The sequence below is a fragment of the Notamacropus eugenii genome, chromosome 1 (genome assembly GCF_028372415.1).
Source record: "Notamacropus eugenii isolate mMacEug1 chromosome 1, mMacEug1.pri_v2, whole genome shotgun sequence".
Taxonomy (NCBI): domain Eukaryota; kingdom Metazoa; phylum Chordata; class Mammalia; order Diprotodontia; family Macropodidae; genus Notamacropus; species Notamacropus eugenii.
Window position 1 is genome coordinate 523,018,563 of NC_092872.1, and position 71,086 is coordinate 523,089,648.

Below are 71,086 nucleotides of genomic sequence, written 5' to 3' on the forward strand. Positions count from 1 at the left end.
CCAATGAAAACCAAGTTTCTGGAATTTAGAGTTTACCTCTGACTTGCTCCCGAATTCCCACCCATCCCCACCCCCTTCGGTTTCCTGCCAGGACTCTGGGGTGAGAATTGTGGAATGTACAACACAATTGGAGGGCACGCCTGGCTCTGCCATGTGTCGTTCCCAGTTTGGCTACCAGGGTAGCGTGGCCCCAGATATCCAGAACCACCTGGGCTTCCATATCCCTGGTCCAGGGTGGGGGACAGTTCATTACTACACCTCTCAAATGCAAAAACAACCGCCTGGAAGTGGCCGGGATAATCGTAGTAGGAAGGGGGAGGGAGAGGGGTGGTAGTGAGTGGATGGGAGTCCAGAAGGATAACTGGGGCAGGGGGAAGCGTCAGGGGATGTGCACCTCTTCCCAGCTCCCTCCTCGCCCCTCCCCGGGCTTCGGGCAGCAGAGCAAATCCCCCCGCCCAGCTCCCGCCTTCTCCTCCCCGACATATCGATCATTCGAGGATGCGTTGCTCTCGCCTGAGGTGGGGCTGGGGGCGGAGCCAGTCTCCCAAGCTCATGCATATGGATGATGCGGCGGCAGCGGCATCTCCATTGTGCAATCGGAACCGGGAGGTGGCGGTGGCGGCGGCGGCGGCAGCGGCCCCTGGAGCAGGGCGCCTGAGCTGAGCCCCCCGGCCGGCGCGGCGGCCGCGAGGCGGCATGGAGCAGGCGGGCCGCGGAGGCGGCGGCAGCGGCAGGCAGCCGGCGAGGCGCTGAGCTGGGCCCGGAGCCGCAGCCGCAGCCGGGCTCGGGGGCTCCTCGACAGTTCCGGGCGCCCGGCCGGGAGGTGAGCGGGCCAGGGCTGGAGCTGCGGGGAGGGTGGGCGAGTTTGCCGCGCCGGAGGGTCAGGCACTGGGCCCGACGCCAGGGTGGTCCCGGGGTCTGCGAGCCCCCCTTCCTCCCGCCCCCGCCCGGGGCTGGGTTCCCCGGATCCCCTCCCGCCGCGGAACGGAGCTGCCACCCTCACCGGGGAGGCCAGGGTCACCATGGCAACGAGGCCGCCGCGGGGGCACGGGGACACGGGGGCGCGGGGCCGGCCGGAGCGAGGTGCCCGTGCCCGTGCCCAGGGCGCGCGGCCGGGCCAGGATGAGGGGCCCCCGCGGGGAGCCGCGGCAGCGCGCCCGGCGGGCCCCCTTCCCACGCCGGCGGCGGCACCGTGTGGGTGTCCGGAGCCTGCCCGCCCCCCCGGCCCCGGGCTTCCTCGTCGCGTCCCCTTCCCCTGGGCCTAAGCAGTCCTTAGGAATGGGCTAGCCAGGTCCGACGAGGCTGTGACTGTTTGCCCAGTGGAACCCAGGCGAGTGTTGGGGCGCTCCTGAGCCTCCCTCCCCCCGCTACACACCAGGCGGCTGCTGCTTCCTTTGCATGGGAGAAGGGGGGTTTAGCATCGGTGATGAGCAAGACCACCCCATCCCCCTTCTGTTCCCTTCCAATCTCTATGTTGGGACATACCTTGACTGAATTCCTTTCCTTGGGGTGGTCTTACGCAGAAATGACCCTATTGTTAGGCAGAAATAACCCTTTTGTCTCCTGAGATTTTCTCTTTCGCCCAACTTGAGCCATTGTTTGAGGTTTGATTGGGGAAAACCCAGTTGTTCTGAGAAACCAAGGGGGTGGAAGGGGGGCCCTCTGGGAACCGAGATTTTACTCATCATTCAGTACCTTCCTTACCTGTGTGTGGTGAGAGGAGTGGGCCTTCCTGGATAGCTTCTCCCTTTACAGATAGGTATTGCCAGGCCTACTTTAGTTTGTCTTGCCAGGCACACTTTGGTTTTTCTGTCCCATCTTCTTAGAGGCTTCCCCATCCCAAACTCCAATATGTGTCCACCAGTATAGTCTGTGACCCTACATGGGCTGGTCCCAAAAGGTGCTATATATTTTTCCAAGGTAGACTGTTTACCTTTCCAGTCCCCTGCCATGGCCTCCTAGAGAGCACACCCCATTCCAGAATGGGGAAACTGAAGCCTGGAGAGGCTAGAATTAGGACACTCAGGGGTGGAGCATAAAATAGCAGTACTAATAATAATGTCAGTAATAATGTCTTTGACTCAAAGTACTTCGTTTGTATTATTTATTCTCACAGATTTTTACTTAGAGAAGATTTCACAGGGACATCTACAGAATGTCATAAATCATGAAGGGTACAGATAGGGTGAACCTGGACTTAATCACCAAATCCTGGAATACTAGAACTAGGGGGCACTCCTTGAAGCTTGAAAAAGGTAAATTTAGGATAAATAAAAGAAATTCTTATTTTTCATAGTAAACTTAAAAGAACTAATTATTCCAGGAGATACAGACTAAAAATATGAATGTTTTTAAAATTAGCTAAATTAATAGATGATAGATCCGTAATGAGTTGTTAAGGGAAACTAGAATATTGTTTTTTGGGGGGTACATCTCTGATATTTTATGATTCATATCTAAAAGAGCAATTATGCTATTGCATAAAAGATCCCATGGGATCCATGTTAGACCTACAGTCATGGACTGGCAGGCCATGTTTCTGACCCAAGGAGTAGTTCTTTTGTTCTTATTCACTTGACAGTCCTATGAAATAGACAGGAGCAAGAACTGTTTCTCTCCCCCTTCACCTCCATTTTGCTTATTGGAGAGTTCAGGTTTAAAGTGATTAAGTAATCTGGCCAAAATCACTGTGACTGAAGCAGCATCAGAACCCAAGTATCCAGGCTCCTGCTTGATGCTTATTCTAGTAGCTTATGCTACCTACCAGAAATAGAACACAGCCAGTCCAGTCACACAAGGCTGTGATCCTTTCTGGTAGTACAAATTAATCCTCCTTCTCCCTATATTACTTGGGACTGAATCAAGGGAATGTTTCATTTTCTGTTCCCCACCCCTGTCAGGAACTCTTCTGTCCCATCATCGCTGTCCTGTCTGTAGTCTTCTCTCAATTCATCTGGTCTCCTTTGTCCCTTCTACGGTTACCTTTGCCACCTAGAAGCTACAAGGTAGAAGTCTGTAGCTGAAAAAGTCCTATTAGCAGCTTTTTGCAACCTCTGGAGAATGAGTTGCCACAGGGCCATCCTCTTGGGAGTCTGGTTGATTAGGTGGGAAAGCAGAGAGGAATTGATCCTGTTGCTCAGCTTCGAAGAGGAGTGAACTGTTACTCCTGTTCCCATTTGAAAGCCTAGGCTAACTAGAGTGGAGCCTGAAGAGAGTCTAAGTATATGGAGACAGACTTAGAGAGTGCCTCTGGAGCCATACAAAGTTAGTACCTGTAGGGTTAGCCATCAAGACAGACACTCAGTTTAGAATGCCTTTGCTCTTTAGTAGCTTAAAGCTGTCTTGTCTTTTCCAGTTACTTAGGAGATTTTGGGGAATCTCTTCATCAATCAGCCAGGTGCTTTTTGATCTCAGATTGTTCATGGTGAGAAAGAAGGCTAGAAACCATGTTTTCCATGTTCTCCCATTTCAAGATGGTCTGAATTTCTCATGCTATTTGACTGTACAGATTGCCCCTGTACCCCAGTGTAATAGCATTGGGGGTATCAGTCTGTCCCTGTTATCAGTGAAAGTAGGTTGAAATGCTGCCTATTACAGAGAAAGGAACTGTATATGGTGCCAATAGAGCAAAGGGAAGGGAAGCCAAGAGATTGTTGCTTCTGTGTTTTTCTTTAGGGGGTATAAAACTGAGACTCCTTCTGGGTTCTGTTGTTCCTAGCTCTGTTCCTGGGCCCAGAAGGATAGAGAATGAAATCTGCCTCCATCTCAAAAGGATTAGGATGATGATCCCCCAAGCCTTTCTTTTTTGTGAGTAAGAGACAGCCTGGTATGGTAAAAAGAAAACTAGATTAAGACTCAGGAGACCTGAGTTTTAGCCCTGGCTATATACCACCAACTTGTGTGACATGGGCAAGTCACTTAACCTCTCCAGGTCTCAGTTCCTCATCTGTAAAATGAGGGGTTTGGATTGGATGATTTCCATAATCCCTTCCAGCCATAACATTCTGAGTTTCTTTGCCAGGAGTCTGGTCAGTGTGCTGAGGTTCTGCAGAGTGTAATGAATGGCATTAGAGTGGTGATTTTTTTTTTTCACCTTAAAAAACGACTCATGGAAATCTGGAGGGAGCTGTCCACTGTGGAGGGGACCACAGAAATTCACAACAATTGAATATGGTAGAAAATCACCTTGTCTTATGTAGGATTTAGGTTGGGGGAACTGAAAATATCTGTGGTCTCCTGTCCATGGCAGGAACTTAGTTGATTTGGAATTCCCCAAACCCATGTGATAGCAGGCCCCTTTCTTCTCTTCAGCTCCAGCCTGATAGTCTCAAGTGAGGACCCAGTTCTAACACTATCCTGACCAGAGTCCTGTACAATATCCTAGGTAAGCTGAAATGATCAGGTACACTACAGAACAAACCTTCTTCTCCCCAGGAAAATTTCTTTGCCAAACTTTCAGGTTTCCTTCTTAGATCCCTTGCATTCTGGGAAAGCAGAGAAGCATTACAAGGACCTTTATGGTGGAAGAGGGGTTGTAATGTTTCTATTCATTCCTGAGAGATAAAGCTGGGTTTGGGATTAGATTTAGCAAACTGATGTCCCATGTAGCTACCTTCAAAGAAGGAAGCTTGTGGGTTAAGCCTAGCTTCTAGTTGCTTGAATCTCCCCACCCCCCTTCCTGTGTGTCATCCCTGCTTCAAGGATTCAGGGAAACCTCAGTTTTGTCTGGCCATTACTGGGACATTCCAGTAACTGGACCAGCTGAATCTACTTTTCTTTATCCTGAGGTGGGTGAGCTCTATCTTGGGGCCCCAAAAGTGTACTGGTTCCTTAAGGGCCATGATCAATTTGATGTTTTGTCTTTGTGTACTTCATCACCTCAGCACAGTATGTGCACATGGTAGAAACTCAATAAATCCTTGTTGAATTGAATTTAGGCCCTGGGGATAAAAAGTTATTGGGTCACTGCTTTTCCAGCTAAAACTTGTAGAGTCCAATGTGAGGGGGTAAAGCCTTGACAGCTTCTGAAGTTGATAGTCCTGATCCCTTAGATCTTGGAACACTTACTGATGGAGAGAGAGGTGCATATAAGGAACAGGAAGGGGTGGTAGGAGGTAGGTGGGCTTGGCCTTATGCTGCCTAGAATTTCCTAAACCTAACTGGCAAGCTCTGGAGCCCAGTCTTCCCCTCCCCCTACTGCTCTTTCAATTAAACTGCATGTACTTACTTCCCTCTGGGCCCCTCCCTGTGACTGCCTTGCAGCTGTCCCTGGCTAGAAACATGCTTCTGAAAGACCCTTGTGAGCTGGGTTACTCTTAAGAGGCCTTATTTGCCCAAGGGTTAGGACTGGGAAGCCCCACGTTCTATGAGGAGAGAATAGTTGGGTCTTTGAAAGAATGCCTGATCCTCCTGACTCTTCAAGGTTGTGGCGGGGAAGATAGTTTTTTGTCTTTGATAAAGAACCCCATTTCCGGACACTATGTATGAGACAGACTTTCTTCTCCTTTCTACACCTTCCTTCCCTAACTAAGTAACTCCACAGTTCTCTAGGAAATTGTCTTGAATTCTCTGAGCTAGAAATGAAACTTCCCCTTTTCCCTGTTACTTTCCTGTCTAATTCTAGTTCCCCCCCACCCCCGCTCACTAGTCAGACTACAGCCATCTAGAGTCTTAGTTCTAAACCTGGCTCTCAGCAGTTTCTTCATCTCTACAATTAAAAGTTGTAAAGTGGTTAGAAGAATTGTTTCCCACTCCTCCCCCCTCCCCCCCAAGCTGGAAGTTATGCATAAAGTACTTTGAATTGCTGAGTGGGGGTGGGGTTGAGATCAGTGATTTGGCTTTAGTTATGATTCTCTTACCCAACTACTTTGGGTCCTTGGTATTTTGGATGGTTCGTGATGACTTTGCAGTTCTCCACCCCTGAAAGGCAACTCCATTTCAATATATCCCATCATTGTCAAGAACACAGAGGCTATATCTAAGACTACAGTCTCCTTTGTTCCTTACTATGGGACGCAAAGGGCCAATACTGCAGGTAGGCTCCCTTAACAATTGAAGGACACTGATCCACATCTTCTACCTTTTATGGAACTTTTAAAGGACCAGTTGAAACAGTCTAGTAACCTCCAGTCAGGGGAGGGGATTGTTTCCCTGGTGAAATTAATCCTTTGATTCCAAAGAACTAAAATAGTGAGAGGTCAACAAAGAAGCATTTTGACCCTCCCTCCCCCCCAAAAAATAGCTGGACTCGAAAGGATTGAGGTTTTACTGTTTCAAATTAGAAAACATACACATAAGAACACTGGGCTTTGAGTCAGGAGAGTTGGGTTCTAATGACCCTAGACATGTCACATTTGCTCTTCTATAAAAGGAAATGGACTACATGATTTCTAAAACTCCAGCATTTGAAGGGTTTTTTAATTCTACAACTACTGTAACGGGTGTATGTGTGTATGCACTGTGTGTTTATGTATGCATAGATACACGTATATTTATGCCATTATCCCTAAGAGACTTGTCTTACTATTCTGCTCTTCCATGTATCTTGCCACATCTTGGGCCTCCTCTATTTTTGTTCTGCTACTCTCTGTCTTTCACAGTGTATCTCTTAGGTACATGGTCTTTTCATGAATTCTTTAATTTTTTTCACAATTGGCATTTTCCACATTGTCCCTTTTGCTAATTCCCTGGCTCACAAATGTTTCTGCATGTCTTGGGCAGACTTGGCTGCTCTTTGGAACACTGTCATTCTTTTATGTACTTTGTGTCTTAAGTGCATCATGCCTCTTGTTTGCAACATCTCTTGTGCAAGTCATATCCCCTGTGTGCTTATGCCGTGTGTGGTTACTGACAATTACTCATGCTGTATGTTTGTGACAGATGGGAGCAAACACATACCCTCTGACAGATGGATGTATACAATTCCTCAGACGGACACACATGTTCAAAGTGTGTGTGCATGTCTTGAGTGTGCATCTCTGCAAACATCTACCTTCATGTCTGTCTCTGTGAAGGCCTTACCTCTGTGCTCCTGCATACTCTGCCTTGTTCTTTATCCCAACTCTGGCTCTGCTTCCATCTTCAGTGGCCAATATCAGCCTTTTTCCCTCTCTGAAATGACTTAGTCTTACCAGCAGTAATGCACACACTCTGCCTAGGAGGCTGGCAGACTGCACAGAAGCCCTCAGTGGGATGGCTGCTGCCTGTCTAACACAGAGCACAGCTGGCCCAGGAATGGGAAACAGAACTAATGCCCCCCTCCCCTATTCTGGGAGGAGGGGAGAGACTGTGTTAAAGGGCTCACACTGGATTCCCAATCTCATGCTCCATGTGCCTCCTGAGGTGACGTCTGTTTGGCCTTAGGAGAAGGAAAGGCAGCTGGCTTATGTGCTCCTTCAGACACAAGAGAAGGAATTCTGTTAGGGAAAATGTCCCTTGTTTCCAGGGGATTGGGCAAGGGACTAGAGGCAGAAAGACCTCGAGTCTCTGCTCAACAGCCAAAATTCTGTGTTTCATTTGAGTAAAGGTTTTGTTTTTTCCCTCTTGTTTTTTTCTGACCTCCCATGCTCTATCCCCTTTTCTTCATGGCATCAGCTCCTGATAAACAGTAGTATGGTGGTAGCTCCTGCTTGTGGTAGTTAAACCACATTGTAATTCCTTGGACTCTGCCCTTCCCCACTAATCCTCTCTGACCTTCATGACCTTGGGTAAGATTCTATTCAGCACCTTTTGGAAGAAAATAATTGTCAGGTTTCTTTGGCCTTGTTTTTCAAACCCCAATCTGAATTTTCTGGGAGCCGAGCTGTTGCCCTTTTTCAACCCTGCCTAACCTCAGGAAGCTGAGCTCTGAGGACCCTTGCTCGTATTGGCCTTCTGGCTCTTGAAGCCCCTCAAAGTCCCCAAGGCTCTGTCTTACTTTTTCCATGATTAGTTCCTTTAGGGACATTTTCATTTGTCAACTATGGAAATCCCATTGAGCAGGAAATCACTGTAGTATCAGTCTTTCACCTCTGTTCTCCTAGCAAGTGATGGTAAACGAGCCAGCAGCTCTCCATGGCCATGACAACTTTCCCTTCTTTACCTGCCCTCTCCATCCACTTCTCCAAGTTGTTTCTGATGGGACCCAGTTCTTCTCTCATTACCCACCCCTGAAGTTTCTGCTGAGAGAAGCTGAGGTTTCCTCTTTTTATATGGACACTGAAATACAGGGAGGAAAAGCTTTATATAGAGGAGAGAGAGGGGTGAAGACATTTGTGCCCAAACATAGCTTCCTGGGTCATTCATACTAGTGCTCTGGGTGCCTGTGTGGTAGTAGCTGGGCCACATGGGGTTAATGTACTCTTCTTAGCTGAGCTTGCCAGGAGCAGAGGTTTGCCAGACATGGGCAGGACGCCAAGTTCCTCTAGCTGGCCGAGACACCCTGAGTATGGCCCCCTGGGTCCCTAAGCTTAACCCTGCCCTGCCTGGGGTGCCCTCCATGTGCTTCATACCCATCTAGTGTACACTTTGCTCATGAAAGAAGAGCCCCAGGGACTGCACTAACCAGCTCCTGAGCCCCCAAAAGAGCACACCTGGGAACTCTCCCATTCAGCTTTCCTCTATTCATTGTAGTGGGGAGGGAATGATTCAATTACTGTAACTTCCTGTAAATTTCCTATATCATCTTCTGTTGAATTTTCCCTCAGAGATGACAGTGTTTCTCTTTCTGTCACAGCAGCTTGGAGGGGCTGAGTTCCAGATTAACCCCATTGAGGTCAACTATATTCAAGTCCCAGACCCCCCGTCCCTCACTATACTTCACAGCCAATGAACTCCATGAACCCAATGAAACCTGCCCTCCCCCCCACGCCACACGGGTAAGTACAGGACACTCCCATTCCTCTGTTGGACCTTGCTTAAGGCCAGGACCTGTGTGGTTGGTCTGTCTGAGTCATGATTATACTCTTCACTCCCTATCTTCCCTGGAATGACCTGTCCCTGTATCCAGCCTTCAGTTCCTCTCAGAACAGTGAATACCTGTACTATCAGGCACCCTTATGCCACCTAACCTCAAGATTGTGCCAGTTCACTGTCTGGAACTTGAAATGTGTTCTTTACTAGCCTCTTTCTCCCACAGTGATGGTTCATTTGCGTATGAGTCTGTTCCTTGGCAACAGAGCACCAATCAGCCAACAGGATCACTCTCCGTGGTAACCACCGTGTGGGGAGTCAGCAATACATCCCAGAGTCAGGTAAAAGCTTCCCACCCAAATATTCAGGACTTAGTCTGCCACTCCCCCAAGAAAAATCATAGACTATCAGTTCCCTTTAGTCTCCCTCATAACATTGTTCTATGGTGTCTTTCTTGTAATCTCTCAACCATCCTCAGTAAATCCCCAACCCCAACATTCCTTAATCTGACATCCAGGCCCCTCTGTTTTGAAGTGCAGAAAGTTATCATATTGGGCAAACTAGTCTGTTACTTCCCTTTAGAGAAGGGCTTCTTAGCCTAGGGTCTATTGATCCACAAGCATTGCAAGGAGAAATTTCAGGGGTTTCATAAACTGGGATGGGGGAAAACTGCATCATTATTTTAGCATTTATGTATCTAAGATCATTCGGAGAAGGGTCCATAATACAGAAAACCCCTGATGTAGTGGTTCTTGGCAATGTGAGTATTATTGCTTTTTATAGGTTTTGGGAAGCCCCATGGGCCCTGGGGGGAACCCCTCTGGTAGTCCCATGATGCCTGGCATGGCAGGTGGCAGCCCTGCTATGAACTCTCCTCAGTTCTTGGGGCAGCAGGCTTTTCCAGAAGGTGGTGCAAACAAGAGTTATATGCAGCAAGGAATGTATGGCCGTGGCAGCTACCCTGGAGGGCCTGGCTTTCCCACCAGGTAAGCACCATTTTGTAGAAGGGGTTCCTGTCCAACTCTTGAATTTTTCCCATTTAGAATTTGGGTCTCTAGTTTACAACATCTAACACAATGCCATGTACATACTAGGGAAGTGAATCATTATTTGTTGGTTAATTGTACATGTACAGACTAACTGTGCTGCTCCGCTGACTTCAAATATGACCTAAAACATTTGAAAAAAAATGAATGAGATTCCATTCTGCCTAAGAAGTTAGGTAGCCACGTGCCATTTTCTGAAAGAACACAAATCTTAGCCTTATGTGGTTAATAGGAGGCTGCTTCTGAGCCAGGGCAGAATGGAGGTATAATCTTGTGTCTCCTGCAGCTACACAGGCAGCCCAAGTGGCCCTGGGGGCCTAGGTCTCCCCTCACATGCCACCCGACCCTCCACTGACTTCACTCAGGCAGCTGCTGCTGCTGCTGTGGCTGCTGCTGCAGCTACTGCCACTGCTACTGCTACTGCCACTGTGGCCGCTCTCCAGGAGAAGCAGAGTCAGGAGCTGAGCCAGTATGGAGCGGTAAGGTGCCTTCCCTGACTACTCACCTGGCCCCTGTGTGCCCAGATTGAGGCAGCATGGTGTAGGGGAAGGAGTACTGGACTGAGAGCCTGGGTTCTAGTCCCAGTTCTGTCAGTAAACAGCTGTGTGACCTTGGGCAAGTCACTTAACTTCCGAGTCTCAGTTTCCTCATCTGTTTAAAATAATCAGTTCAATAGGTTTTTAAGGACCCTTTTAGCTCTAAAAATGGACAGTTCTGTGAGGTCACTGATAAAACACTGACTTAGTCTGGGTCCTCATCAAAGCACAAGGAGAGGGTTTTTTACTCTTAAGATGGACATGCATGGGGGATAGGGTGGGTGGGGTAACTGCTGAGGGCTATGTGGTTTCCCTTGCACCTTTCCCTTCACACTTCTGGGAACCTGGGGGAGTCTACTGGAGGAAGGGTGGGAGGGGTACCAGATGACATATCAGGCTGTGGGAAAGACAGTAAAGAAGTAGAGCAGTAAAAGACCCAAGAAAGATACTGTAATATGATAGAGGTCAGATGGGATGGTAAAAGTGTTGTGCTGGACTGAGGGATAAGCAAGATTGATGGGGAATTATTCTCACTTTCTTTCTCTCTCTCTCTCTCTCTCTCTCTGTCTGAGTTATTTCTCATGGGTGGGGCTTTGGATAATTCCTTTTTCTCTCTCCCCAGATGGGGGCAGGACAGCCCTTTAACAGCCAGTTTCTGCAGCATGGGGGTCCACGGGGGCCCAGTGTCCCAGCTGGCATGAACCCTGCCAGCATAGGAGGGGTGATGGGCCCCTCTGGTATCTCCCCCATGGGTATAAACCCAACCCGGGCGCCTGGAATGACTCCCTTGTATGGAGGGCAGCGACTGCCCCAGCATGGGTACCCAGGGGCTCCCCAGACACAGCAGATGCCCCGACAAGGAGTCAAAAGAGCCTATTCCAATGAGGTGGGTACGGGGAAAAGGGAATTGAAAGATCTGAGAGTTGCTTCCCCCCAGGAATAGCTCAAATTCCTCAGTTACGGATGTTGATATTCTCAGCTGGTTTAGGTTTAGGCAAGTGTAAAGGAGAATGAACAGATAGGTTGAAGTGAGCTGTCCAGTGCCCAGAGGGCAGATGTAGCAGAATCCCAAACAAACCCAGGCATTCTCCCCTCAACCCCCTCCCCACCTGACCTAACCTTGTATTCTTTCAGTGATTAGAATTCTGTATTCCATGGCCCTTGTGCAAGAGAATGGTGGTCTTTCAGGCAGTTTTTTTCCCTTCTAGATGCCTTTTCTCTAGTCTTCCTTATGCCCTGTAGTTACCTTTGGGTATCTGTTTTACCTCTTTTTCAGGGTTATCCAGCACAGCAGTATATGCAAGGTGGCCAGTATGCTCCCAGCGCTGCCCAATATGCACCAAATACTGCACAGCCATCAGCACCCTCCCCCTCATACCCTGGGCAGAGGATGCCTCTCCAACAAGCAATGGGCCAATACCTGTCCACCTCCAGCTCAGCAGGACCATATTTTAAGGTACACAGCAACTGCTAGCTTGGCTCTTAAAATTATAGTTTGGAAATTCCATCTAGAAAATAACTGAAGAAAAGTTATTTATAAGTGTCTAAGCCATCTAAGTACTCCTTTTTTATTGTTATTTTTTTTAAATTAAAAACACTAAGCTTTCCATTTTACTCTAGAAAAACTAAAGTATTATACAAGGACAACCTTGGTATCACTCCCTCTATGGAACAATGACAGTGCCCAGATCTTTGATCTACTACTCTTCCGGAATGGCGATTTTGAGGATTGCTTCTGCCATGACTGAATGAGGCGGCAAGAGGAGCCTTGAGTTCTAGAGCTGGGAAGAGAGCTGCAGGGACGGTGGTGCTTAATTTGGTACCATACACTGCCTGCTCTGGACCTTTTCTCTTTCTACTCCCCCAGTTCTAGAACTAGAATTCTAAATTCAGTTCTAGAACAAGAATTAGCAAAAAGGTTCCTACAACTGTATATAATAGAAGTGCACAGTTTCTCATAATGAGCTTCTCCCTTGTTCTTTTGTATGTTGAAATGTTTGTTGGTGATTTATTCAAAGTCTATATGTAGACTGGGGTAGGTGATCCCCAGGGTCTTTCTATTACCGAATATTGTGCTTCTGGCCATCCTTTGGTATTCAGGTGTTTGAGGGAATTCTGCACTAAAGGTACAGGCCAAGGCTCTCCTTATAGATCACTGACACAGTTTTTTGTCCCCAGCAGTCCACAGAGCAGTTTAATGGACAGAACACCAACTTTAATGGAGGGAACTTCAACAGCTACAGCCAGCCCAACATAAATGGGGTATGATGGAAATGGGGCCCCCTTGTGAAGCTTGTTTGACACCAGGGGCCAGAACATGAGGAGCCTTTGAGAGTTAAGACCCCCCCCCCCCAAACACAGACTCACACAGACAAAATTCTGTTTTGACCCAGTTATCCAGTCATTACTTGCCATACTAGCTTTTGTTTGTTTTCCTACAGCCCACCCGATCAATGCCCGGATACCCCAGCTCCCCACTGCCTGGGAACCCTACGCCCCCAATGACTCCTGGCAGCAGCATACCCCCCTATATGTCTCCTAGTCAAGAAGTCAAGTCTCCATTCCTGCCTGACATTAAGCCCAACATGAGTTCCCTGCACCCTTCTCCCCCTGGTAAGTCTTGTTCTCTGGGTTTCTAAGAGTCTGAACTCTCAGAAGAAAGATTATTGAAGGCTAGGTTGGGAATGAAGACAGTTTTCATCTGCGCATGGGAAGACCTGAAAATCATTCAGTGACTATAGGAGATACTGTGTTACCTAGAAAAGCCTTTTTTTTTTTTGCTGTGATAATCTTTTTTAAAAGATTTTTATTGGTATCTTTTTTTTTTTGTCACCTGCATTTCTCATTGTATTTATTCCTTCCCTTTCCTGAACTATCCCCTATAGCAGACTTTTTAAAAGAGAAAAAAAAAGTTCAGCCAAGTTCTCCAACACATTGAAGAAGGTCTATGTAGTGCTGCACAGCTATAACCTTCTGCAAAGGAAAGATGAATTTATCTTTCCCTAAATCTCTTTTGAGGCCAAGCTTGGTTCTTATCATTTCCAAGTATTTGGTTATTGTTGTGTTGTTTCCATTTCCATTTTCATAGTCACTCTGTATATTGTTTTCCTGGTTCTGCTTCCTTTACTTCTTATTAGTTATTAGTTTAACCATATTTCTCTGTATTCAATTCATCATTTCTTACAGCACAGTAATATTCCATTATGTTCATGTACCACAACTTGTTTAACCACTCTCTACTTGATGGGCATCTGCTTTGTTTCCAGTCCTTTGTTACTACAACAGTGTTGCTATAAATATTTTGGTGTACATGGGAGTGTTTCTTTTTGTCACTGACCTCTGTGGGGTCTGTGCCCAGCAGTGGAATCTCTGGGTTGCTAAGACAGTCTAATGAAGAATTCAGAGAAACATGGGAAGACTTGTGTGAACTGCTGCAGAATGAAGTCAGCAGAACCAAAAGAACAGTACACATAATGGCTACATCAGTGTAAATGAAGACAACAGCATTCAGGGTGTACAGTGGTCAGTATTGATTCCCACTGACTGACTAAGGGTAAAATGTACTTCCTTGCTGTTAAGAAATGGTAGAGTAGAAGAACAGAAAAAATTACATGTGTTGTCAGTCACAAGCACTGTATTAGATGGTTTTGCTTAACTTTTTTATGTCAAACTGTTATAAGGTAGTGGGATTTTTTTGGGGGGAAGTGACTGATGTGTCAACACATTTTTTTTTTTTACATCAACCTTAAGTGGATGGAGTTTTAAAAAAAACCAACAACAAAACACCAAACTAAACAGTTCTCTTAGCTGTTTTAGAACCATGACAGACAAGAGTTTGGGAATCTGAAAACAGTCAAGAAACAAAGTGAGGGGTTTACCCTTAAAACTTGAGAGTCATTAGGAAAACCTGAGGAGATCTCTGCCTTTCATCTAGCCTTCCATATGCCATAGTGCCTGGGGTGGGCTCCCCCCCATGAAAGGTTGGCAGGAGCAATGGTGCTGGGCATCGAAACTGGGGGCCCCCTTTAAGGGACAATGGAACCTTCAGCTCCGAACATTCTGTGACTGTTGAAAATGACAGTTGAGAATGGGGGTGCCCAAACGCTGCCCCCAGCATGGCTCATCATGGCAGCATAGTGCAAGAGAGAAGGGGGGGATGTGCCCTGGACCCCCTTAAGAACCAGGAGGAAACTGGGCCTCATGCTCATCCCTTCAGGAGAGAGGGCTGCATGAACCCCAAGTCCGCGGTGCTGGTTGGATGCCAGCTGGGCTCCCCCAACCACCCCTCTGCCCAGCACCGGCTCAAGTTACATGTCTGCTGGCGCTGGGTGTCACTGGCGCCTGTACCCCCCACCAGCCTCTGTCCCCCCTTTGCAGGAAACCCATGTGATGAGCTGCGGCTGACATTCCCAGTCCGAGATGGGGTGGTCCTGGAGCCCTTCCGTCTGCAGCACAATCTGGCTGTTAGCAACCACGTCTTCCAGCTCCGCGACTCGGTCTACAAAACACTGATGCTGAGGTGAGCGCCTGCACTGCTGCACTGCCCTTGGGACCCCCACCTTCCTGCCATCCTGTTTTTATTCCCAGTTCCCAAATTTCCTGAGTTACAGGCTGTTTGTTTCCTCTTCCTGGTTCAGACCTGATCTAGAGCTACAGTTTAAGTGCTATCATCATGAGGACCGCCAGATGAATACCAACTGGCCTGCATCCGTGCAGGTGAGTGTCAACGCCACGCCCCTGACCATCGAGCGCGGAGACAACAAGACGTCCCACAAGCCCCTCTACCTGAAGCACGTGTGCCAGCCTGGCAGGAACACCATCCAGATCACTGTCACCGCTTGCTGCTGTGTAAGTGACCCTCAGGCTACGTGGTACATGGGAGCGGGGAAGGAGGAGGTGGGGTGGGCAGCACAGCCAAGCAGACAAGAAGCACAGATGAGGGTTAGTGTGTCTCCACAGACAGTACAGACTTGAGGCACACTGAGTATGAATGTCACTGCCTGATGACAGTCAGGGTAAAGCTGCTAGGTCAACTGAAGATGTCCGAGTTGTAGGTTTTATCACTAAAGGAAAAGGTAGTGGATTCCCTTCCAATCCCTTCTCTATTCCCACCAAAAGAGGGACACAGAAGCATGTGCTTCTACTTGTGCTGTGCTCATTAGATTTGGAGTTGATATTCATTTGTACAAATGGTTAAGAAGGGCCCCTGGGGATAGGACCATGCTCCTGGAGTCCTGGCTCCTCACTGCAGAGATGCCAGGCCATGTGCCAAGATTGGATCCTTGCTCTCCATAAGGTTTCTTAGCCAGTTGTGGAGAAGGAAGCGGGAAAAACCTCCCCAGATGGAGGCTACACCACCTCAATCGATATTCAACATAAAGAGTTATAAGGAGAAACCCACCCCACCCCACCCCCCCGCTCCAGGTGTATCTCTGCTGCTCAAAGGAAGTCTGGAGAATAGGCTCTTGCAGGCCAAATTGTACAAGGCTCTGGAAATTGAACCCAGACCCAAAATAAACAACAATACTTATTGTGAAGAAGGAAGGCTAACCTTCATCAGACTTCTCAGACCCAGTTTTTCCTGTTTTTGGTGGAGAGATGGGGACTAGGAATAATCATTTTGATTAATTCAGGAGGAAGGGGGATCAGTATCTCTTTTTTTTCCTTTACAAGTAAACCCTGGGTAACAGCAGCTGTGCTTGAGGCTTCTAAATGAAGGCCAATGTGAGGAGATCTGTGTCAAATAGAGGCAGCCACCTGTGTTCCAAATGGGGCCAAAGGAACTTTTATCCCACACCTAAAGACTCACAGGGGAGGGGGACGCTACAGGTATCTAGCTTCTTCCCTCTATTTCCTTTTCCTTTACCCAACACCAGCCCTGAAATTCTAGGAGCTAGACCCGGGGGCTGGGACCCAGCAAGCGGGGCGTCCTCAAAAAACCAGTCTCTGCCCTCTTGACCTGGGCCTTTTTTTTGTGCAGTCGCACCTCTTTGTGCTGCAGCTGGTGCATCGGCCTTCGGTGCGCTCCGTCCTGCAGGGCCTCATCAAGAAGCGCCTGCTTCCAGCGGAGCATTGCATCACCAAAAGTGAGTAGCGCCCAGCCCTCTGCCAAGCCCTGCCATGAGCCTGCCTTTGTGGGGTAGGCCTGGGGCTTCAGAAATCCTGTTAGCCTCCAAGTCAGATGACTATTTCAGATTTGTCATCATGAGATTTGACTCAGGTGCCTAAATAGAAATAGCCCTTCCCTATTTATATCCTTGAAATATCCCCAGCTTCCCTAAGCTCAGGAGCATCTTATGTGTTTTCCTCCCAATGATCAGTAAAGCGGAATTTTAGCAGTGGCACCATCCCTGGCACCCCTGGACCCAATGGAGAGGATGGTGTGGAGCAGACCGCTATCAAAGTATCCTTGAAGTGTCCCATCACTTTCCGAAGGATTCAACTCCCTGCCCGAGGACATGATTGCCGCCACATACAAGTAAGATGATGGTGATAGATTATTGCACCTCTTTTTTCCTCAGGGGAGAATTGGGAACTGAGATCCCTTGTTTATCTGTCATACCTTGAGCACAATTTGAAGATCTAGAAACTGGAAGACTAGGATAGGAGGCTAAAATATAGGCATTAGCATGTACTACTGAGGCAATGTACAAACAAACCCACCTCATTCACCTTGGATACTTTTTACATCCTTATGCCTTATTATATGTTCTTGTCTATCCTTAAGGGGAAGGGAGTCCCCACCCCCTGCCACTAGAATGTGAGCCAGCAGGGATCATTTCATTCTTTGTTACATTTCTCTAGTACTACCATAGAGCCTGTTGTCACATAGTAGGTGCTTGATAAATACTTGTTAATTAATTGACTATATCTGATCATTTTTGTAGTGCTTTGATCTAGAATCCTACCTGCAGCTGAATTGTGAGAGGGGAACTTGGAGATGTCCTGTCTGCAAGTGAGTATAAGGGATTATGCCTTCTGGAATATTCATGGGGTTGGGAATTGGGTGTGGAGGGTACCAAAAGGCTGGGGGCAATAATGATAATTTGCATTTGACATATTACCTCCTAACATTGTGAAATAGTAAGGCAAGGTAAAGTTAGAGATGGGAAAATTTGAATTTCATAGACATGAAGCGACCTCTCCAAGGTTTCTCATAGGCATTGATTGCCCAGAGAATGTGGTAAAGAGGAGGGCATCTCTGAGGCAGAGACCTTGTTACTTCACTGATAATGTATCCTCTGTTTCTTTGCAGTAAGACTGCGTTGCTGGAAGGCCTGGAGGTGGATCAGTATATGCTGGGGATCCTTATTTACATCCAAAAGTAATTCTGATTGGACTTGGAGAGATTTTGAACTGATTTTTTTCTGGGGCCACCAGAGGGCAGTCCTAGCCACACAAGACATAATGCTGAGCCATACCAAAATCTTTTCACCCATGTCACAGCTGGATCATGGAATCCTCCCAGGAACTGGGCCCAGTGCCAAGTCAGGGATCTTGTATCCTACTAACTTAATGATGCTGGGTGCACATGGTAGATTATCAACAATTCATTCCAAATCAATAAGGATTTGAGTTGGAAAATCTCACTTGAAACTCAAGGGACAATAGCAAATGGCTTATACACATTAGGTACCCAGTAATTGTTTGTTAAATTGATTTGGGCAAAGAGATTCTCAGAACTGAGGCTTAGTGAAATGGAAAAATGATATAAACAGCTGAGGGTAGGAATGTATAAGATTATCAGTGAAGATGTAGCATGTAATCAAAAACTGATCGTATGTGGACTATAACCTATTCTTGTGTGTCCCCTCCCTTCCCTAGTTCAGACTATGAAGAAATCACCATTGACCCCACCTGTAGCTGGAAACCAGTGCCCATCAAGCCAGATCTCCACATTAAGGAAGAATCAGATGGGCCGGTTCTGAAGCGCTGCCGCACCATGAGCCCTACCCACATGGTGATGCCCAATGTCATGGAGATGATTGCTGCTTTGGGCCCTGGATCTTCCCCCTTTGCCCCACTGCAACCTCCCTCAGCCCCTGCCACCAGCGATTATCCCAGTCAGAGTGAGTACCAGCCTGGCTATTGTTTCTTTTATAGTTTGGAGTAAGAATCCTCAGGAACCTGAAATGGCAGAGGGACACTGTGATGACCCTGTCAGTCCTATTCAATATTTGGGGGACATTTAAATTTCAGTAACCTAGCCCTGTCTGGGATAGAATGTGCATAAAGTCTGACTTTATGTGTTCCCTTCCCACTCAAGAATATTTACAAAACCTGTTGCTAACAGTAACAATAAAGGCTATCCTTTCTCTTTCTGAATAGTTATATCTAGTGTAGACAATGGGAATTGTTTTCACCAATAAGTCAGCTCTTTAAATAAAACAAAACAAAACACACACATTTTTTGTCAGTCTTCTTCCATCTTAAGTGCATTTTAAAATTTAATTTGCCCAACATCATTGATTTCAAAATAAGTGCAAGCCACAAAAAGGCAGTGTTATTTTGAAGAATGTATCTCACAAAACAACTTTTGTTTTGCAGGTTCTAACTTTTCAGGCCCAGGAAACTTCCCTGATTCTTTTCCCCCCACCACACCTAGCACCCCAACCCTTACTGAATTCGCCCCAGGGCCACCACCGATCTCGTACCAGTCAGACATTCCTAGCAGCCTCCTGACTCCAGAAAAGCCTCCAGCTCCTTCCATCCCTGGACAGGTCAGTACAATTTTGGGGTAGGGTAGGGGTGAAGGAGTGGCAGCTTAAAGCATAATTCCTGGTCTCTATATCTACAAAAGGAGGGAAACAAATGAATATGCCTCCTCCTGTAATATTTCACTGTGTGGCTTCCTCCTTCCTATTCAGATGGCACCATCAGGCCACATGGACCCATCTCACAATCCTGGCCAGCAGGGGCTACACAATCCCAATCTCAGTGCCCCACCAGGGTCACAGCTCCATCACCGGAACCCGCCCCCCCAGGCCCGGCAGCCCTTGGGGCCATCAAGTGGAGCAGGTCCTAGTGGCGAGTTGGCCTTTAATTCTGCTGCCAGCATGATGGGGCAGCCAGGGATGACCGGAACCGGAGAAGGGCCAGAGCCAGCTCTGGATGTGAGTATAGTTCACCTCTTATTAACCATCCTCTCTGAGAAACAGGAGACTCAAAGTCATTGAGAAAAGAGTTGAAGATAGGGAACGAAAGGTCAGTTGTGTTTCTTGGACACAGATTGTTGACTTAGGGCTGGAAGAAACCTCAGAGTTCATTCAGTTTTCATGTTTTACAGATGAGGAAAAGGAAATCCAGAGAGGTGAGATTTAAGGAAATGCAGCTTTCTTTTATTTAGTAAAGGCATTGTAGCACAGTAAATAGAGTTAAACTCCAAGTCCAAAAGACATGGGTTCAAGTTCTATAAGCCAATACAGCTCTCCAAGATGATAAATTGTGAAGCAGGTGCCATTCTGGATTGGCAGGGCTCCCTCACTAACATGTCCAAGAGTTCCAAACATGCCCCCACCCCTCAAACCATAGCTAGGCCATGGGACAGAGTGAATGGAGCCCTAGACTTAGACATTTGGAAGAACTGAGATCAAATTCCACCTTGGTTGGCAGAGGGAGCTCCCAACAATTCCAGTCATAGATTTTTGACTGTCTGTGCAGCAGCTGGATTAAGATTTAAAACATTGTTTTCACAGATATTTTATAATGAACATATCAAAGCACCAGCATCTGGAGGGTTGGCCCTGTAATTATAATTAGAGGGTTTGTCTCATAAATCGATATTGCTGAAGTAGTGGAGAGTGGCATGCCAACTGGGTTCAGCTGTGGAGATAGAGGACTCAGACTCTGGCTCCTGACACTATTCACTTTTATTTCAGCTCCTCCCAGAACTGACCAATCCTGATGAGCTGCTGTCATACCTGGGCCCACCTGACCTCCCCACCAACAGTAATGATGACCTGCTGTCCCTCTTCGAGAACAACTGACCCTTGATTTCATTTGGATCCCCCAGCTTAGGCTGGTCTCAGAACTGCCAAGCCCACTCCTACCATCCACTCATCATTGCCCCTCAGTCCTTACATACTCACAACTGTTCTCCCTCATCCAGAGGCAGGGAAACTAAAAGAGTTTCAGCTGCCCATACGTCATGCTCACCCAACCAAAGCCACTTCTGTCGATGGTCAGACCTAGTAGCCACACATAGTGGCTGGCCATGTCAGTCCGTCCTTCCTATCTGTTATCGCAGTTATTTCTGTTCAGGCCCTTCTCTCTCAGCTCTCTGCCAACACCAGGACTGAGGCTTCTTTTCCTTGGACCTGATGTATTCTTTACATCTTCCCACTGCACAGGCCATCTACAGTGTCTGTCCTAGCCGAAGCCTTCCCCCATCCTTACCCTGACTGGTACTAGCCCTCTGTCTGACTCTGGCTTTGAGCCTTCTGTTTTATCTTTCTCATGAATGTGGCAGAGTTGGGAGAGAAATCGAGTATGGTCTGGGCCTGTGGACTCTGGGAGGGCCCTAGGTTTTCTTCTTCCTGGCTTGATGATGAAGCTCTACTAATTCATCTTTAGTAGTCATTATGTATGTGAACCTAAAGGCTCCAGCAAGCCCATGCTACCCTTAATTGGGTACCAAAGGGCTTCATGCAGACTGAATCTCTCCCCTCAGCCTTGTTCTACCTGTGGCACCCATGTTCCCTCTTCCCCACCCCAAGCCCAAGTGCAGGAGGCTGTGTTGGGTGGGGTTAGGGGGGGAGGGAGGTGATTAATTACAAAGCACAAAATGTACATAGTGTAGAAACACTAAAAGCAGGGAAAAAAAGAAAAAAAAAGCTATTTAAAGGAAAGTGAGTCCCTCTGTTGTACAGCCCCCCTGGTTCCCCTATTCTTTCCCTTGTTCCCATAAATGTGCATATTCCCTGACTTTGTATGAGTGACCATTCCATTGGGGAGTAGGGGTCCCAAGCTTCAGCCCTGGCAGGGAATATACTTGATGGGGGGAGTTGTTATTCACCAGGATGTAGAAATTCTTTGGCTGTGCCCTTCATCCTCCAGATTTCCCTTTCTGCAAAGTAAACAAGTAACAGCCATGTTTTTAAAAAGCCACCTCCCCTTTACCTATATCCCTAGGGAGAGAATCCAAGTGGTAAACTGTCCCTTTTTGGAAAACCATTGCATCCATCTGGCTTATGGGGCCAGAGCTGTGTGTGTGAGCAGTACTGCCCAGGGGGCCGTTTTGTGTATCCTGTTTCAGTATCTATATTAAAGGATTCCCTTTTGGTGGGCCTTGATTGACTCACCTCCTTTGTGGGGAGAGGGGATCAGGGATGCCTATGCTTTTATTCTCCCTTCTAGGAGCTAGTAAGATAGGGGTAGCTATTAAACAACATGGGTAGATCTTTGCCCCTGCTCCTGGTGTTAGAATATGGTTCACAGTCCTAGATTCTGTCTAGCAGATCAAAGAGCCTGGTCTTCTCAATTCTAGTGTTCTGGGGCATAAGCATTAAGCTCCAACTATATGCCAGGCACTGTTAGTCATCTGGGATTCAAATATGAAAAGACGCTCCCCTCTAAGGATTCTGATTTCTATTAACTTTGAGTCTACCTCACCACATCATACTCAGCTGGTAAGGAGGTGGGAGACTTCGTGGAGGCCAAAGCTTTTCTCACTTCATCTGTTAGTACCACACTTCCTATTCTGTCTGCTCCTACTCCACTGGCAGGGGAACTGTTCCAGCCTCCTCCCTGGCCAAGGTTCAGTTATTCCAACCCCCATGGAAAATTCCCTTTTCTCCTGGAATTTTCCAAGTTTGGCTTCAACCTGAGGGTGATTCTATGAACCATAGCCAGGACGAAAAGGAAATCTGGACTCCCTATAATGGAGATTTGCCAGCTTTAGTCCTTCCCTGGGGATAAGATTCAGAGAGACAACTGCCACCTTGGAGAACTAGAAGGAAAGGCAAAGATGACTGGTCTTTCTATACAATATCCTGGAAAAATGCCTTCTTGATGGAGCTTGTTGCCTCATTAAATGGTATCTTAAAATTGCTCCCTTGGCATGGATTATGATGGAAAAATCAGGCTGCAGAGAATGGGTGTGCTAGGAAGCTGTCTAATGGAACAATGAAGAGAGAGGAGCTACTACTATGGGGTTGGAAGAGGCATGACAGGGCGTGTTGTGCATACTGGGGCATGGTTGAGACAAATAGGTTTTTTAAAAACTTGTGAGGACTTGAAGGAACCAAATGATTTGTAATCAACTTTTTCCTATCAGTAGTACGTTGGCTGCTGGTGCTTCACTGAACCAGCATCTCAATTAGCCAAGCTTGTTGGGAGAGGGCTTCATGACATAAGGAGTTCATACCACTCAAGCAGACAAATCCAAATGTGGTTCTTCTCCATTTTTTGAAATTCTAAACTTAAAACACCAAATAAAATTTGCATTTCTGTGTGAGTAGTAGAACAAGGGAGGAAAAAAAGGATTGTGCATGAAACAATCTTGATTGTATATAGCTTTTCTAGATCTCAAATGTATTCCCACTAATACATTTCAGCCTCTTAATTCTCAGTATGTAGGTCCCTCTAATATTATCTACAGTCCCTGTGTCAGTCAATAAACATAAACATGTGCCAAGAACAGTGCTAAACACTGGAGATACCAAGAAAGCTAAAAGGCAGTCCTTGATCTCAAGAAGCAAACAGTCTAATGGACTATGTGTCGGTGGTGGTGAGTGGTTACATTTCTGGTCTATAATGTCTATGTAATGGGCTTTCCTAGTCAGTGAACTACCCACTTCGGAATATTCTTAAACCCAACCAAAAATATCTTCAGGCGACAACCGTACCCAGCCCACCCCTTGTTGGCTTTGAATCCAGAATTTCCACTCCCAGTGAATTTTCTTCCCACCCTTTCTAACTATTCTACTCGTCTTTCCCTTCCCACCTGTGTGGGTGGGTCGATCCCAAGGGAATGGACTGAGACAGAGAAAGTAACTTGCTGGGGTTCACCTGATATTCCCTCCCTCATTTTCATCTTCATGAATACAGTAGTATTTATTCCCTACCCCCACATAAGTCATGAGTCACCTCTATTGTAGCTGCAGGGCATCTAAAAATAGCTATTTTCTTCCCTCTTTTCTCACCTCTCAGGTCAGGATCTTAGTTATTTAAGAGAAATGAGAAGCCAAAGCACTGAAGCTCCTCACATAGCCATCATCATAATTAAAGCCCTTTCTGGTCTGCTGATGAATCTTAGGCCATCATCAACATTAATAAACATTGGTCCCTGTTGTGTATAGAGCCCCCTATGGGATGTAGGGATCTGTCCTTGTGGGCCTTAAATCCCACTGGGGAGATGGCATTCTCTAGTCTGAGCATTATGTCATCTGGCTATTACTTGGGGGGAGGGGGCAAAGAAGGAAGGCAATAAGCATTTATTTAATTCCTGTTCTGTGCCAAGTACTGTGCTGTGTGCTTTACAAATGTCTCATTTAATCCTCACAACCCTTTGAGGCAGTACAGTTGAAGAAACAAGGCAAACGGGTTAAGTGACTTGCCATTGTGCACACAACAAGTGAATTTGGACTGGACTTGAACCTGGGTCTTCCTCACTCCAGGCCCAGCATTCTATCCATTATGTTACCTATAGGTCCAGTATCTAAAGTATCATATTTAAATTTAACATCTCAAGTCTGAGCACCTGAATATGAGTCCTGACTGCTTTTCATTGCCTCAGTCATCTTTGGCAAATCAGCCTCTCCAATTCATTTCTACCTCTAAAATGAGAGTTCTAAGAGCAGTCCACTCTCCTTGGCTCTAATTGATAGGAAGTTTTTATAAATTAAATCCAGCCTGTCTAACTACCACCCATTTTCCTTGTTTTGGAAGATAGCTATAATGATCCAGTTCTAGCACCCCAAGTTTCCAAGTTTAACATTCCCAGTTCCTCCAGTTAATTTTCCTAGCCTGGCCTTTAGCACTCAGAATTTTTCCAATAACCTGCCCACAATGGTCAGATCAATATATAGTCCCACTAACAGTGCATTAATGTTTCCTGCAGCCCTTCCAACATTGTTTATTTTCCTTCGTCAACTTTGCCAATCTGAGATCAAATTTCAGAGTAACTTTCATTTGAATTTCTCTAGTTCAAATCAATCAAGGTTTTTTAAGTAACTGCTATGTGCTGAGAACTAGAATGGTGCTAAATACTGGGGATTCTGAAGAGGGTGGCAAAAGATAGCCCCTGCCCTCAAGGAACTGACAATCTAATGAAGGAGATAATATGCAAACAAATATACAGGATAAGTAGGAAATAATTAAGAGGGAAGGTGATTTGGAGCATTCTGTCCTATAGCTATTGCATTTCTTCCTTTGAAAACTGCTAATCATATCCTTAGACCATTTATCAATTGGTAAAAGACTTTCATTCTTATAAATTGGAATCAGTTTGCAATAGAACACTGGGCCCAGAGTCAAAAAGATCTGAGTTCAAATTTGACCTCAGATACTGACTAGCTGTGTGACCCTGGGCAAGGCACTTAACTTATATTTTCTACACTTTCCTCAACAGTAAAGTGGAGGTAATAAAATCACCTATCTCCCATGCTTGTGAGGATCATATGAGAAAATATTTGTAAAGTGCTTAGCATAGTGCCATGACATGGTAGACACTATAGAAATGCTGCTCTTATAACTTCTGACATTTCTTCCTGTCCTTTGCCCCTGTCCCATAAAGTCTGTTCAAAGCCTGGAATCCTAGTCTTAAATTTCAGTCCCAATGACTAGGATTCTGCTACCTATAGTAACATTTCCCTGAGGCTTGCTTACTGCATAAATTCCTGCCATATTCTCAGTTCCAGGTGGCCTGCCTGGACTCTGACTTATTGCTGGACATCCCTGACTAACAACTTCCTTCCTTCTTTCCATTTGTTGTCTCTGGTACCTCCTTCCCTATCACTATGGGTTTGTCTCTTCCCACATGCCAGAATCCATTAGGACTGAGGGAAAATGAGCTGAGTTTTGTTAAATTGAACTGGAGGCAGCAACAGGACATTCCCTCTTTCTATACACTTAAAATCCCATTCCATCCTCAAAGACCCAGTGCAAAGCTCTCCCTAGAAATTTTCTCTGACCACTCTGGACGCAGTCATTTCTTCCTGCTTTGGGATTTCCCATCTGTTGCATCCATCTAGCCTTTGTGGCATACTGCAGTACATCCTATGAACTCTCTTCACTTCTGTGTCCTCTCTCCAACAAGAGCCAGTGGTACCCAAAGGGTGTGCTGTAGCAAAGCACTGTGCTGGGAATTGGATGAAACTTAAACAGCCATATTAGCTGAGCTTATATTTGCAATCACACACACAAATGTTTTCAAATTTTCCGATCATATGCCATTTCTTCACAGTAAAGAATAATAATAATGTGACATGAACAAAAAAAAAAGTTTGAGGACCACTGCAAACTAGACCCTAAATTCCCTCAATGGAGAAACTGGCATATAGCTCTAAATTCCAGAGAAGAAAGGAGAAGATGCCATAGGCTGAAATCTTAGCTCTTTCATTATACTATGATTCCATTTCCTTCCTCCTCTGTAAATCTTCTATCTCTGTCACCCATCAACAAGTATTTATTAAGTGCTTACTGTATGCCAGGCACAACGCTAGGAGTGTGGGTCCTTGAGATGCACAGTTGCTTGAAAAGGTAGCATTGTGTAGATTAAGGAACGGTTGAACAAACTGTGGCATGTGAATGGAATGGAATATTACTGAACTGCAAGAAATGACAAATATTAGCAATTCAGAGAAACATGAGAAGACTTGTAAGAATGCACAGTGATGTAAGCAGAACTAGTAGGACAATATAACTGGTGACAATAAGGAAAACATAAAGAATAACTAAATGTAGCACTCTGTCTGGGCTCCATCTTCCAACTTGCCCTGGCAGGTTAAGTCCTGCCTCTCTGGGTTTCATCTGCCAAGGAGAACCCTGTGGGTGACTATCCTGCTAATACTGTACCTTAGAAGCTTCCTCTAGTGTGCTTTCTTTTAACAATCAGCCAGTAGACTTCATTAGCTTTTTAGAAAACACATTTATTGAAATGACATGAAAAAGAACAGTAGTTACAAAGCATTCCACCCCCCACTTCTCTGCTTTCCCTCTGCCCCAAAACCTGGGGCATTGTCCCACAAAATTATACAGAATCCAGGAATGTGAGCATTAATTTAAAGAACAGTGGTGGGGAAGCATGCATATAGGCAATACATGACCAAGGCAACTCACAATTCTGAAACAATGGTGTTTCAATGCCCTTTCTTTCTCTGAAGAGTACACATAAAGTTCTTCATGGGGTTAGGGTTTGGTGATGCAACAAGGTGGCACAGTGGATAGGGCTCTGGGTCTAAAATCAAGGAGACAGACCTGGGTTCAAATTTACCTTAAATACTTCCTTGCTATGTGACCTTGGGCAAGTCACTTAATCTGTCTCAGTTTCCTGGACGATAAAGCAGTGATAACAAAAGCATCTCCCAGAGTCATTGTGAGGATCAAATGAGCTAATACTTGTAAAGAGCTTAGCACACAGCCTGGTGTACAATAGGACTTAATAAATATTGGCTTTCTTCCTTTAGTGATGGGGGAGGGGGTATCAATCTACTATTGAGCAAGTTGTCTTTTTTTGTTTTTATTTCACAGTCACTTCTGAATATATTCCATCCCTAACCCCTTACCAGACCCAGCCATCCTTTCTTTTTCTGGAGAGTCCACAAGAAGTAAAATGTGGGGCAAGGTCTTAGGGATGGATGAATCAATCTGGCTGCTGGGCTAATTTAGACAGGTGGCTCAACCAGTGGGCCACTGCAGTAATGGGTCTGGCTCCATAAAATAAGGAGTAGACTTTTGCAATGAATTTAATCCCTCATCCCCAAACCCATTAGTAATAAAAGGAACTTTTGGGATTTCCCAGTCTGCTGTGTCCTGGAACTATCAGTATTATATCTGAAATCATCATCCTTGACTCACACACAGTCTTTTGACCCAAGGAAACAGCTTTTGTCTCTAGGAGTACTGTTCTCCTCTGCCAAAGACTGATTGTATTTGTTATTTATCTTCTGTTTAAAAATGGATGCATTTTTCCAGGGAGAAAAAAAATCTGACATGACTAAAATTAAAAGTAGGTGCAGGGAAGTTTGGGAACATTCAGGATCAGACTTCTACATCTTTACTGTGGGTATGCCATTTATTCCCATTGGTCTTTTTATTAAATATACATATGACTTCTTCAGAAATGTTTCTGAAGAGTTTCAGCTCAGAGAAAGCTCACCTCGATGTTTCCACAGGGCTTATCTTTGGCACTGCAGGGGTAAATCTGCTAGATTCCTCAGGCTCATTCACTGTTCTAAGAGTAGTAGCAGGCTTCACCACATCCAACTTCTGGCCCATGGACAATGACATTTACCCTAGGATTGATAAAAAGCCTCATAACTTTTGACTCCCACAGAGCTTCAGCTCTGAGCTTTGTCCTCTCTAGGCAGAAAGTGGGGAGATGGCCAGCTTCTCGGGTTTTCTTCTAAATTCAAAGTAATCTCCTTCAGTGAAAGATCCCACCCTTAAGGTGATCCTCCACTCACGTTCGCTTTCCTGATTCCTGTGGAGATCTTATGCTGATGAGTGGGGGTGAGGTGGGGTGGGAAGGATAGGACAAAGATATTGAAACTCTCTGTGCCCTATAAGCAAATTCATTGTCTTTGCTGGCCTGTGTAAGGTATGGATTGCTTCTTTCCCAAGGGCTTTCCTTTTATATTTAGATGTTTCTGTTTTTTACTGCTTCCAACTTTCAGCTTTGCTCAAATCCAACTGAGCATATCTTTATAGAGAACCAAAGCCAAAAAGCTCAGTAATTGTAATGACCAATCTTGCCCCACCCCTCTTTAGGGATGAGGAATTTTACCTTCCTTCTTTATTTAGAGAAGTGAAGAACTATGGGTGTGGAACATTTGTATAAATACTGTTAAACTAGGTCACTGTTGGTGGTTTTGTGTTAAAAAATTAATTATTATATTGGACATTTTATGGTGTGGATGAGGGATGAAGAAGAGTGTATTTAGAAATGATTATGAAGCAAAACCAAAAGGTACTAATAAAACTTTCTTCTAAAAGATGGCTATCTTTTAGCTATATTAGCTAAAAAGCTATATTAGCAAGAAAACTGTTTGGAGGCAGGAAAACTGAGATCTTATAGGGATAGTGAGTAAGTATTTTAACTTCTCTCACCACCAGCTTCCTCATCTGGAAAACAAGGAGAATTCTCTACCTTAAAACCCAGAGACAGGAGATGGGTGTCATATATGAGGAACATCACCTTGTAATAGCCTGGCACCTCATCCTTTCTGGGACATCCTCTCCTTCCTGCCTTATAACAAAAATCTCTAGCTTGGTCACCATGCCCTTCTGGTGAAGGGGCAGTGGGGAGTTCCCCTTGTCTATCAGGGTTGCTTAGCAAGAGTCTGAAGATGTTCTGTGATCTTTCAAAGATTATGGAGAGTGCTCATTTTGGCAGCTTATATATTAAAACTGATAGGGTGGCTAGAGTGCCTGGCCCAGAGTCAGATGGATTCATCTTCCTAAGTTCAAATCTGGCCTCAGATACAAGTCACTTAACTCTATTTGCCTCAGTCTCCTCATCTGGAAAAAATGAGCTGGAGAAAGAAATGGCAACCACTCCAGAATCTTTGCCAAAAAAACCCCAGTCCAAATGGGGTCCCAAATAGTTGGATATGGCTGAAAAGACTGAACAACAAGATACTAAAACTGGAACAATATAGAGATTAGCATGGGCTCTGCACAAGGATGACATGCAAATTTGTGAAGCATTTTATATGTTTTACTTGGAAAAAAACCCCAAAGATCATGGAAAAGCCTCTCAGCAGAGAGGTAGCAAACTCACGGGAAATCCATTTTCACATATGGCCAAAGTCTTGCTTCGTTTTGCTTGACTATGTTTATTTGTTACAAGGGATAGTTCTATTGGTGTGAAGGGAGTCACTGAAAAGTGACAGTGATATAAGAGAATCGCATAAAAAACCCCAACATTTGAGAAAAGAAAAGGCACAGAAAACAGGAAAGGTGAAATCGACCTGAAAAAGAAGCAAACTTTACCTCAATTTTCAAAAAAGAGAAGATGTTGTAATCTAAAAATAATAAGCTAGTGAGCTTGTTCTCGATTACTGGCAAAATTCTAGCATGTATTTATTAGAAGGATGGTTTGTGAGCATTTTTTTAAAAATAATTTTTATTTATAGCTTTGTTTTCCTATCACCTACATTTTCCCCCATATCCTCCCTCTCTCTTCTCAGGGAGCCAATCCATGTAACAATATGTTTTAAAAAGGAAAAAAAAATGCAGAAAAGGAGAGAAAATAATTAGCAAAACTGAGCAAGGTGACTATTTGAAGGTACTTGAAGGGTTGCCTTGGGGAAGAGGGATTTAAGTTTATTTTGCTTGGCCGAGGGCAGAATTTAGGAGCATGCATGGAAGTTATGACAAAACAGATTTGGATTTGCCACAAGGAACAATTTCTAAATGATTAGAGCTATGCTCCAGGAGACTTTATTCTTCGTCACTATGGATCTTCAAAGGAAGGCTAAATGACAGCCATGTCAGAAAGAAGATCCCTGCTTAGGTTGCCCTAGTGGTCTACTGCAGCTCTGAGACTGACTCTAAGTTACAGGAAATAGCACGGGTGGGGGGCTGTGGAGGCTTTGGTCTTTCGTTCATTCAGTATCCATTTATATAAATTTATTGAGTCTGAAAAGGGCTTGCGGAATAAATGATTGAATGAATGTATAAATAAATAACCATCTACTATGTGCCAGGCCCTGTGCTAGTTACAAGAGGAAAAAAAAAAGACAAAAATGAAACAATTTCTGGCCTGAAGGAACTTAACATTTTTCTTCCTGGTCATGGTTCCTGGTTCCTTCTCTTCCATATTGGAGAGAACTAGGCGGCTGAGCTGGGTAGACTCATGACTCAAGAGTCATCTACTCTGTGGGATATTTCTTACTTTTATAACCTTTATTATATTATAACATATAATAATATAATATAATTAATATTTTTTATATATCTTATTATATTAAATTATATTATTACCTCATTTTTCTCCATATCAGACACCCTAATAAACTTGGGGACATCCTCAACTCCACCTTGAATTACCCAGTCCTGCTGGTCAGAAGGTGTAATACCAGGCTTGTTAGTCCCATCCCAAACCCGTTTTTATCTTTCTCTTATCTTACGTCTGCTTCTATAACCCAACCTTGAAAGCTCAGGGCCACTTCTAACTTTTTCCTTTCCCAGTCTATTAGTCACCAAATCCTATCAATTCTACTTCTACCATAGCCCTAGAATCAGACTTTTCTTCTCCCCTTCCCACCATGCCACTCTAGTTACCTAAACTAAGCCTTAATACCTCTTACTTGTCTTGATAGCTTCCTGACTGGTAACTGTGATTTCAGCCTCTCTCAGGTTCAAGCCATCATTCACCCTCTGCAGTATTATTCTTCCTAAAGCACTGATCACTTCAATCCCACTTCAGAAGCTTTACTCAATCAGGTTCCCTGCCAGATAAATATTCATTCACTTAACAAACAGTTATTAAGTGCTTACAATGCACCAGACTCAGTACTGATGATTCAAGGACAAAAATACACCAAGCTGGTGACATTCCACTTAGAAGTGAAATAACATGTACACAGAAAGATACGTATAAAATTCAGATACAAAATATTTTCTGGGAAAACGTATTAACAGCTGAGGGGAGGTTGTACTTGAGCTTTGAAGTAAGCTTGGGATTCTAAGAAGTAGAGTTGAGGAGGGAATACATTCTAGGCATGGGGGATAGCACAACCTAGGCAAAGACAAAGAGAGGGAACGGTCATACAAAGGGAACAGAAAGTAGACCACTATCCCTTTGCAATCTAGCCCCAATTTATTATTCCAACTTCACCTACTCTACCTCCAATTATACTGGACTATTCATTCCCTGTTTCTGGAATATGATTCATACTTTCTAGAGTGTATGTCTTTGTTCAACCAGTTTCTTGACCTGGAATACCATTCCCAACCTCTATCTGAGTCTGATGAAACTGAGACCCAAGTATTACCCTTTTTGTGAAATCTTGGGCTGGTCTTGGAGCATGAGGGAAAGATTAAAAAGGGAGTATCCTGTGTCCCATTAATATCCATACACAATATTAAGAGATCCAGAATAAGGCTCAGATGTGAGCAGCATGATAAGCAGGCATCTATCATTAGTTATCACTGGTGGGCCAGTCACCATCACTAGAACAAATAGTCAATTGGTTTTGGCTTCCTGACTGCAGATTGAACTGCAGGGATTGAAGTCTTCCCTCCCCACATCAATCTAAAGTGATTAATCTCTAATCCTCTCACCCTTTTTCTAGGATCTAGTCTTTCCCAAGAGAATATCCCCAAAGGATCTCCCACTGAAGTACATTGGCACTTAAGAAACAACATCATTTTAGTTAATGGACAATCATCTCTTCAACATCTTCCTGCCAAGACAAGTAGGATATTTGCCCTTAAAAGCAAAACGCAACAAAATAAGTCAAAATAAGAAAAAGTTTTGGTGCTGGCATAGAGGTGTGTGTTGTCGGGGAGGCACAGACACAGAAACTCTTCAGCATTAGGCAAGGGCAGGAGATGAGATTCTTCAGTTGATCCCCCTCACCCCCTTGACATTCTCTCTTGATCACTGGGGCTGAGACTGTTTTTCTTGGTTCATCCTAACTACGGAACTAGTTAGAGACAAGCCATGTCCTCTCCCCACGCACCCCCTGCAGGCAAACACTCATGGAGGGTTACCCCTCCTACCTCTCAGGGTTTTAAAAGGACAAGTCACTTCGTCTTTTGCTTCCTCCGCAGATTCAAAGTAAGTACTTGGAAGGACAGGAAAAAAATACTTTTTTAAAATGTTAGTAACAGTTAAAATGTCTATTCTTATCCTTTTTTAAACAGAGAAAAATCTTTCCTCTTCATCCCTGAGCATTCTTTCCTTACTCTGACCCTTTCTAGGGGAGTTCCAGTCAAGAGCCTGCTACCTCACTACTTTTTTTCCATTCAATAAGGATATAAAGATTAAAGAGACAACCTCACAAAAGGAATGGGGAACTGATCTCAAGTTAAGAGGACCTGGATTCAAATCCCTCCTTAGTTACATACAAGCTCCGTGGGGTCAGCAGAGTGATTCTGCAGCCCGAAAAGTTAATGCAATCTTGGACTGCATTAACAGAGGCCTAGTTTCCCAGACTAAGGAGATGACTGGTCCTGCTGTACTTGGCATGGATCAAAACACATCAACAACAACAGTTCTAGGCACTACAGTGTAAGAAAGACGCTGCTAAGTTAGAGAGGATCCCCAAGGTGGGCAGCAAGGAAGGTGAAGAACTGCTAGCCCATACCACGTGAGTGAAGCTGAGCTGAGGGAACTGGGAATGTTTAGCCTGGAAAAGATTTGGGGTTCACAAGGGCTTTTTTTTTTGTTCAGATATTTGAAGGGCTGGCATGTTGAAGAGGGATTAGATTTAATCTGATTAGCTCCAGAATGCAGAACCAGGAAGCATTGGGAGAAGTTGCAAAGAGACAAATGTAGGCTCCACGTATGGGAAAACTTCCTAAGAGTTTGAGCTGCCTAGTGTGGAATGGGCTGCCTTGGGAGGTGGTCTTTTCTTCCTCAGAGGTGGTCTGCTGGCACAGGCAGGGGGGATTCTTTGGGGGCAGGGGCTAAAACCTAGATGGCCCATGAAGTCTCTTCCAATTCTAAAAAATGTGGTGATTATGTGAAGTTGTATTACATGGGCAGAACCAATTTATTCTTTTGTAAAATGAGGACAATACTTAACATTCCACTCTTTCCAGGGTGATTGTGAGGCTCAAATGAAATATTAGATAAAGCTCTTTGCAAATCTTAAAGTGCTATGCAAATGTCAGTTACACATATGCACACGCATGTATTCATACATACATGTCAAAATTGTCTAGTTTCTTCCCTTGTTCTTTTGTCTTTTCTTAACTTCTTAAAACAGGCAGCTCTGCCTGAAATTGTGCCCTGTCATTGTCCCCCCACTTCTTTGAAGAGATGGAGGACTTATGGGTATGAAACACTGCATATAACGTCAGACTTTTCCTATGTGTTGAGTAATTTTACCGAACTGTTTTTTCCCCTCTTTTGGGATAAGGAGGAAGGAATGGTATATTAGGCAACAGAGGTGATGTAAAAATGAAAAATAGGGTTAAAAATTTATTTCCTTTTTTTAGTTGAAAAGGAAAGGAGCATTTTAATAAGCAAATAACTAAAAACTTATTTTCCAGAAAATTGTGTCTATGTATGTAAAAGCATCTTCAGTACTGAGCCACATCAGAAAACCCGACAGGCAGCCTTAAGGAGATACCTTCTGCCTTCTGTCTCTCCTCTCCTTCCAACTACAGAATCCAGGAAAAATGAATTTTAAAATGATAATAATAATGAGAACTGCAGAGGTCTCTCTTCTTGCATCTGGCCATTTTCCTGCAGGGCTCTCAGCTGACTCAGTGGCCCAACAAGACACCTCTGCCTCCTCAGAAACCTTTTGTCTTCCTTCCAACCTCAGCTGCAGTGATGACCTAGTTAATCTACATGCTATTGCTGCTGCTGGAGCTGGAGCTGCTGGATTATGCTCAGCTCGAAAAGGAGTGTGTGAGTGGAAAGAGCCTGGCATGTGGTATCAGGGGACCTGAATCTTCTGAGACTGAAAGATTTCGAGCTAGAAGGAACCTCAGAGGACCCCCAGATTAATATTCTCATCTTTTGGAGGCCTACAGAGGTCAAGTTATTTGCCTAAGGTCACACAGGCAATAAGTACCAGAGACACTTAAAAGCCAGCTCCTCTGATTGCACAGTGAGTGTTCATTGTAGTGAGTCATGGTGCCTCTCAAATGAGCTGTGGGAATTGTGAGCAAGTTATTTAATTTCTCTGAGCTTCAGTTTTCTCTCCTGTAATCAATCAATAAACATTACTGAGCACCTGCTAGGTAACAGACACTGTGCTAAGCTCTCAGGACACAAAAAGAGGCAAAAGGCCTGCCCTCAAGGAGCTTATGATTCAATGGGGGAGATAACATTCGACTACAGATAGACAAACAAACTATACACAGGATAAAGAGAAAATAAAGAGGGAAGACAATAGAATTAAGGGGGTGGGTTCTAGCAAGAGATGGGATTTTAGCTTGAACTGAAAGGAAGCAGAAGAGTTGAGGAAGGAGGGCATTCCAGGCATGGGGGATAGCCAATGAAGATGGCAAGTTTGGAGAGATGGAGTGTCTTGTTTGTGGAACAGCCAATGTCACTGAATAGAAGAGTACATGGCAGGGAGTAAGGTGTAAGAAGGTTGGAAAGGTAGGAAGGAAGTAGGTGATGAAGGGCTTTGAATGTCAAACAGAACATTTTGTATTTGATCTTGGAGACAATGGGGAGTCAGTGGAAGCAAGGGTGACAGAGCAACTGTGCTTTAGGAAAATCATTTTTGGCTAAATGGAGGATGAATTAGAGTGGGGAGAGATTTGAGGAAGGCAGACCCACCAACAGGCTCTTAAAATAATCAAACTGTGAGATGATAGGGGTGGCATTGTCAGAGGAGAAAAGAGGACTTATTTAAGAGAGACTAATGTGGAAATATGTTTCCATGATTGCACATGTATAACCTATCTCAGATTGCTTGCCGTCTTGGGGAGGGGAGATGAGAGGGAGGGAGAAAAATTTGGAACTCAAAATGTTATAAAAAATGAATGCTAAATTATCTTTACACATAATTGGAAAAAACAAAACACTATTTACTAATAATAAATAAATAGAGATATTACAAAGGTGGACTCAACAAGTCTTGGCAACAGTTTGGATATGGAGGTGAGAGATAGTGAGTAGTCAAAATTAACTCCTAGGTTATGAAACAGAGAGATTAGGAGAAGATTGTTGTCCTCTATAATAATAAGGAAGGTGGAGGTAGGGGTAGGGTTTAAGATGAAAGAATAAGAGTAAGATTTTGAACATGTTGAACTGAAGGTGTCTAGTTTGTGATGTCTGAAAGACAGAAAGGTGACATTGGGGGTCAGCGGAGAGGTTGGGGCAGAATAAATAGATCTGAGAATCATCAGCATAGAGATGGCTAATTAAATCTATGGAGCTGATGACATTATCAAGTGGAGTGGTACAGGGGGAGAAGAGAGGAGGGCTCAGAACAGAACATTGAGGGTTCTCACATATGGTGGAAATAACGTGATCTGGAAAAGATCTAGCAAAATAGACAGACAAGGCGTAGTCATACAGGTAGCAGGAGGAAAAACAGGAGAGAGTGGTGTCCCAAAAAACCAGAGGAAAGACAGTATTAGAAAGATTAGACTGATCAACAGAGGCAAAGGCTGCAGACAAATCAAGGAGAATAAGGATTGAGAAAGACCACTGGATTTGGCAAGTAAGGTATCATTGGTAACTTTGGAGGGAACAGTTGCAATGAAATGATGAGGTTGGAAACCAGCCTGTAAGAAGAGAGTCAGAAGAAAGCAAATGCAAAATGGAGATAATAGTGCAAACATTCTTTACTTCCAAGGAAAGTGGCAAACCTTGACCCCACCCCAATTCCCAGTGGGAGCTGTACTTATTGCTATAGTTCTCAGTCCCCCTTCATCATACAGTTCCTCCTACCCTTTTTCTGGTGTTCAATTCACCAAACAATGATGAAGCCCCTACCCGCGCTGGGCAGAGAGCCGCCTGGGCCCTCCCATTGGTTGTCCCTCTCTACTGGGAACACCCTCTTTCTTCCACCGCTGTCTCATAGAATCCCTGGTTTGCATGCAGCCTCAGCTCAAGCACTGCCCTCTCCAGGAGGCCTGTTGGGGGCGCTCTGCCCCAATACAACCTCTTCCCCACTCCCCGCGTACTTCTTCCCAAAGCTACTTGCCTTAATTTTACATAAATTCTGTATATTCTTAGATACATCCATGTTGTTACCCTGTCCTCCCCCTCTGCTTTTAGAACATCAGCTTCTCATTACTAAATAGTAATAATTTCTCTATCACCCAGGAACCCTGAGGGTCTTCCCCTCCCAATTTGATAATTTTTTTTTTTTTTATTAAAGGGGCCATCTCTTGAGTAACTAATTAAAGAAGCCTATTTATTGAATGGGTGTAAAGTGAGAATGTGATAAGACCTTAGCCTGAAAGGGCCAGGGTCTCCCATTGCATCCTGGGCCATCTCCAGCTGGCCTGATGAATATCAGGTCACTGGACCCAGATGACTCAGGAGAAGAAAGTGTGATTGGTGACCTTGCACAGCCTTCCCTCATTCAAATCAAAGTCAACTGGAAGTCATGTCATCATCTTGATGTCATGGTCTTCTTCAAGAACCAAGGAAAAACCCAACAATCAGCTTCTCCGGGGCAAGATTTTGTTTTTGTTTTGTAGCCTGAGGTCCTAACAGCACCTGATACTTAGTAACTGCTTAATAAATACCTGTTAAGAAAATAGGAAGTTTATAGGAAAGAACACTCGGGTTGAAGAAGGCTCTCATAACTGGAGGGAATTAGGAAAGGTGTCTTGTAGGAGTTGAGCCTTGAAGGAAGGGAGGAATACACAGAGGTAAAGGTGAGGAGAGCATCCTAGCATGGGAGACCCTGGGAAGAAGGGGGGGCCTTCCATACAGCCTTGTCATCCTTCGAGTCTCAGATTGTTTAAATTAAGCAGCAAACATGTATTAAATGCCTACTATGTTCCAAGCACGGTTCTATGTATCACACACTGGTACATATACAAAGAATGTAACAATTCTTATTCATGAGTCAGTGAATAGTTATTAGGTTCTTGGACAGACACTGAGGATAGAAATGGGCACTCGGGGTGGCACAGTGGGTGGAGTTTGGGGCCCTGCAGTCAGGAAGTCCTGAGTTCAAATCCTGTGTTAGACAATTACGAGCTGTGTGACCCTAGGCAAGTCATTTAACCCTGTTTGCCTCAGTTTCCTCATCTGTAAAGTGAGTTGAAGAAGGAAATGGCAAACCACTCCAGTATCTTTGCCAACAAAACCTCAAATGGGGTCATGAAGAGTTGGACACAACTGAAAAAAATGACTCGACAGTGAGAGGATATTAAGAAAGGCAAGAACAGTCCCTCCCCCCAAGAAGTTCTTATTATAAGGGGGAAATAACATGTAAATAGCTATGTACATACAAGATATATGCAAAGTGAGAGAAGGTAACATTGAAAGGAAAGCATTCTCAGGGAGGTGGAAGTGGAGGTGCGAGAACAGACCTCCTGAAGAAGAGGGGATTTGAACTGAGTCTCAAGCCAGGAGGTGGAGGTCAGAGGGGAGAACATCCTGGGCATGAGGCCAGCCAGTGAAAAGGCATAGAATAACAAGAAGACAGGTGTTGCTGAGATCTATATTCTAACAGGGAACACAAGTACATATGTAGAAAATAAATATAAAGGGAATAAATGCAAATAAATACAAAGCAGTTAAGTAATGAAAAGTGCTATAGTTTAGTAATTAAGTTAATACAAAGTCCTTTGGGAATGTAGGCATTAGCAGTTGGGAGAATCAGGAAAGATTTCATACAGAAAGTGACTCTGGAACTAGATCTTCAAGCACCTTCCCAGGTCTAGTCTCCAGGCCTCTGAGGCTGCTCTCAGGACTGATTGACAGTATACCCTACTCATGGCTGTCAAGGCAGCTGAAGGTATTACTGCTTGAGCCTGGGATCCCAAAACTTCAGGACCTGGGAGCAGATACAAAATATGAGGCCTGAGCTTTTTGGCTCTGGTCTCACCGCTCTTGGACTCCCTAGCCATCATCAGATCCACCTCACACAAGGATATCTGGGGAGAAAGAAATAAGCCATGAACTCCAAGATACTACTCTCCAAGAAGATGAATAGTTCTGGAATAAAAGCTCACTTTTTTTTTTTCAGGTTTTAAGATTTACAACAATCCTATGAGGCATGTAGTACAGGAATTACTCTCTCCATTTTACAGATGGGGAAACTGAGTTTCAGAGAGGCTAAGTGATCTGCACAGGGTCACACAGCTAATATGTGCCTCCTCATAAAAGGCAAAATTTGAGCTCAGGTCTTTCCCACTTCAAGACTAGCACTATCCATTCTATCATACTGCCTCCTAAAATAACTGCTCTTCATGAGGTGGTTTCACAAGGAAGAATCCTATATCCCTAAGAGGTACAACCAGTCAACAGAGCCTTTTATGATACACCTGATTAGGATGGAAAAGAGGACTAGATAGGCCACAGGTTAGGAAGCCCTGCTTTCCAACTTGCCTGGATAACCATGGAGCATGGTGGCTCTCCATTGGTTTTCCCTGTCTCTTGCCTACATATTCCTCACACATCTCTCTGATAATAAAGATGCTTTAAGATGCTTTTCCTGAACAATTCTTTTGTGTGTATGTGTGTGTGTGTGTGCATGTGTCCTGCTCCCATTGACCATTCACCTTTCCATTGCCCTTTGGTTGAGCCCTGACATAAATTCTTCAGACACTATAGATTTACAGTCACAAAACTTCGCTAGAAGCATAATGTTGAGATACATACGTGGATATTAAGATACAAACAGGTGCAGTACAAGGCAGAATGGGATGAGTATAAAAGGAGGGATCCAAAGTGCTAGGAGCAAGTAGAAGAAGAGGAGATTCTTCCTCTGGAGGTAGAGGGATCCAGGAATACTTCATGGAGAAGATGGCATTTGAGTTTGACCATAGAATCATAGATCTAGAGCTTTCAGACTCCAGGGGTTCTAAGTCTAAAACTCTCATTTTATAGATGAGGATACTGGGGTATATAGAAATAAGGAGGCTTAACCAAGTTCACACAGTTAGTAAATGGAGCTGGGATTTGAACCTTGGTCCTCTGATTCCAAAGCCAGTGTTCTCTCTACTGGAATAGAGAAATTTCAATACCTAGAGATTCAGGGAGGCTTGTAGGATAGTCCAATACCAGACACATGGCAAAAATGAAGTAAAGGAACAAAGAGGGGAGGGGGAGGTAGGTAGGATAAAGATGGTGAGTGTTATAGTCTGGATCAAATGGAAAATATGTGTAGATAAGTAGTAGGAGTTAGACAGGAAAAATTTGGACCCACATTATGGAGGATCTTGAATACCAGGAGAAATAATACTTATTTGCCAGACACACACACACACTCACACATATATGTGTGTATATATACACACACAAATACACACATATATACATATAGTCTGTGTTGTCTCTTTCATTAAAATATAAGTTCCTTGAGGGCAGGTATTGTTTTTGCTTTTTCTATTGTATTCTTAGTGATTAGACTAGTGCCTGGCACTACTCTCTCCTGCTTTAAATATTTAATGATTTATTGATTGGTGGCAATGGGGAGCCAAGGTAGGCTTTTGAACAAAACCTTGGAGTTATACAACACAAAGACTAAATTGGCAGAATTGTGAAGCATAGATTAAAGAGGGGGAAATAAGGAAGACTAGATCACTCAGGGAGCTATTTAAAAAGTCCACGTGAGAAGGGATGAGGCTCTGGACTTAGAGTAGTGTGTGGCAATAGAAAGGAGAGGATAGATGCAAGATATACAACAGAAGCAGAAACAGTAGGATTTGGGAATTGATTAGATGTTGAAAGGGGGGGATGAGTAAAAGATAAATAAGGTTTCTGAGTTTAAGTGATTGGAGAAATGGTGGTACCATCAGCAGATATAGAAAAGCCCAAGGGAGAGGCAGGGATGCGGCTTTGGAGAAGATGAAGAATTCAGTTCAAGCATTTAGATCCATCTCAGATCCCCTACCCATTTTTTGTTTGTTTGTGTCATTGTTATTTCCTCTGGATCTGGAGAGTATCATCTTTTTTTCATTCTCAGTTTCTGGAATGTTATCACATGACAAACTGGATGACATCATGGATAGAATGCAAATGACTTAATGTCAGAAAGTCCTGACTTCAAATCCTGTTTCTAATACTTCTTAGCTGTGTGACCCTGGGCAAGTCACTTAACCTCTGTGTGTTTCAGGCAGCCCCCTAGAATATATATTTTACTAGCTTTGGTGGAAGGAGTTCCGCATGGGCCCAGCTCATTATGGGTACCATATTGTAGCAATTTGGAGTCAGAAGGGACCTAAGAGATCATCAAGTTCATCCATGACTCCTTTGAGAATGCCTAGGTGATATTGCCCATTTGAAAATTCTAGTTGTTCTTCTGTTGGCCTAGAATTTTATTTTTAAACAGTCAGTTAAATCTGTCCCACTCTGTAATGTTTGCCTCAATTTTTCATGATGTCCAAGAAATTTGAAGGTCTGAGATCTTTGTCGAAAATTAAAAAATGTGTATTTTTTATAGCAAAATTAAGATTGTAAGTGATATAGTAGCAAGAGCACTGGATTTGGGGCTAGAGGAACTGAGTTCAAATCTTGGTCCTCCTAGCTATTTAAACTTGGAAAAGTCATTCCCTCTCTGGGTTTCAATTTTCTTATCTACAAATATGGAGAGGTTGGGTTAACTTACCTTTCTAACTTTAAATTTTATTGCTTTGATTCAAGTAAGAACAATTTCCAGATCTCATTCCTACCTTTACTTATGCTGTTTGCCTACACAAAACTGGCCTCCTTTCAACCTGTCAAAGTGGTGGGGAACCTGCGACCTCGAAGCCACATGTGGCCTTCTAGGTCCCTGGGTGCAGCCTTCTGACTGAGTCCACGTTTTACAGAACAAATCCTTTTATTAAGGGGATTTGTTCTGTGAAGTTTGGATTCAGTCAAAGGGCCACACTTGAGGACCTAGAGGGTCACATGTGGCCTCAAGGCGGCAGGTTCCTCACCCCTAAGTCCTGTCCAAATCCTACCTGTACCCCAAGGACCAAGCTTCAGGACCCTCCACAAAATCTCCCTTAATGATTCCAACTCAAATCGATCTTTTCCTTTTAGAGTGTATCGATATTGCCCCATATGGTATAACTCTTTTCTTCATTGATCTTCCTGTGATGCCAAGAGAAATCATGGAAGGCTCCCATTTGACAGGTGGATCCCTGAAATGAGCTTATGGGAGGACAAGTGTCAAAGTGGCACAGGAGGGGCAGGCACAGGAAAGTCCAGATGGATGAAATCCCCACTCATTTGAGCACTGAGCATCATTCTTCAGTTGTTGCATGTGAATATGTCTTGTCACTTCTATTGGTAATCTCCTTGAAGGCATCTATAATACCTTACTTTTTGTGTGTTGTCCACAGTATTCACTAGGTGCTCAATTTAATTTTTAAAATATTGTTCCATAAGTAATTGCTGATTGCTTGAGCGACTCTGAGAAGTTAATGCCTGTATTTAGAGGACACAATTCCATATAGTCATCCATCCATCCACCATCAAAGATTTTTTTGCTTTTGAGTAGTAGTTTTGATTTCCCTTTTTGAGTGATTGGCTTAGTGGATAAACACACTGGATTTGGAGACAGTAAACCCAGGTTCAAACACTTTGACACTTACCAGCTCTATGACCCTAACCAAAGCACTTCTTCTCTCCTAGCCTCAGTTTCCTCGTTTGTAGAATTGGGATGATAATACACAGTACCTACCTTACAGAGTTGTTATGATGATCAAATGAGGTAATTACGTGGAGTATTATATAAATACTATCTGTTATTATAGAGATTTTTGTGGAACAATAGAAGGCTAGATTTAGTTCAAGGATTTGAGTTCAAATCTCTGATACCTATTACTTATGTGACATTGGGCAAGACACTTAATATCCTTGGCCTCAATTTCTTCATCTGTAAAATCAGGAGGTTGAATTCAATGAACTGTGAACTTCTTTTTAGTACTAAACCTATAAGCTTATGAGGAGAAGACAAGGAGACAGCAGTAAAAAGAATCAAGAGAATATGGTACAACCAAAATCAATCAGAATAAAGAAGATTTTGTTCAAAAGAATTCCCACATAGTTGCTTCTGGCAAACTCTTGACAAGGGAGAATCATTGGCAGAGGTGAGCTGCTGTTAATCCCAGTATTATGGAGGGATGAAATAGACAGTCTCACCCTACCTGAGGGGAGGTCCCACACTGACTCATGCAGAGATATCTATGCCTGACTCTGGTTGAACATCAGGTAAAATTCTGGAGCTGACCAAGGTTCCAGCAAAGATCTCTGACATCATCTGATGCTGCCAGGGTCCTATTTATTCAGAGGTAATTTCTTTGTCCAAGCTGTATCTCTGTCAACATTTCCCTCACATTTTCAAAGCAGTGGCCTCTCCCTCAATGATCCTGATGTTAAACTCCAGATGCCCAAGAGAAAAATGGAGGGGGGAGGGAATCCCCTATTTCTATGTCACAGAGTGACTTTCACCCAAAATCTTAAATGCAGTCAGCTAGCTCACTGCCATAGAGTCTGTCTCTGGCATGCCTCTCTGGTGTGGTGCCATAAAGAAGTTCAGGCAATTGGATTTACAGGTCCATCAAAGCCCTTATACAGCTCCCCTTTGCTTAATCCCCGGAGGCCGTACAAGACACTGACATTTTCCCCATTTGACACCTTCCAGGTGGAAGAAATGTCTGTGGATATTAAGAAAAACACAAATCTAGCCAGAAGATATTGCATTCATAAAGTGGAGGGCAAATTTTAAAGCATCTTATAAATGCAAGTTATCATTATTAGGATTAGGAGGTTTTGATTGTCTAAATATGAAGTCATCCAAATAACTGATAGAGTTTTCCATTAATAAGCTATATGGGGCAAAACCTGGGTTTGAAATATATATTCAGTGCTTATCTCATACATTCTATAACTGAAATTCATTCATTCTATAAACATTATAAAGACTCTTCTATGTGCCAGGCACTATCTTAAGCACTGAAGACAGAAAGCACTAAAAATAATGAGCGCACAAACAGAATACTGGTAGAGGAGCACAGACATAAGGCATACATGTGGTTGAGGTAACTCATGCCTCCTGCATTGCAAGGGCCTCCTGTCCTTTTTCTTCTCATGATGCTCCGATGCTGTTTACCTCTAGTGCAGTATCTTTTCATAGCAGTTTGCTTACCTGAACTTGGCCTGTTTCTCTCTGTAGCTCTACTCCTGACTGCCAGGGTTAATTCATTCTTGAAACTATCACTATCTCTCTTCTTTGCTGCCAGAGATTAGTCTCTTTAGAGACATCACACCCGAGGGTTTTGGGTTGGTTTTTTTTTGCCTGGTCCCTCCCTGCTGGTACAGTGTCTCCTATTAAGCAAGTAACTTTACTGCAAAGTAAAATGGCCTATGGTTCACTAGGTAAGGGCTCCCCACCATCTGGTAGAGATGTAAGGGGAAAAACAAAAAGCAGTCCCTTCTCAAGAACTGGGTTCTGCCTCCATTGATGACTGTTTTCTTTGTGGCCAGGGGTCACATTCTACAAAGCTATCTGACTTTTAAAATTCTACTTTTCCATGTAACTCAACCTTCAGTTAGCCATATTCTAGTTCTATCACAGAGAACTTTTTTACACTTGGTGAAAGAATAGCATGCAGATGTGTCTTTTTTTTCTTGTTACTATATTAATGCTTAATTGTCTTTATTACCTGCAATTCCAATTATCTTCTGCAATTCCATCAACTGGCTGGGGTGGGGACATAAACCGACTGATAAAGATTATCTTGACCCATTTCCCTCTCCATCCACAAATGTAAGACATTTACTTATCTGTGTTTATATTGTTTGATAAGCTCCTTTAGGACAGGGACTGTTTTATTTTTGTCTTCTATGTGACAGGCACATGTTTAATAAATGTGTATTTTTTTGGAGGGAAGTATTAAAAGTCTGAGAGAGACCATTAGCCCATATATGAAAACATTTACTTTACACGGATGGAATTCCTATAACATGGGTGGTATAGGTTTATAGATGGAAAGGACTTGAGACAACATGATCCAGGGCCCTCATTTTATGGATGAAGAAAGCAAGACCCAGAGAGATTAAGCAACTTGTCCAGTGTTATAAAGGGAGTAAGTGGCAGAACTGGAATTTAAACTGAGGTCTTCTGACTGAATCCAATGCTTTTCCCATGATATCATCGTTGTTCTTTTGTTGCCCACATTAATAGCTACCCATCAACAAGTAAGCCATATATTTTTTCAAGACCTTGCTTTTAGGATTCAAGGTGATTCTGCTTGTTACTTTGAATTTGATGAAGCAAGACTTTATTAAGCACCCACTATGTGCCTGCCCTCAAGTAGCTGATAGTCTGGGGAAGGTGAGAATACAATATGTGTGTGTGTATATATATATATATATATATATGTATATGTATGCATGTATGTATAGTACAGTGAAACAAGGCACAAAAGACAACTGGGGGATTTGGGTGGCTTTCATGGAGAAGGTGGTGCCTGAGTTGAGCCTTTAAAGAGGACAAGGATTCTGAGAAGCAGAGATGAGGAGAGAGTATATTCCAGGCACAGATATGTGCCTGTTCATAGAGATGGGAAATAAAATACTATATGTGAGGAACCACATACTATACTATACAATCCATACAATACTATATGTGGTAGCTAGTTTGTGAAGAGAAGCTCTTTGAAATATGACTGGAAAAATAAGTTGGACTTAGATAGCGGAAGCCTTAAATGCTTAGCTAAGAGCTTTTCCTATAGGCAGTCAGTCAATAAACATCAAGTTTCTACAAGTGTCAGGCACTGTGCTAAGCCCTGGGGATGTAAAGAAAGGCAAAAGACAGTTCCTGCCCTCCAGGAGCTCACAATCTAAGAGGAAAGGCAACATGCAAACAGCTGTATACAAACAAACTATACAGGCACACCTCCTTTTATTGCCTTAAAAGATATGCTTTTTATGAATCAAAGGTTTGTGTCGAACAAGTCTGTAGGTACCATTTTCCCAACATATTGTGTGCACAATTTTGGTAATTCTCACGATATTTCACTTTATTCTTATCATAACTGCTATAGTGATTGATGACCAGGGATCTTTGATGTTACTATTCTAATTGTTTTGGGGTGCCACAAACCACACCCATATAAGACAGAGAACTTAATTGATAAATACTGTGTGTGTTCTGACTGCTCCACAGACCTATAGTTCCTTGCTCTCCTCTGGCCTCCCTATTTCCTGATGTTGAGGGCCAGGATGGAGTGTGGTTGACAAGTTCAGGATAGACCTTCCGGGAAACTGTTCTTTGAGACTGTGCTCATTATCATCCGGAGTGGTTCTCCATGCCCCTGGGATGTTGCTGTTACCATGAGATAAATAAGAGAGCTACAAAATACAAGGGATATGTAAAATAGATGCCCTCTAGGCTACAGGAGACAAGCAGAATGTCACTTAGACTTGCAGTTTCTGTCTATAAATACCCTGACCCTCGGATCAATAAACAGAGTTGCCCTATCTTCTCCAGCCTGTCTATGTCTTTCTTCTTCACCACATCACTGAGCCACATGGGGACGCAAGTCGTCTGCCACACCCTGACACATAACAATATTCAGATTTGGCCAATTAATAACCCTACAATGACCTCTAAGTGTTCAAGTGAAAAGAAGAGTCAATCAACGTGACAGACTTCATTGTTGTTTTATTTAAGGCATTGCTATAGCTACCCCAAACTTCAGCAATCACCACCCTGATCAGTCAGCAGCTGTCAACATCCGAGGCAAGACCTTCCACTAGCAGACTGAAAACACTAGAATTAAGAGTGATCTAGAAAGATATCCTGCAGAAAGTGGAACACTAAGAAACCACTGAAGATATCTGAGTAGAAGACTGACTTGGCTTAAGGAAGATTATTTTGACAGCTATGTGGAGAACGGTTTGGAGAGGGGAAAGACTGGAAGTAGGGAGACCAGTTGGGAGACCATTTTTTACAGCAGAATCTACGGAATAGATGATGAAAGCTTGAGTTAGTGTGGTAACCTTGCAAGTAGAAAGATGGAGACAGATGAGGTAGAATCCAGAAGACTTGGCAATAATTTAGAGGGAGATGGAAAAGTCAAAGATGACTCTAAGGATATAATTGGATGAATTGGAAGATGGCAGTCTCCTGAACAGAAATAGGGAAGTACAGGTTTTGAGAGGAAGATAATGAGTTCTGTTTTGGAGATGTTGAATTTTATATGTGTGAAGGTTATCCAGTCAGAAGCCAACAACATGTGACTAAAGTTCAAGAGAAAGATTTGGGTGTCTTTTGCATAGAAGTGATATTTGAATTCAGGGGGGCTGATCCCCAAAGGAAAGAACTTAGAGAGAAATAAGAGGGCCCAGGAGAGTACCTGGGAGAACTTTCATGCTGCAGGCATAGGGAATTCATGATAATCCAGCAAAAGAGAATGAGAAAAAGCTATAAATCAGACAAGTAGGAGAACCAGGAAAAAGTAATGTCCCAGAAGCTAAGGGAGGAGAACACTTAGCAGGAGAGGGTGTCAATGGTAAAAAATAAAAGTGGTCATCAAAATTGTAGAGAGATAAAAGGAGTTAAGGACTGAGGAATGCTGATGAGATCTAACAGTTAAGAAATGGTTAGTAATCTTGGAGAGAGTAGTTTCAGCAGAGTGGGGAGGTCAGAATCCGATTGTAAAGGAATGGGAAGTGAGCAGGTGGTGAGGCAGAGGAGGCAGTGAATGTAGATGATACTTTCATCATTAGAAACCTAAATAAGGAACTGGAGAAATAAGTCCATCTCATTTTTCTTTTCCATTCCTCCTGATTTTTTAAGGTACACGACAGGAAGTTTCTTTTATTATATCATAACTGTATACATCAGATAAAGTAACTTTACAGACAATTCAAATTCATTCCTAAAGATTTCCCCTTATTCTGTACAAATAAGGAGATTGTTCTTCATATACTGTATCATGCCTTCTCCCTATCCATTTCCCTTCCCCTATACAGAGGACCCAGGAAAAAGTGATCGTTGATATAGGCTGTAAAATGATCTGACCTGGAATTTGGAAAAAAACTAAGTCTGTCAGATTTTTCATAATTCACATCCTAATCCTCCTTGGCCCAAAGAACCAAATCTTGTCTTACAAAAAATTACTTTTATTGTCATATTTTGTTTTTATAGTATTACCTACATTTCTCCCTACATCCCTCCTCTTACCCTCTCCTAAAAAAGAAGAAAAACAAAAAGAATTGTGATCCAAGAAGCTCACATTCTAATGGAGAAGACAACCTGGAAACAACTATGTCTATACAAAATATATACAAGCAATCTCAGAGGGGAGGTATTGGGGTTGGGGTGAGAAAATGGATGGGAGAACTAGGAAAAGCCTCTTGTAGAAAGTGGTATTTGAAGTGAGTCTGGAAGGAAGCCAGGAAAACCAGAAGGCAGAAGTGAGGAGGGAAATTATTCCAGGCATGGAAAAGAGCCATTGAAAAGTCATGGAGTGTTGTGTGGGAGGAACACCAAGAATGCCTGTGTCACTGGATCTTAGAATTTCTACATATCCTCCTCTGGACTGTCTCCAGCTTATCAATGTCCTTTTAAATCCTGATGTCCAGGACAGAACACAATACTCCAGATAAAGACTGATTAGGGCGCAGTGCAAAGGAACTGTCTACTGCTTTTCCCTAGAAGCTATATCTCTCTTGAAGCAGTCCAAGATCACATTTGGATAAGGACTGAGAAAAGACCATTGGATTTTGCAGTGAAGAGATTATTAATGACTTTGGAGACAGGAAATTCAATTAGTGTGATTAGATCAGAATCCCGTTGCAAGGGGTCAAATATGAACTATTTTTTTCTTAATAATATTTTATTTTTTTCCAATTACATATAAAGACAAATTTTAATACCCATTATCTAAAAATTTTGAATTCCAAATTTTCTCACTCACTCCATGTCCCCCCCCCAAAATGATAAGCAATTTTACATAGGCTATATATGTACTATCATGTAGAACATATTTCCATGTAAGTCATGTTATGAAAGAAGAAAGAGCAAAAGAAAAAAAACAAAAAGAGTGAAAACAGTATGTTTTAATTTTCATTCAGACTCCATCAGTTCTTTCCCTGCATGGGGATAACATTTTTCAAAATCAGTCCTTTGGAATTGTCTTAGATCATTGTATAGCTAAGAATAGCTAATTGCATTCATAGTTGATCATTGTGCAATGTTGCTATTACTGCGTACAATGTTCTCCTGGTTCTGTTCACTTCACTTGCCATCAGATCATGTAAGTCTTTCCAAGTTTTTTTGAAAATTTCTTGCTCACCATTTCTTATAACACAATAGTATTCCATTACATTCATGTACCACAACTTGTTTAGCTGTTCCCCAGTTGGTGGGCATCCCTTCAATTTCCAATTCTTTGTTACAAGATGTGAACTATTGTTGAGGATGCAGAAGTATGGAAAGTCAACTACTGTGTTATATATCCTTCACCATGAGTCATCTGTAGAACTACCCGTGATAACCTGTAGTGGAACACATGAAAAATAGATTCCTCACTTGTATAGGTGTTCTGAAAAGAACTATTAAAATAATGTCCCATATATTTCTATCCATTGAATCATAGAATCACAGACTGTTAAAAATGGAAAGAATCTTGGAAACCATCAAATTTCTAATTTTCCAAATGAGGAAACTGAGGTCCAGATTGGTGAAATAACATGCCCATGGTCACTCAGGACGTTAAAGAAGCAATACAACACAGTGTCTGCAATTCTGAATTCAAGTCAGGAAGAATTTGAATCCTTCCTCAGATCCTTATTAGCTACATGACTATAGACAAGTAAATTAGTTTCTCTGAGTCTCAGTTTCCTCATCAGTAAAATGGGAATAGTTGTACTTGTGGTACATATTTTGTTGTGAGATCCAAATGATTTAATGCATGTAAAGTGCTTTACAAACTTTAGAGTACTATATCAATATCAACAATGTGACAGAACTTGAGCCCAGGTCTCTGAGAACCAATCCAAGATTCTTTCCATTGCACTAAAAACAAACAACTGCTTGCAGGTGAACTATTCTCAGCTTATGAGAGAAATCTGGGGAGTTATCAGCTGAATGCAATAGTAATAAAAGCACTGGACTTGGAATCCAAAGTTCGAGTTCAAATTCTGTCTCAGATACCTATCATGTGACCCTGGGAAAGTTACTTAGCCTCTCTAGGAAAATGAGGTAGATAATAATACATGCCTCACAGGGTTTTTGTGATGGTCCTAAGATCATGAATTTAGAGTTGAGAGGGATCTGAGAGGCTGTTGAAACTAGTTCGCTTATTTTACAGAAGAGGAAAGTGGGGTCCAGGAGGTTAAGTGACTTAGGTCACATAGGTAGTAAGGTACAAAGCCAGAATTTTGCCCCAGGTACATTGACTCCAAATCCAGCATTTTAAACAACTGAACCATGTAGTCTCAATTTGAGATGCTCAAGGAATTATGCTGCTGTTCACACAGGAGATTCCATCCTGATGGAAGACAGGAGCAGTTGGAGCTGCTGATGCTGAGCTCTGTCTTCCTGTAGTATTGGAAAGAGAACTGGATTCTGATCTAGAGAACCCCTAGATAGTTGGTAATGGCCTGCAACTTGAAGACCAAGGTCATACGAATAGGAGATATTTGAATAGCACTCTCCAGTTTGCAAAGTATTTTACATATAAGACTTCATTTGATGTTGACAACACCCTGAGAGATAGGTACTATTAATATCCTGTGCAGGTTAGAGAACTATGGTTCCTGCATATAGGTGAGAGAATTATGGCTCCTGAATACAGGTGACAGAATTGGGGGTCAGAAACCAAATACCTAGACTGGAGTCACTCAGCTGGTAAGAGTATTTATAGCAGGGTTCATATTCACTTCAGTTGAATCCAACACCTGAACTCTTAGCTCCTAGAGAAGAGGGATGAGGTGGCAATATGCCAATTGAACAGACCCATTGCAGTAAGATAATATATTGTGCACTTATGATGAAGAGATAATCTGAGGAAAGGAAGCTCTAAATGGTATGTTAAAGGCCAGAGGAAGCATAGTCCTGCCAAATAGATGAAAAGGCCCACAAAGGACACCTCTTCTGGCCTCTCCAGAGCATAGTTGCTAACTAGGAATCTAGCTGGATCCAGCCCTGCAGTTCTGGGCTCCAGAGAACTGATAGAGGATGATCACACCTCTCTTTCTACCTCCTGTCCAGCATTTCCAGGGGTACTCAAGGAGACCTAGAGTTATGTACTACAAAGGGAGATGGGGGAGGGGGTAACATATGCCTAAAAGGGGGGCATGGGGTGAGGGAAAGGCAGATTAGTGGGTAATAATAGATATGGAGAAAATAACCACCAATAACTCTTTTTTTGTTTTAATACATAGAAAAGAAAACAGAGGTCACAAGTAGAGCAATCTTGTTGCTACTTTGTTAAACACCCAAGTATTTGTTTGTTTGTTTTTTTAACCATTGCACAGCAACGGAAAGTCAATTTATTATATTATCATATTCTGTGTTCTTTGTATCTTGAAATATTTTGTTGTTAAGTTCACAAAGTAAAAAAAAAATTTTTTTAAAGAAAAGAGCATCAACGAGCATTTATAAAACCCTTGTGTCAGGGACTGTGCTTATATAAAAAGAGGCAAAACAAACAAAACCCAGTTTAGTGGGAGAGATTGCATGTAAATAATGAGGTACTAGGACATTTATATGCAATTGAAAGGGGAAGACACTAGTAATGGGGATGGACAGAGGAAGAGACCCAGGAAAGGCCTCCTGCAGAGCCTGGGATTTGAATAATCTTGAAGGATGCTCTGCACACTAAGAGGCGGAAGTGAGGGGGCAGAGCATTCTAAGGATGGGAAAGTCAGACAGTGAAAAAGTATGAAGATGAGAGATGGAGTTATGTTAGTCAAGGACCTAAAAGTAGGCCTGTGTAGGAGGCAGTAAGGTATAAGAAGACTGAAAAAGCAGGCAGGGGACAGGTTATGAAGGGCTTTGCCTGACAAATAGAGAATTTTAGATTTGAAAAGTAAGCCAAGGTAGCTGAGTGATATCTCTGAACTAGACACCAACCTGCCTCTCTAAGGCTGCTGAAGACAGCAGATAAACGCAGGGATAAGCAGAATCTCTGGGCTGCCATTTATAAAGAGGACGGGAGTGCAACTGTTTCCTATTTCTGTGCAGATTGCTTTGGAAAGAGGGAAAGATAGAGTTTTTTTAACTGAAGGAGCAAGGCAGCTTGGGATGTCTGATACTCTTGAATTGGCTTTTTTCTGCTTATCTTAGTTCTATTTTCTAGAGCTAGAATATAATAAATTTAATCCTGCACTCATATGATACTTCTTCATATTTGCCATTCCCAAATTCTCTTTCTCTGGAGTAAATAACCCACGTTACCTCATATGACATGAGGTGAAGACTTAGCTGCTGCTTCCATATTCCATGTGTCAATGTACTTACTAGAATGTGGTACCCTAGACTGAATTCAATATCACAAACATGGATGCCTAAGGTTAAATTAACTTTTAACATAATAATAATACATTATAAGCACTTTGTTTATAATTTGCAAAAGGACTTTCTTCACTGTAGCTCTGTGTGACATGTAGTGTAGGTATTATCACCTCTGTTTTATGGATGAGGAAACTGAAGTTTTATTTACCCACTTCTCATAAAGCTAGTAAAAGTCTGAGACATGATTCCAGGGTCCTGGTTCTAGGGCTAGAGCTCCTTTCCCTGCCAAGTCCTACTGTTGACTCATATAGACATTTTAGTCAACAAAAACAGGGTTTAGTTTTGGTTTTTTTCCACACAAATAGCCCTTATTAGATTCCTCTTACAAGAATTATTTAGGGGCAGCTAGGTAGTGCAGTGGATAGAGATCCTGGTCTACAGTCAGGAGGACTCATCGTCCTGACTTCAAACTGGACCTCACACATTTACTAGCTATGTGACCCCGGGCAAGTCACTCAACCCTGTTTGCCTCAGGTTCCTCATCTGTAAAATGAGCTGGAGAAGGAAATGGCAAATCACTCCAGTATCTGTGCCAAGAAAATCCCAAATGGAATCATAGAGAGTCAGACATGACTGAAATAACAGAACTACAACAACAAGGAGAATTGTTTTTAAAAGTTGTAATTTACACTCATTCTACTCAAATTTCATTTGCTTAGTTCTGGCCCATCTTTTAAACCTGTAAAAATCAAATAATTGACAAAAATTTATTAATTTATTATATTTATATATTATGCTATTACTTTATTAGTTATGTTGTTTACTATAATATCATAAATCTTTATTAGTATTTACATGCTAGACATTTTGCTAGGCAACAGTGATACAAAGTTACAAACTAAGTGGTACTTTTCCTTAGAGAAGTTTATGTTCTATCAGGGAGATAACATAAATACACATAAGTATATTTTAAGAATACCAAATTAATGCAAGGTAATTTTTTAAAGAGAAAGGTACCAGTACTTCGGGTAGGAGAGAATAGTAAAGGGGCTTTAATGGTAAAGTAAAATGTCTTTTACTTGAGCTTATAAGGAAGCTAGAATTTCTAAGAGGCAGAGGTGAGGAACATATGCATTCCAGAACACTGAGAAAAATGTGTTCTCAGGTATGGAGGTTCAAGTTGGAATATCACATGTAAGGAACAGTAAAAAGGCCAGTTTTGCTGGACAATTGAATGTATGAGAAAGAGCAGTATAGAAAAAGAACAGTAAAGGAAGGCTGGGGTCAGGTTGTGAAAGGCTTTAAATGATGGAGGAGTTTGTATTTGATCCCAGAGGAAATAAGGAACCCTTGAAATTTAGTTTTATTTTGAAATTAACAAATACAAAATAGAGTAGGTGTTTCCATAGTAGAAGAGAAAAAAGGAGTAAACATGAAATTCCATATCTCTATTATATACAACTTGCTTTTATTTTAAATATATAATAAGTTCAACAAGTAGCTTTCCAAGCTGTTCTGCTTGTCTGTGCTTCTTTCTGCCCTTCCTTTTGTTGTCTGGAAGAAAAAAAGCCTCAATGACTCTTTCCCTTCCTCCCTCTCTTCTTTCCTTGTTTCCACCTTCCTTCCTTCATTCCTTTCATATTTCTTCCTTTTCTTCCTTCCCTCCCTCCCTCCCCTGCTTCCTTCCTCCCTCCCTCCTCCTCTTCCCTCCCTCCCTTTCTTTCTTTTCTCTTCCTTCCTTCTTTCCTTTCTTTTTTTCTTTCCTTCTTCCTTCTTTTTTTTCTTTCTTTTCCTCTTTACCCCCTTTGCCCTCCCAATGGGGAGGGAAAAAAAGCCCTTGTAACAATTTTGCACAGTCAAAACAAATTTCCACACTGGCTGCTCACAATTGTGTGTCTTATTCTGCATCTTGAGTCCGTCCCTTATTGGTCACGAGGTAGGTAGCATGATTTATCATTAGTCCTCTATAATTGTAATTGATCTTTGCATTGATCAGAATTTTTAAGTCTTTCAAAATTATTTTTTATAATGTTTTTATTATTGTATAAATTGTTCTCATTCTGCACGAATTCATACAGGTCTCCCAGTTTTCTCTGAAATGATCCATTTAATCACTTCTTGTAGCACAACAACACTGAATTACATTCATACACCATAATTTGCTTAGCCACTCCTTACTAGAGGAGCACCTCTTTTGTTTACAGATCTTTTCTACTACAAAAAGAGCTGCTATTTTGTACATATTGATCCTTTTACTCTTTCATTAGCCTCTTTGGGCTGTGGGTCCACCAGGTACTAGGTAGTGGAATTTATTGAGTGACATGGCCAGGTCTATGATTTGGTATATCACTTTGGTAGCTGTGGGGAAGATGGATTGAAGAAAGGAGAGTCTGATGGTAGGAAGACCAATAGAAGGACATTTCAGTCATCTAAATGAGAGGTAAAGATGGGCCAAACTCAGTTTAGTCATTCAGTATATTAACTGCCCCTTCCTACTTGGTGTCATCTACAAATTTGACAAACATCTATACCTTCCTCCAAATAGTTGAAAAAAAAATGCTAGACAAGGCATGTTAGAAGACAGGTCATTGTGTCATGCAACTAGAACTTTCTCTAGGGTGATATCTTTTTGGGTAAGATCATTCAAGCATAAATCCACCTAACTTAACCTTCTAGTTTCTCCATTAGTTCAGATGTGGAGCTAGACTTCCCCTTCAGTTTTTGTTGAAATTTACATACACAGTATCATTGCCATTTCCCTGACTAGTTACTTTATTGAAAAAGGAAATGAGGTTTGTTTGGCATGCCTTGTAAGTGAATTCAGGTGGGTGCCTACTGATCACGATAACTTTTTTTAAGTGCTCACAAATTATCTTAGTACTTAGTACGAATCAATGATAATCTCACTAGTTTGAGGTTTCTGAGATCTAGATTTCTTACATCTTTGAAAATCCAGATATTTTTCTGTTTCTAGGATTTTGGTATCTCTCACATTATGAGATTATCAGAATCTTGATTACATATTCAACTTCTTTTAGTGCTCAGACATATAATACAATTGGAGTCGGAGACTTGAAATTATGCAGATTTCAGTTAGATGCTTTCTTACTATTTCCTTACCTTTCTTGGCCTTCTGTCCTTCCTTAACATCATATATGTTCTGTCTTTTCCTAATTTGAAAATCATTCTTCTTTATAGTGAAAACAGAAGCTAAGATAGTCATCATTTAAGTTCGGGTCCCAACCTTAGCATTATCATAAACTTTTCACTCTTTCTAACCCCACAAATCTGATTTTGCAATTTCTCCTTCCATAACATATCTCACATCTGATCCTTCCTCACTTCTGTTGTTCATAAGAACAAACCCCCAAATCTGAAATTAAGTTTGAAAGAAATTTACTAGGTCATTTGGTAGAGGGGAGCAAACTAGAAGGAAGGTGGTGTTCCCTCTCACCAGGTTCTGGAAGGTTTGCATCCGATAGGATTTTGACAAAGATATCCACATACCAGTCATATACAAATCCTTTGACAAAGGTATCCACACACAAGTGATGTACAAATCACATGTATTTTAGTTAAGTAATTTTGTGGACAGAGCACCTTGAAAGCAACATAGATTGAGATGGATGTGAGTAGATGTAAATGAAATTTGGGAAAAGCCAAAATACAAAGTGAACCCAAAATGCAAGCTCAGATGGATCCCAAACAAGTGCGGGGTGTGGTAACTCAGAACAAGAATGTTTTAGGTGGATTCAGGCCTTGGGGGAACTTAAAGCCCTTGGTTTCTCTGGCATTCTTAGAGAGTTATTGAGGTCAGGTGATATTCTGGGTGCAAGCAACTTCTAATTACATAAAATTAGATTTAAAGAGTATAATAATTAATAACTTTCCAAATAATATAATAAAGCATTTTTTTCACACTTCTTACTCAGCCATCATCATAGTTCAGGTCTTTGCCACCTTCTTGCCTGGATTATTTCAATGGCTTCCTAATAATTATTCTCCATTCCTCTTCTCTCTCCTCTCCAGTCCATCCTTCACATAGATACCTAAGTGATTTTCCTTAGAGGTAAGTCAGACAATGTCACTCCCCTACTCATTAAAATGTAGTGGCTCCCTATTGCATCTAGGATAAAGTTTGATGTATTCAGGAAGACTAGCACCTCTGGTGTGAGGGCTGTTCATCTACCTTTGATGTCCACCTGACTCACCTAACTCTCACCTATGGCTCCAAGAAGCAGGCTCGATGGAGAGATTGGTACTTTGTCATCCCCCTCATCTCAGGCCATAGCCAGTTATTTTGACTTCTGTCCTGCCACTGGACTTTGATACCTCAGGAAGAGACAATGAGGCTCATGACTTTGGGCAGCTCTGCCTCACTTAAATCCAATTCATGTACAAGCCATCACCTGTGATGTCACTAGTCCTCTTCAAAAGCAAAGGACAAAGAAGAGGAGGATAAAGTATTAACTCCTTTGGGTGACTTTCAAAGTCCCTAACAATCTGGTGTCAACCTTCCTTTCCAGCCTTATTATGCAGTGCTCTTCATCCTTGCCTTTCATAGTCTAGCCAAACTGGCCTTCTTACTGTTCTTCTCACTGCCTTCCATCTCCACACACAAAGTACTACCTTTGAGACTTGTTGTCCTAAAGCCTTTTCATGTATATTTTACATTCCAGCCAGACTGGGTTGTATACATATACCTAGTTCTACATTCCTCTTGTCCTTCAAGCCAGGAATGGGTTCTCAGATGCCTTAATTTCCTTCAAGACTCAGTTCAAGGGTCATCTCCCAGATTAGGCCTTCCTTGGCCTCCCTAGTTATTAGGGCCTTTCTCAACCCTCCACATTATTCCTCTGTAATTTTTTGGACTAGACTTATGATTTCACTGGTGTAGGGGGCTCTGATAGGGAAATGCCTTTTGTCAATGTAGATGGGAGCCATCTCTGCAACTTATCGTCTTAGAAAGTTGCCTAGAACACTGAGAGATTAAATATCATGGCCGACATCATACAGCCAGTGTGTGTTAGAGATAGAACTCGAACTCAGGTCTTTCCTGACTCCAAAGTCAGCTCTCCATCCACTGTATCAGGCTACATATAGACCACATAAATATCTTAGTGGCATTGGTCCTCTTCGAAAATGAAGGATGAACAACAATCTTAATGGAAACGTGAAAGGCATCAATGAAACTTTAAGAAAAGTTACACCTGCCTTAAGCAGAGGAACTATCTTTCCCTTGTTCTTCCTGCACTTAAGTATCTAAATAAGTTCCTCTTTATTGTCCTTGGCCCTTTGTCATATTAGCCTCAGTTTACTCTGTGCTTTTTTTGGCCTCCCTGAGACTTTCTTCATACCACAGGTCTTTATTTTGTATTTATCTTCAGTTGCATGTCTCTCCTTTCATCTTTTATACATGTACCTTTAACATTTGAGTTTATTGGAGAATGCACTGTGTATTCATGTTGGTTTTCTTTGGACATGGTTACTTTTCTTCCTTAATAGGATCAGTCATAAATATTGATTAAATGAATTCTATTATCAAATTCTGCTACTGAGTTTGTCTCATAGAAGGAGAGCTGGAAGGGACTTTAGAGGTTATCTAGTCCAACTTCCATGGGCAGCTAGGTGGCAGAGTGGCAAAGATACTGGAATGGTTTGCCCTTTCCTATTGCAGTTCATTTTACAAATGAAGAAACTGAGGCAAACAGGGGTAAGTGACTTGCCCAAGGTCACACAGCTAATAAGTGTCTGAGATGGGATTTGAGCTTAGCGTCTTCCCGACTCCAGGCCTGGTGCTCTAACCACTGTACCACCTTGCTGACCCATGGAGGTGGGACTAGATAATGTCTAAAGTTCAATCCAGCTTTCCTTCTGTGAGACAAATTGTTATCTCAATATGTATTGACTTTCTTCATTGTGTGTTCTCCCTGACCCATTCAGTCTGTGCTAATTTTTTTTTTCTCTACTTTGGACTGTTGTTAAAAACTTCTTTCCCTGCTTGGATTTGGTTACCCCATGAACTCTGGCTCAACCCAATATCCTGTTTATTCTCTTAGATAATAATAGCTGACATGTATACAGCACTTTAAAGTTTACAAAACACTTAATGGAAGTTTCATTTGATCCTCACAACAGCTCTATGAGACAGAGACTATAGGCATTATCCTCACTTTACAGATGAAGAAGAGGAAACAGAGACTGATTAAGCTACTTGCTCATGTGAGGTCACATAAAGGAGCATTATTAAGCACCTATTGTGTGCCAAGCACTTTATAAATATCTCTTTTGATATTTATAACTTGCCTGGGAGGTAGGTGCTATTATTAATCTCTATCTTATAGTTGAGGAAACTAAAGCAAATACAGGGTTAGGTGACTTGCCCAGGATTGCATAGCTAATAAATGTCTGAGGTCAGATTTGATTTGGGTTTTACTGACTCCCGACTCAGTACTCTACCATACCACCTTGTTGCCTCCGGAATCCCCATCTCTGTTCATTCCATTTCTAGTATTCTTTCCACCAGAAAATGTTGCCTGAGGAGTCACACCCTATTTCCCTTAAAGTCTGCTAATCATCCCTAAGCAAATCCCGATGGGACTGATGTCACCCATTCCATGAAGACTGTGGATCCAGCAGAAGGTTCAAGGATGACCACTCCCAGCCTGTGTCTTCTTTCGCAATTAAAGGACAATTTCTCTCAAGGTTCTCATCACTCTCAGTTCATCCATCAGCTTTTTCCTAATGGTCAAAATTAAGTTCAAAGTAATTATTTCTACTCTGTTGTTTCCTCTGATTTTTGAAAGATGAAACTGCCAACAAGTCAGGAATTTATCAGTGTAATGAGACTTCCAGCAGATGTCTGTAAAATCTGAAGTGCCTCATCCCTATTCTGAACACTATTCATAAGGTCATAGATACACAGCACTGGAAGGGATGTTAGAGGTCATCTAGTCTATTAAGGAAAAAAAAAAACACAAATAACAAAAAACAACCCAGATCTGTAATTTTTTTGGTATAGGGAACCAGGAGAGGAAACTCTAGTTGACCAATCAATGAAGATCCGAACATGTTCTGCAATTTAAAGTCTTAGAGAGTTCCCTGAACACTACAAGATTAAGTGCCTTGTGCTGGATGTCCCAGACAGTGTGTGCCAGAGGCAGAAGTTTGAGCTCAAGTCTTCCTACTACGATGCCAGTTCTATTTAATCAGCCTGGCTCCTCTACTCCATTCTGAACCATAGAACAGAATTCTTTTGTGTCACCTTTAGACCCAAGTTCAAATTCAGTCTCATATACTTACTAGCCATGTGACCCTGGGCAAGTCACTTAACTTCAGTCAACTTCAATTTCCTCAACAATAAAATGGGAATAATAATGGCACCTACCTTTCAGAGCTGTTGCCAGAATTAAAGGGGAGTAATATTTGTAAAGTACTTGGCACAGAGCATGCCACATAATAGGTGCTTAATAGATGAATTTTTCTTTACTTTCTTCCTTCCAAGGTGATTTAAAATACATCATTCCAAAACTTCTAAAATGATTTGCTGATTGGATTTCTAAGTTTTTTCATTCCTCACTCCTCCTCTCCCCTCCTGCCCCCATGGCTAGCCCAAACAAGTATATGTGTATATGTGTATATGTGTATCTGTGTGTCTGTGTGTGTAAGGGTGGGGATGGAAGGGTTTGTTTTTAAAGTTTGGCTATGACTGATTAATGATCAATATTTGTTTTCAAGTACTTTGAACATTTTTCCTATAAGAGTTAAGATATTTATTTGTTCTATTTATTTTGTTCCATTTATTTGTTTATTTGTACAGAGTAGGCACTTAACAGATGATTGTCAAATGAATGTGATAATCTTTGTGAAGTATGGAGGTTAAATTAATGAGCTTGCTTTAAATACTTTTATTTGTCACTTAGTTCCTAAGAGGCCAGTAAGATCCAAGGGATACTATCCTCATTTGAAGTGGAAAATGTAAAGTACAGAGAGATCAATCAGTTTTCTCAAGGTCACAAAGAGCCAATATTAAGCACCTATTCTTACTTTCAGCCCCATTCTTGTCCAAGCTTGATTCTGAACTACTGACAGCGAAGATCAGGGGTGGGGAACCTTTGGCCTCGAGGCCACATGTGGCCCTCTAGGTCCTCAAGTTCCACCTTTGACTGAATCCAAACTTCACAGAACAAGATAAATACAAATGCAATTGGGGAATGACTGAATAAGTTGTGGTATTGATGACTGATGATTGTTGTCCTTCTTCTTCGAAGAGGACCAAAATGACATCATCAAGTGAAATTTCAATGTGTCTGACTGTGACTGATCAGACCAATACGAGCTCGGAATGCTCTACCACAGCTTGGGCACAGATAGTCCATGTGAATATTTGGGATCAATATTCCAAATTTGCACATCCTGCATTTACTTTGTGCTGTCTCAATTCTGCTTTGCCCAAAGAGCACAGCACCTCTTCTGATGTGGGCATACCATGCTAAGCAGTCCTATGCCAGTGTCTCCCATGTTGCACAGTCAAATCCAAAGTTCTTGAGAAAGACCTTCAGAGTGTCCTTGTATTGTTTCTTCTTGCAACCATGTGATCGCCTGCCCCATGCAAGTTCTCCATAAAATAGTCTTTTTGGCAAGCACACATTTGGCATTCAAACAACGTGGCCAGCCCATTGGAGTTGCTCTTGCTGAAGCATAGTTTTAATACTTGGCAGTTCAGCTCAAGTCAGGACTTCAGTGTCTGATACCTTATCCTGCCAGGTGACCCTCAGTATATTCCTAAGATAGTTCAAATGGAAACAATTCAGTTTCCTGGCATGGCGCTGGTAGACTTGTGGTATATGAATGTTATGGAACACTATTGTGCTATAAGAAATGATGAACAGGTAGACTTCAGAAAATCCTGGAAAGACTTATATGAACTGATGCTGAATGAAGTGAGCAGAACCAGGAGAACTTTGTACACAGCAACAACCATAATGTGTGAGGAATTTTTTTGGTAGACTTAGTTCTTCAAAGCAATGCAAGGACCTAAAACATTCCCAGTGGACTTGAGGCAAAATGCCTTCCACAACCAGAGAAAGAACTATGGAATTGGATCACAGAATGAAGGAGACCATTTTCTCTTGTGTTATGTTATATTTTGTTTTGTTTTATGGTTTCTCCCATTCATTTTAATTCTTCTATGCAATATGACTAAGGTGAAAATTATTTATTCTTATTTAATAAGAATGTATGTGTAGAACCTACATAAGACTGCACACCATCTGGGGAGAGAGGAAGGAGAGGGGAAGGAGGGGGAGTGAGGGAAAAAAAATCTAAGATATATGGAAGTGATTGTAGAAAACTGAAAACAAAATAATTTTTAAAAAGGAAAAATAAAAAAAGATAAATACAAATGGTTACTCTTCAAAAAGTATAATAGTATTAGTTGCAGCCTTAGAAGTATTAGTAGCTCATGTGTCCATTCGTGTTGCTTTCCATCCAGAACCTCAACAAAACTTGCATCTCTGCAAAAGGGTGAGCTGAGACAGAGAAGAGCTAATAATAATGTGTCATTACAAGTAAGAGTTCAATCCGGGCGTTTTACTGCCACACTCCATGGAAAAAGCTTGCAAACTGTGCATGTAGGGTATTTTCAGAAAATAGGTCATTTAACAAGGGTTTTGTCTTTTCATAGACCAGGGACTACTTATGGGAGATCTTCACGTTTGAGAAACTTGTATTGCTGAGAGAGATCCTTAATGTGCAAAAAGTCTAGTTGAGAATAATTAGTAAGAGTTTAAAAGAGAGGATCATTCTGTGGAATTTCACTGAATTCTTTGCCAATTTGAGGTGGAATTCTTCAATTTCCTATTCTTCAAACCTGACTATAGTAATGAAAGTTTAATTCTCACTCTATTCTCCTGCCCCCTAAAGAGTCATACTTTCATGCCAAACTAATTTTCTGTTAGCAACCTTTTCATTCCAAATCCCATCTATCCTTAAAACAGAACAGCAGGAGCAACACCAGAAATCCACAGCTCTCCACCTTCCTACCCTGGGACTTGAAACACGCTGCAGAGCTGGAAGGGACCTTAGACAGCATCTCGCCCAAGCCCTTTATGGCAGATGGGAAACCTCCCAAAGTGGCAGAGCAGGATTTGAACACAGTCCTGTCTCCATAGCCACCTCTTTCCACAAGATCCATCTTGAATCCCCAGCCAGATAATTTTTTAGAAAGGATCTTTTTTTTTATTTGGAGTCAAAATGACTAGTTCATTTTCCACCTAAGTTTCAGGTCCTTGTCTTCTCTCTTTCAAAGTGTCTGATGCGGCAGAGAAAAACTGTACATAAAAGGAACCAGGGGTCCTTCAGAAACCCCCCCAAAGCAGGCTCCTCGACAGGCCTCTGGACAGTGGTGCTTTAGACTGATCCGCACTCCCCTCTCTTTTAATTCACTAAACGAGACGGTGGCGTGCGGTGTCGCTCCCACTCCCACGGCCGAGGCTGGACGGACAGGCTGTTCTTCCCCGCGAGGCGGTCTGCTTCGACCTTGACAAGCTGACCTTGGGCCTGCTGCCTCAGTTGCCCCCTCTGCAAAATGGGGAGACGAATCGCCGTGGCTTCCTAGCGAAACGTTACCCTCTTCCTCCCTCCTCAGCCCTCTGAGCCTCGCCTCTTTTTCTCTTCGTCCTTAATCCTTTCTCCCCCACCCCAACGCATCCTCCACCTCCCCAGCTCCCGGCCCGCCCCTGCAGCAGCAGCCGCCGCAGCGCAGCGCGAGGGCCCGCGGGCGGGAACATTCTTTACGTCCATCAGCGGCCACCCGCCCCGCCCCTTTGGAGACGCCCTCCCTCCGCCTTCCTCCCTCCGCTTCTCGCCCATTGGTCTATGGCGCTATCTCTCAAGCCGGACAGCGGCCTTTATTGGCGAAGACGGCCGCGGCGCGTCAGGCGGGTGGGTGGGGCTCAGACCCCATATAAAAGGGGCGGGGCGGCCACGCTCGCGCCGCTTTGCAGACGCCGTCACCGGGAGTCCTCGTCTGCGTTCCGTCTGCCGGACTGCGATCCCCGCCGCCTCTTCCTCTGCCGTCGCGCCCAGCCCAGGCATCTGTGGCCATGGCCAACCCCAACGTGTACTTCGACATCGCCGTCGATAATGAGCCCCTGGGCCGGATTACTTTCGAGGTGAAAGGCGGCGGGACTGATGGATGGGTGTGGGGGCGGGATGGGCTGAGGTTGGGGGCCGTGGAGCCACCGCCTTGCTCCTCTGGGTGACTGACCGGGGACAGACCTGGAGGCGGCCCTGCCCGGCCTGGTAGTCCAAGTCTCGTCCCCCGAGCCACTGGGGCCCCCGAGCTGGGGCGGAGGAGTGGGGCTGCCTCGGGGCGAAGAACGGGAGGGTGGTGGCAGCCGCAGCGGCGCCATTTCCTTTGCACCCTGCGAAGGGGCCATTTTGGAAGGCGGGCGGGCAGCGAGGGAGAGGACGGGAGAGGGGGGGAGGCTGGGGGCGGCGGGGCAGACAAAGGCGGGCGGGTGGCCGGGCTGGGGCTGGGGCTGGGTGGGGGTTGGGAGGGTGGAGAGCGGGGGCGGGGCGCTCGCGGTGGGGGGGGTGGGGGAGGGGGCGCTAGCGCGAGGCAGCCGCAGTCCGCGCGCACCGTCCCAACCCCCTCCCGCACGTGGCGCAGCCTAACGGGGTAGTGGGGGAGGGGTGCGGCAAAGGGAGGGAGGCCTTGGAGCCCGCCGGAGCGCCCACCTGCCGCCCTGGGCCGCGGCTTGGCCCCTCTCCACGTGGCGTGCGGGCCGCCGCTCCCTCGGGCCTCGGCCCTCCGCGCACGTGCTCCCGGGGAGCCCCTGGGCCGGCGCCGTGCCCGGCAGCCTCTTCACGCCCGGAGCCGGGCTTGAAATTCTTGGCCACTTGGAGGCATTTTTAATGGATGATTGGCATTAGAAACCAGTGGCAGCATCTCCCAGGCGTGCCTTACAAAAAGAAGGCTTTCCTTTTTTTTCTTTTAATCAATTCTTGTAATTAATTTTAAAATCTCATGCAGGGAAACGCCCTGCCAGTCTTCCCTTCAGCCTGCTTCGGGCTTCAGAAGGGTGGGGAAAGATTTCTGGCTTTCTTTTGGGAGAGATAATGCCAAGCTGCTCCAGTAGATTGGCTTTGGGGGGGTTGCAAATCTGGGTGGCTTACTTCTTACTTAAATGGTTATCATGGTGAAAGATTATTCCGTGGAACGGAGGGTGCTTTCTCTAGATTTACATTTAATTCTAGAAAACTAATTTCATAACTGTTGCAGCTTCAGTTGTCCAGGGGCTACAAAAATAATTTTTGTAGAAATGAACGCAAAATATTTTAAGTAGGAAACCTTGATTAAGCAAATATTTTGCTTATTCACACCAACACTTCCTCTGCAGCAAAAAGCAGGGTGACTGTTAATTGTGGGAGGAGCTCTCATCCAAGGTCTGCCTTCCCGCAGTGGGTTAGTAGGCAGGTTTAACCCGGGGTTACCAATGAAAATGAAGCATGGTTGGTTGAATGTAGCTTTTGCCAATCAGCCATTTCAGGAAGATAAAAAGCAAAGATTATGTTTCAGCAGATTTTCTAGAACTTGCTATTTTTAATCAGGTGATGTGAGCAAATTATAACTTTTTAACTCCCCCAGAAGAGAATTAGTAGACTTTAAATTTAGTAGTTTCAGGATCATTTTTTTAAACTTATTTTTAGGAACCTACAGAGAAATACTAATAGGCATTCTAAACCAGTTCTTTCTGAACATGCAGTGGGGTTATTTAAAGTTGGAAAATTGTCAAGAGTCTGTAGTAATAAAATTTGATATACTCTTTAACCTTACTATTAAAACATGGGTTTTCATCCAGCTATAGAAGACATTTGGTGAAAGAAAACTGCAGTTAAAGTATTTTTAAGTAAAGCACTTAGTTGAACAATATTATATTGAAACTTTATAGGGACTTAAAAATACCAACTCAGGAAAAATTAAGAAATTTAAAAGAAAAGACTAGGAGACCGAAGAATTTAGGTCCCATATTGCAAATAAAACTGCAATAAGAAGCAGGAGTTGACCTTTTATATCCTATAATAAAGGCAAGTGAGGCATTCTGATTTGAATATTGAACATAAACTCTTATAGACTAGGTAATGGGATTATATTTTTGTGCACTGAGCCTAGATCTTCAAAGTTTGCTTTGAGTCAGTATTGTGGAGGCAAAAAATCAGCAATATGCAAGTCAAATAAAATGGGTTGAATTATAGCAAGCTGCTTAGGTTTTAAAAATAGCTTACAGCTGGAAATTAAATTTCATATGATCTATTTTCTGGATCTTAATTTTTTAAGCAGGCACTTAGCACTTCATTACATGGGAACTGACACTTTCTACAATCCTAGATTACTTAGGGCTCAGTAATCTCTAAACCATGAAAGAAGATCTTTTAACAGACAACTTAAGTAGTAGCAATTTTATTAGCAGTAAATGAGAGCCAGGTCCCTGGGTGTGCAAGTGTAACTCTAGTCATACACCACTGTACATGCCATTCTTCAGGATTAGTGTTCTGGTATTTAGCCTGAAGTTGAAGAAGATGAAATATAAAACAAAGTTGTATCTGATAGGTGATACTTTGGGTATGGTGCTCTCCTTTAAAAAAAAAAAATTGACCTTAAAGGTGCATTCCAGAAAGCTTCTCACTATTTCCGATATTACTGGTTCTGGATTCTTGGCATGTATTTGGATCTCATGTTGCTTAAACCCAACACCAGAGGACTCTTAAATAGAAAAACAAAACTGTTTCAGAACCTTACTAGGGTATGGTAATAAAAATTGTTAATGTAAAAATATATCTTTCAGAATGATTCATCACTAACCAATGGCAGATTTAAGCGTGGATAGTAAAAAGCAATCTTAATGTCTAAATGGATACAACTAATCAAGTGTCATTTTCTCTTTCAGCTCTTTGCAGACAAGGTTCCAAAGACAGCAGGTTGGTAGTTGTTTTTTTAAGTTGTCTTTTAAGTGTTCTTAATTTAGCTTTGCTTTTTAGTATTAAATTTTCTCCCATTTTGTTCCTTTTGTAGAAAACTTCCGTGCTCTGAGCACTGGAGAGAAGGGATTTGGTTACAAGGGCTCCTGCTTCCACAGAATCATTCCTGGGTTCATGTGCCAGGTATGGAGCATAGTGATTTCTACCAGGATATACCATTCAACCTTTTACCCATACTTAAGGAAGGATTCAGCCAGAATGTCATGTCCAGTGAATGAACCTCTGCTCTCTAGGTTACCAGTAAATATGCCAGCCTCATTCTGTATTTGCTGGGATTCTTTTAGGGTGGTGACTTCACACGCCATAATGGCACTGGTGGCAAGTCCATCTACGGGGAGAAATTTGCTGATGAGAACTTCATCCTGAAGCATACTGGTCCTGGCATCTTGTCCATGGCAAATGCTGGACCCAACACAAATGGCTCCCAGTTTTTCATCTGTACTGCTAAGACTGATTGGTGAGTACTAAACAAATAATGTTGAACTTAAGAAGTGGAGGAAATAGCAGTAGCAGTTTGAGGCATCCGAAGTATAATTTGCATGGGCAGTATTTACAAGGATAATGGAGACTTTTATTTTGCCAGCTATTAGGAGTCATTTTGGTTTGAATGAAAAGAACACTGGACTTGAGCCAGGAGAACCTAGATTCTAATCTTGGCTCTGGACACTACTGTGTGTGTGTACCTTAGGGACAAGTTTCAAATCATTCTTCTTAGGTGCCTTAGTTTCCTCTAAATGAGGGGGTTAGACTAGATATTTCTTGGGTATCATCCAGCTGTAACATAAAGTCCTGTTAACTCAGCCTGATCAATTTTAGCCCGAGATATCTTAATACTTGGTTCCAAGCTGGAGTGGCCTTTCTGATCTAATTGGCATTTGATTTGTTGGTCCTTTTTAGGTTTCCATTTAAAGTTTATGACTCCTGAACTAACAGCAGTTGGAGAAACTTTACAATTCAGTATGCAACCTTTTGACTGGCTCATACTAATCTTTATGGTGTTTCCATTGCTTTTAGATAGAAGGTACGTTGTCCAGTGTTTACAGTAGTCAGTTGATAAACTAGCATCAAAAAAGTTGGTGGCTTCTCTACAGTACTCAGCTGTAAGTCCTGTTCAGCCACCTATTGGGCATTGTAGCTGGCTTATGGTGGCACAGCTGTTCTGATTCCTAGGCAACAAAGCAAACCAGTCATTATCCTACTTCATCATAATTCCTATTTATTCCCCTAGGTTGGATGGCAAGCATGTGGTCTTTGGCCAAGTGAAAGAAGGCATGAACATTGTGGAAGCCATGGAGCGTTTCGGTTCTCGGGATGGCAAGACCAGCAAGAAGATCACTATCGCTGACTGTGGACAACTCTCATAAGTTTTTTTTGTTTTGTTTTTTGTCTTAACCATCAAACCATTCCTCTGTAGCTGGAGAGAGCACCCCCAAATCCCATCTGCTATTATACCTGTAATCCTTGTGCTCTCACTTGCTGCAATTCTCTTGGGATTTCATTTCCTTTTTCCTTCCACAAGTCTGGCTAGACAACAGAGTTAAGTTTATGATTATGAAATAAAAACTAAAGTACACCTGGAGTCTTCTTTTTCTGATTTGGAGGAACCAGCAGATAAGTGTGTAGGTGGGTGGGCAACAGGATTTTAGTAAAATTTTATTAACCCAACTTAAGTTTTTCTTAATTGTGGGAGGTGACCTTAGAATTCAACTTTAGAATGCTTTTCCATAAAGAGCTGTTGCTCCTTGTTGGGGGATATTGGTGGGTTTTTACTTTCGGTGTTTTTTTGAATTTTTAAAGGAAAGCAAATGTATTTCATCAAGCCCCTTTGCGTAACAATAGTTAACATCTTTAGTGGCATTGTATTTTTACTAAGATCTTAACCAAAACAAAAGTTGATAATGGTGGTTACAATTTGAATATAGAGGTGCAGCTGCTTAGTAGCATTTGAGGAAGTTATAGGTGAATGTGGTTGGAACCACAATCCTCTAAAGATAAACTAGAAGATGGACTTTTTCTCCCAGGTCCAGAAGTAACATCCAAGATAGCACTGGTTTGTTACTGTGTACCACATATTAACACATTTAATCTTGTTTCTGACACTAGCAACAGGCACAATAGTTGTCCCTATTTTTTTCTTTAATGACATTAAAAAATATACTTCTAAAGAACATAGCGTATGAATTTACTGTAAAGATGGTGTTAGCAGTACTTAAAATTTTGTGGTCACTATAATAAATGTTTCTTATCACTGAAAAACTAGTCCAACTGATTGTGACAACTGATACTCTAAACAAGGAGAGAAGAGGAATCATTGGCTAGGTGTAGGTAGTGAAAAGAGGGCTTGAGAACTGGCCAACCTGTTACAGGTGTATTTTTTAAATTTTAGTTTTAAACATTCATGTTTATAACATGTTGAGTTCTAAATTCCTTCTCAAGTGGTATGCAATCCAATATAGACTATGTAAAATCATGTTAAACATTACCATCTGTTGTAGTTTTTGGGGGGCTATTTATAAACTTGGACAAGCTAGCTTGCCCAGTAGAGCTGGTGCTTGGGACTAGAGTCAGGAAGACTCATCTTCCTGAGTTTAGTTGGAGCCTGCAGATGCCCCAATGCTGTGTGACTGTATAACTCACTTAACCCTGTTTGCCTCAGTTTCCTCATCTGTAAAATGAGCTGGAAAAAGAAATGGTAAGCCATTCTGGTATTTTTGCCAAGAAAACCCCAAAAGGGGTCACAGACACACCTGAAAAATCACTGAACAAAAGTGCATCTTGTTTTCCAGCCTAACATAAATTTGGGGTTCTTTTCCCTATGCCTTATGAGTCATTTGTATTACCAGTCCTGAATCTCCATGGCTACTACCAGAAGGACACCCAGAGGTTAATTGGAATTATTGTAACCTGTTCCGTGTTGGGAACTAGCTGTCTTTTTCTTCTAGGTTACGTTAAGTTTTAATTCTGAAAAAAGGTCCGTCTCCCTTTTCATAGCAAAGCTGTCACTAGTGGAGGGGCTTGGATGAGGGATCGAAGTTGCTTGGGAAATGGATTATGTTATTGGGATTATTTAAGCTTTAGATGTTCTAGTTGTTTCATTAGTGTGGCTGTCCCTCTAACTTGTAGCCCATCTTGGACAGTTCATTCCATGTGACTGCACATGTCTTCCCAAAGAAGGCTCACCCATTTTGCTTGGGAACCTCTGCTTTTTCTGGACATGCAAGGACAGTAGGTGGACTATGTATCCTCTTCTGTTCACAGAAGCATCTGATGCTGTTGACCATCACCTCCTAGGCTTGAAAGACACATCTCTAATTCTACCTAACCACTGGTTCTTCATTTTCCAGAGTTCAGCCTTTTTAGGCTTTGTCCCCTTGTTACTAATCCTGTTCACTCCCACATTCAAAGGTTAGGCATTATCTTTGAAATTCTCTCTTGTCTAATCAGTTTCCAAGTCATGTTCATCCTATCTCCACAATGTTTATTAGTTCTTGGTTCAGTTCAGACCCTCGTTATCTTTCAGACAGTAGCTTCTTCCTGCCTCCTCTCTGCAGTGTCTGTCCTTCAAACCGGACAGATTAAACTTCCTTATGCACAAGTCTAGTCATGTTATACTGCTCATAACCCTGCAATAGTTTCCTGTTAACACTTTATAGGCAGTCCAATTGGTCCAGTCTCAATCTAATCATTAATTTGATCAACAGGCTTTGCATGACATTCAAGGCCTACCCAATTGTACTATCTGAGTCTTTCTAAACTATCCCTTAATCCTATACTCCAGTGGCACTGAACTACCCTCTATAGAAAAACTTGTCTAAAAGTGCAACATCTGGAAACTTCATTCCTCACCCACCTGAGTATTGGGATCTTTCTTTGCATTGTATGTATTACATACCACTTAGTTTGTCCCTCACATCTACCTATGTGCAGCTATTTATGTACATTTCATATCCCACTACTAGAATGTAAGCTCCATTTGAATTGAAACAATTTTCCCATTTGCCCAACACAGTACTCTACACATAGGTGTCTAGTACATGTTTGTTCAATTAAACTGAGTGACAGGGTCTGATTTCTCCACCAGGCTTTAATCTCCAGAAATCCTCTTTGCTATGTAAATGATGATTTAAGTACCATTAACTTCCACATTTTTATTTCAAATGGATACAGTTGAAAACAATGAAATTCATCTTCAGGCATTGTTTGGACATCATTGGCCTGCTGAAGACTTGGAATCTGAATATAAGAAATGTTTTCTGAGGCTTCAGAGGGAGAGATCATTTATAACTAGGTTAAGGCAACCGGTCCTTGGATTGAAGGTATTGAAATTTAGACATGTCTATAACCAATCTGAGATGTTCCTCCTTCCACTTCACAGCCTCCTTACCTGCCCTAACCTTGGGTGATCTCAACCCATGCCATTCTTCCTTTGCCAGCCAGCTAGCCTCCTTTCCTCAGCCCAGCAGTGGCTAGTTTTGGTGTTCTGGAGCTTGATGTCTCCTCTTTACGGTTAAATCCCAGGGAGGCTCCTGCTCTCCCTCCTTCAACCTTTGCTCCAGTCAAAATTGTTTCCATTTATTGCTCTGGGGATTATAGTTGGAGATAAATAAGGCTAAAATTATGAAGTCCAGGAAACTACAGTGTTTCCAGATTCCTTCCTCTGTCCTTCCCTCTAGCTTCTGCAGACTCCTCGGCAGGGTGCGTACCTCCCAAAATAGAAAAGGATTTTGATCACTTGATCATAGATTTGCTGATGAATCATCACTGTGAATAAGTCCTGATACATTCTTCAGACCTGGACTTAAAAACTCAGGCTCTTGGATGGTGTTCTCAAGAACACATGTGAAGTCCTGAGAAGTGGGGCCTACCTTGCCTAATTCCAGCACTTCCAGGCTATCTTACTCCCTCCCTTAATACCTCAGCATGAGAAGAACTAAGTCCACACTATTTCTCCTATACAATCCTAACTTCTGTCTCCAAAGTACAGTAAGTCTGCTATTGCTTCTAGCCAAGATGTCTACAGTCTCAGGACTCAGAGTTCCTGCTTCGGTCAGTACCAAAGATGTTTAGGCCTCAGGGTGTGCCTGAGAGAGCTGAACCTCTTAACTGGGAAAGCTATAGAAGGAGCACA

The 71,086-nt window shown here is 42.8% G+C and overlaps 2 protein-coding genes and 1 pseudogene across 14 annotated transcripts; all 3 read left to right on the forward strand.

The window, feature by feature from the left end:
• Nucleotides 1–665: 665 nt before the first annotated feature.
• On the forward strand, nucleotides 666–21,762 carry ZMIZ2 (zinc finger MIZ-type containing 2). 13 transcript variants are annotated; one of them, XM_072633766.1, is made up of 22 exons: nucleotides 671–823; nucleotides 2,117–2,255; nucleotides 3,719–3,807; nucleotides 4,312–4,384; nucleotides 8,714–8,855; nucleotides 9,116–9,230; nucleotides 9,673–9,875; nucleotides 10,222–10,414; nucleotides 11,094–11,357; nucleotides 11,748–11,927; nucleotides 12,650–12,733; nucleotides 12,913–13,084; nucleotides 14,849–14,990; nucleotides 15,109–15,319; nucleotides 16,452–16,557; nucleotides 16,792–16,949; nucleotides 17,359–17,426; nucleotides 17,727–17,795; nucleotides 18,296–18,540; nucleotides 19,019–19,191; nucleotides 19,339–19,584; nucleotides 20,350–21,762. In XM_072633766.1, exons 5-22 carry the CDS (start codon nucleotides 8,806–8,808, stop codon nucleotides 20,455–20,457), a joined length of 2,787 nt encoding a protein of 928 aa, XP_072489867.1. In that variant the 5' UTR covers nucleotides 671–823; nucleotides 2,117–2,255; nucleotides 3,719–3,807; nucleotides 4,312–4,384; nucleotides 8,714–8,805; the 3' UTR covers nucleotides 20,458–21,762. The 13 variants fall into 13 exon arrangements, with proteins under 13 accessions (XP_072489875.1, XP_072489867.1, XP_072489870.1 ...); XM_072633769.1 differs by having other exon boundaries at nucleotides 8,717–8,855; XM_072633777.1 differs by having other exon boundaries at nucleotides 672–823; nucleotides 12,653–12,733.
• A 7,493-nt stretch (nucleotides 21,763–29,255) lies between these two features.
• Nucleotides 29,256–29,349, forward strand: LOC140521788 (U6 spliceosomal RNA; annotated as a pseudogene).
• A 33,478-nt stretch (nucleotides 29,350–62,827) lies between these two features.
• On the forward strand, nucleotides 62,828–67,531 carry PPIA (peptidylprolyl isomerase A). Its single transcript, XM_072633779.1, has 5 exons — nucleotides 62,828–63,089; nucleotides 65,868–65,898; nucleotides 65,993–66,081; nucleotides 66,243–66,415; nucleotides 67,187–67,531. The coding sequence occupies exons 1-5, from the start codon at nucleotides 63,021–63,023 to the stop codon at nucleotides 67,320–67,322; spliced, it is 498 nt and encodes a 165-aa protein (XP_072489880.1). The 5' UTR covers nucleotides 62,828–63,020; the 3' UTR covers nucleotides 67,323–67,531.
• Nucleotides 67,532–71,086: the final 3,555 nt, after the last annotated feature.

Excerpts from the sequence above, each read along its gene's own strand:
- PPIA (XM_072633779.1), top strand. The coding sequence starts at position 63,021 with ATGGCCAACCCCAACGTGTACTTCGACATCGCCGTCGATAATGAGCCC. Across the intron at positions 63,090-65,867 it reads TGGGCCGGATTACTTTCGAG|CTCTTTGCAGACAAGGTTCC; the intron begins GTGAAAGGCGGC and ends TTTCTCTTTCAG. Across the intron at positions 65,899-65,992 it reads CAAGGTTCCAAAGACAGCAG|AAAACTTCCGTGCTCTGAGC; the intron begins GTTGGTAGTTGT and ends TTCCTTTTGTAG.
- ZMIZ2 (XM_072633774.1), top strand. The coding sequence starts at position 8,806 with ATGAACTCCATGAACCCAATGAAACCTGCCCTCCCCCCCACGCCACAC. Across the intron at positions 18,541-19,018 it reads CAGCGATTATCCCAGTCAGA|GTTCTAACTTTTCAGGCCCA; the intron begins GTGAGTACCAGC and ends TTTGTTTTGCAG. Across the intron at positions 19,192-19,338 it reads CTCCTTCCATCCCTGGACAG|ATGGCACCATCAGGCCACAT; the intron begins GTCAGTACAATT and ends CTTCCTATTCAG.